Below are 72,089 nucleotides of genomic sequence, written 5' to 3' on the forward strand. Positions count from 1 at the left end.
AAATCTGCTCTAAACGGTATATAAAGAAGGCCTCCTTTATTGTTGGGGTTCAGTCTTTGGACTCAAGTCCACTGAGTCACTGCTGGTTTGCTTAATAAAATTGCTTCCTGAAAGCTTTGGTGCCCCATCTCTCTGTCTGTGCCATCCTACAACAGTGCCTGATTGGCAGAGGTCACGTGTCTTGTGACAGTGGGATAGCTACAAAGGAGCCTGGGATTCCACACTTATGTAAAGGGAGAGAGATTCTGCCACAACTGATGCAGATGGGCTGAAAAGATAGGCCCTTGCAACCTCCACCAGTTACATCCTCCTACCTATTATTTCCTTTCTGCAGAAGATATACATATTGGGCTTAAAACTAGACTTCAGGGAGTTTGAATTCATTAAAGTGAAGCAGGAAATAGGACAATAACTTCTGAGTACAAATGTGGATTCAACTCGGCCCACCAATTGTCTGGTTCCCATTAGTGTGAACTCAGGTTCCATAGATGTGAAGGTGAATATTCATCTGCAGACATTTGATTAGGGCACAGCCCTGTGAGGATCCAAGAAGAGGTTTTGGGAAAACAGTTTGGACAAGTAGAAGCACAATAACGGCAAGTTCAGGCAGTCTCAGGCTCAGCCTGATAGTTGTGGGAGCTCTGCAACATCACTTACACCTCATCCTTCCCTAGGAAGGGCTTTCCCACATCTATATTGTCATGCAGGGACCAATGGCTACCTCAGCATCTCATCCCTCCCAGTGAAGGGCATTCCCATGTCTAAACTATCATGCAGGGACCAGTGGCCACCAAGGGGATGTAATCTCCAAGCCACTTTGGCACTGAGCTTTGCAATGCAGTAGCCTGATGGCAAATCTCCAAGGTTGCTACAAGTGCAATTGTTAGTCAAAGCTGAGACACAGCACACAGCATCTTTGGGAGACTTACCAGGAATTGCCATGGAACATTACCACATTCAGTCACCTGCTGAACCAGAGGACTTTGACTATTCTACGTCACCACCATTACCAGCTGGTCCACCATCAGAATACAGAGTAAGTCCACTTCCACTAGCCAGTCCTCCAAGGAACCCACTCTAGATACATAATCACATAGATGTCATGATGGACACCAGATGCCATCAGACTAGTTTTTGTTTTATTAAGAATGAATTTGAAGAATGGAAAATACATCCCAATGTCAGCAGGGAACTAAATGCTCTAGAAGATATAAGTGTAATTTTTAATGGCAAAACTGTGTGTAAAATGCAGACACAGTGGTACAGATGCACAATCCCAGCAGATAGAAGGGAGAGGCAGAAGGATCATGAGTTTGAGGCCAGGCTGAGCTACACAGGGCAATTCTATAACAAAGAAACAAGGGCTGGGGATGTAGAACAGTGGTAGAATTCTTGCCTGACATGTATATGGCCCTGGGTTTGAAACTCAAAACTGGGGTAGGGAGAAATAAGACTATATTTAAGCCTATTAAATGAAAATATTTCTAAAATATGTAATACCCTTACCTTCTTACTCAACTAAAGTTTTTTTAGTATATTCAATACTTTCCTGAGAACATGAGACCAAAACTGCATACATCAAGTGCTGTGCAGTATTATCATAGGGCAACATACTCAGAGTCTGTACAAATACTAGGAGATTCCGCATCTTAAATTCACAGTGCAATTGTTACTGCACTTGTTTATCCTTGACATGATTTCTACCATTTTCTGGCATCTCCATACCCAGCACTGTAAACATGTGATATTAGTGGTGTCATCTTTTACTAGTAGCTTCAATCTGTTGTTATAAAATCTATAATTAATTACTAATCTGTCTTCTTTTTCTTGATACAGGGTCATGCTGTATGCTATGTGTTCCTGACTGGCCTGAAGTTTACCATGTATTCCAGGATGGCCTTGAACTCATCCTTACAGATATATACTACCACGCTGGGTACTCCTACTCTGCTTTGTATTAGAGGTTGCCCCTACCTGAGTAAGGGACAAGACAATTTAATACATAAACGTCAACAGCAACAATGCATGACATTCAAGCCATCTTCCTGCCTTTACTCAGAGTTCAATTCCTTCTGGTTTATGCTTCAATCTGAAGCTTTGGACTTGAGCATTAGGTTTTAGACATGAGGATGCTGATGCCAGATGTAATTTTTATTCTAAAAACTGCAGTTGAGGCCTAAGACCTAGATCTTCACCCAGAAAAATGAGATCTTATTATTGAGGACAAGAAATCAGACAGGAAAAGAAGGATACTTATTCTATATTGTGATAAATGAAAAAGAAACAGCAAAGGCCATCAGTCCATAGTTCAACATGTTAGAAACAGCTCATCTGTCAAATTTTAAAAGTAAAAATGATTTTATGAGTGTTTCTGGGGCTTCAGTTAACAATATATTTTCAATGTCAACATTCAAATTCCACCACCTGACAAAAAAAGTGAAAAATTAAGGAAGAAACTATCATTCACTTGATAAGACAGACCTGTCAGCTGGATCACCTGCCAGGATTACAGCAGATTTGCTTTTTATGCATTTTTTTGTTCAGCACTGATGGAAGCACTTACTTAACAAGAATTGGGACCCTGCAGGATGTGTGACCAGCAGTCTGAGGCTGGTCTATGTTGTCACAGTGCAATAAGCTATGGCCAGAAACATCATCACAGTCTACTGTGGCTTTCCTGAAGACAGGACTCACCACCAAAGTGTGTTCTTGCTTTCCTATGATGAAGTAGATGATGTAGTAGATTTACTACAAAATTTCTCCTCTGGGTAGTTTCACAGTTCTCATTCTATATACTTCTTTAATGTGAATTTTTCCTGATTAACTATCAGGCTTCCCTCTCTTTTTAACATTGACATGTTTTCACAATCCTTCAAAAACATGGTTCTCAAAACTCATCAGGCCTGTCCAGCCCCTTAAATGGCAATACAGCTTTCATTTTACTCTTTTGATATGGCCTTCCTGGTAATATATTCACCCTTATATAAGAGCTTTTAATGATTCAACCAGGAGAATATCAAATGTAAGTAACAATTCAGACATACCTCATGCTATTGTAGCTTGCTTAGTATGCTTTTTAGATTCTGCATTTTTTACCAATTGAATGTTTGTGGCAACCCTGCATCAAGCAAGTCTATGACCACAATGTTTTCCAATAGCATATGCTCACTTGGTGCCTCTGTTACATTTTGTTAACTCTTGCAATGTTTCAAAATTTTACTATTAGTATATTTCTTATGATGATTTGTGATCACTTTTTTCTTTTGTTTTGTTTTGAGATAAGGTGTAACTATGTAGCCCAGGCTGGCCTGAAACTTATATTCAGAGAAGAAGTAATCTAGGACTTTCATAGCTGGAGAAAAGTCAATGCCTTGCATCAAATGACAGGCTGACTCCCTTACTAGGAGCTAACACAACTGGTCACCTTGACTTGAGGCCAATATTCCATTACCATTCTAAAAATGATAAGGCCCTTAAGAGTTACACTGCTATCTTTTGCCTGTGTTCTGCAACAGGTTCAACAAACCCTGGGTAAGAACACAACTGTTTTCAACATGGTTCACTGAATAGTTTAAGCCCACTGTTGAGACATGACACTTAGAAACAGACTGCTTTCAAATATTACTGTTTATAGGCAAGGCACTTGGTCGCCCCAGAGCACTAGTAAAGATGTACTAGGAGATGTTGGCGTCAATACAGTATCTATTCTGCACCCAAGGATGTAACAGTAATTTCAACTTAATATTTAAAACACATATTTTGTTAGGCTATAGTTTTTATGAGCAGTGATCTGGCTGATGGTTCTAGACAAAATCAACTAAAAACCTTCTGCAAGGGATTCACCATTCTAGATAAGATTAAGAATTTTCAACATGGGCTAATGGTATAACTCAAGTGGTAAAGTGCTTGCATTGCAAGCATAAGGCCCTGGGTTTGACTGCTAACACCAGAAAGCAAAAAGAACATTCAAAATTCAATGATGGAGATAAAAATAGCAAGATTAATAAGTATGGAAGAAGTGAATTATAACTCGCATGCATAAGTGGGAGGACAGGGGTCCAAGACCTCAGTGGAAGAAGTCATGATAGATGTGGTAGAAGCAGCAGGAGCCCTAGAATTAACAGTGGAGACCAGAGATGAACTGAGACTGAATTATTGTAATTTTTATTATAAACCACTTTCCTTCTCCTATTTTTAAAACATCATTCCTAGAGATAGTGCAATACCAAGTTGAAGTGTAGAATGAGTAGGGCAACAAACATTCCACTTACCAGCTCCATACTAAAACAAAATACTGTCTTCAGATACCAGAAGCGACAGATGTAAAACTGATTAAGAAGAGGCACAAAACTAATCTAGCCAAAAGGCCAAAACCTGATCACCAGAACCAGAAGAGATAAGAAGTTATTTCATTTACATGCACAAGGAAGTGAATTCCTGGAATGAAATCTCCTGGTGAAGATTCTGTGAACATAATTATGGCAACAGATAACAGAGGATGAGATGTGCCATAAACTTAGCTGGTAAAATGGCAGCAGAGTTTGATAAGGCTGACTCCAATTTTGAAAGGCATTCTACTGTGAGTAAAATGGTATTAAACAGCATCCTTTGTTATAAAGAAACCTTTCAGGAAAGACAAAATCAATCAATGGGACAAACATCATTGTTATCTTATTTTAGGAAATTTCCACAGACATCCCAACCTTCAATAGCCATCATCCTTATCAGTCCAAAGCCATCAACATTCCAGGCAAACCCTTCTACCTGTAAAAAGTTACAACTCTTTAAAGATTCAGATGGTACTTAGTATTTTTTCACAATACAGTATCTTAAATTGAAGTTTCTATATTGTTTTGTAGGCAATGTTTTTGTGCACTTTACAGTCTACATAAGAGTTAGAATATCACTTTTTGAGCAATAGGAAACCAGAAATTTCATTTATTATGATATTTGCATTATTTTGGTGGTGAAGAACCATATCTGCAAGATATCTGTGTTTGCTTTTCAAAGTTGCCTAGTAATATTTTACTGTATGGATTTTCTACATTCTATTTGTCTGTTAAAGAATTGACGAATGTTTGAGTTGCTTTTTATTTCTTTGCATAATGCTCCTATGAACAGTCAAGAAACATCATGGGACTGTAGGTCTGAGAAGCAAATGAGATTCTGTGGCCTTACAGAAAAAGTAGGGTGCTGAAAAGTAGGGTGCTAAAACCTACTTTGGTTTGGCAAAAAAGTGGGATGAGTGGTTCCCATCACCAAGAAAACTAAAGGAAGGACTAAGGTCAGGCTCTGATGGTGCAGGGATTCACATGATATAACTGGATGCTTCTCCCTGACTCTTGGCTTCTTTCTCAAATGTGAGCCAGAGTTCATGTTTCTCACCTTCATATCCAGAATGGGAGTTAAGAATTCCTTACTTAACACCCAAAATTGAAAATGCACAAAAATTTGAAATATTTTCATCATTGACATAATACTATAAGGGCAAAAATCCCATAGCATGAAAGATTCATCCATAAATTTATAAAACTATTGTATATAATTTATTCAGGCTATGTATATGAAGTATATATGAAACATGAATGAATTTCATATTTAACATGCATTCCATCCTCAAGAAATAACTTTCTCTAATACGTAAGTACATGCATCTATATATATATAGATATACATCTATATATATACATATATATATATGCAGATGGAGCAATTCAATGAATTCATGGTTCACTGAACTCTGTGTATATATACATACATATATATATATATACAGATATATGTACATATATAGTTAACAATGCCAAAAAGTCTAAACACATAACACATTCAGTTCCAATAAGGGTATTCTACCTGTAGTCAAACAATATCTCACCATTAAACTCCCCCGAGACCTGGGGGACCAGGTTTGGGTCAGGTGCCATCCCAAACCAATGACTGACAAAACTGGACAAGCCAAGGTCAGTGATCCCAGCTCTGTGGAGTCAGTTTCCCTAGACACAGTTAAAGGGAGAAAACAAGAGTGGCAGATTACAATTGGAAACTGGTTGTAGTTTTAAGAAGGTGAGGCTCTCACTGAAATGATTGGACTTTGACAGGGAATATAACTGGGTTATAATTGAGCTGTTCTTTGAAGTTAGTCTCATAACAGAACACATAAAATAAATTCTAAGAGCATTTTGACAGGATGAATATGTTTTCATGTCCAAACTTTGATGCACCACCATGTACTATGCACCAAGTGTTTTCTAGGTTCCAGCACATTTAGTTCTCAAAAGTCCCATGAGAAAGGAACGATTACAGTCTCCAATTTGTAAATGTGATAAGTGAGGCTCAGAGGCCATAAAGAAGCAGTGCAGATCTGGCCTATGATGAGGAAGAACACTGGCAGGGATCATGTGGTAGAGCAAAGCTGATCATCATATTGGAGTTGGAAGCAGAGAAACAGAGACCCAAAGAGAGATGGAGACAGAGACAGAAGAAGGGGCAAGGGAGGGGGCAGGGGGAAGGGGTGAGAAATAACCCAAACATTGTATGCACATATGAATAAAAGAAAAAAATAGAATTAAAAAACCACAAAAAAGGACAAAATATTGCCCCAAAGGACCTGGTACCAAAAACCTACTCCCTTCAACTCCGTACTACATCTTAAATTTCCATCAACTCCCAATAGCCAATCATGTATAGAAGCAATAAACTTATTAATCAATTGATGAGGTGAGAGCCCTCAGGATCCAATAACCTCCCAGAGGCCCAACCTGAACACTGCAGCACTGGGGATCAAACCTTCAGCACATAAGGTTTAGGGGCACATTTCAGCTCCAAATCATATACTTTTTAAAAAAGATATTTTAACAGGTTTATAGTGCTGTGGACCACGTATCAGAAAGGACCAGCTGGGCAGTTAATTTTGGGGTTCTCCACATGGTTGCAATCAGATGACAGGTGCTGCTGAATTCACCAGGGAGATACAACTGGAGGGGATTTCCACAGTGGCCCACTCAATTTGCTAACACACATTGCCAGTCTTGGCAGGGTGCTCAGCTTGTGCTGTCACTTGTAGCATCTCAGAGTGGCCTCTCAGCCATAGTGGCCTTTAGGGTGGTGGACTGCTCACATGGAATTTCAAGTCCAGGGTCCAAAGAGCTCAGCAGAAGCTACAGGGCCTTTCCTGGATTCATCTTGGAGGTCACCACTTCTGTTCCTCTATGGTTTAGCTTAAGGCAGTTACAGGATGGAACTGTTTTACGTCCAAGAGCTGAGAAAGTCTGAGATCATCAATCTGTAAAATATCCACAGGACACAAGTACTCAGGATACATTAGTGAATGTGCTGGCCTGGCTCTGGGTTATGTCATCTATCTTGGCTTCCAGTTTGTATATTCCCCCATGAGTTACACTTGAACAGAGTATCAGTACGTGTGTCATACATTTGCTTAATCTTTCATGGATGAAGTAGACATAATTCGCTATTTATATAGTCTTTGGGGAATCTCAGAAATGACAGGTGGTCCCTGCAATTGGATCACTTCTGTACATGCGGGAGAGGTTTCCCCATGTTTTGGGTATTGTCCAGCACCTCCATTCTACCTGACTACTGTTCATAGCACCTGCCAAGCTTCCAGAGCAGTGCACCAGATCCCTCTTCTCCCATGTCTATCAGCAGGACACTTGGGTCCCCAACCTCTTTCTGCTCTTTATGTGCTCTGAGACCCAGATATCACAAAAGATGGAAGACTCCACTTGCCCAGATGTGTATATGTGGTGTGAGCTCCCAGCTCCCATCTACTTCAATCCCTCCTCCTTCACTTCTGAGACAATAAATAACACAGAAGAAGCAGAATGCACTCTTTTATTGAGCAGGGAAGAAGCTTCTATGTGGGCTGTGCACAAGGGGAAGACAGAAACAAGGGAGAGGCATTCAGGTTGCTCCTGGAGAAGCCACCTGACTGGTGTCCTGGTGCTGCAGAGCCAGGGCTCTCATGTGAGAATTGGAGCAATACAAAGGAGTCATGATAATTAGGGTTGATTATCCTGGGACAAACTCTCAGGCACTGTGACAGCTGTAATTTACCACAGAGAATTTCTGCTCCAAAGGTATACTGTGGACCTGGAAATCGCATACATCTTTCTACAAAAAAGGAAGAGAGAGGGACAGTCAGTGTAGGTTAGAGTTCAAAGCAATAGTATCTAGCCATGACATGCCATAAAGGAGGGTGTGAAATGATGGACAGAAGACTGTTGGTGCTCCCTGTCCCTGCTTAATCCTGAGACACTCAGTCCAATGCTGTAGTGTCTGCTTATTACCCCTTCCATTACTTCAAGTCCACCAGGTGAGCTGTGTCCACTTCTCCAGTTCAGGGAATACCATATCCTCCTGCCCAGCACAGCCCTCGAAGGAGCAACTGTGCAAGTATGCAGGAGCCCTAGAGCAGCAGGCAGGGGACAGGCACTCATTGCCACCAAGCTCCCTTTCCTTCAGCACCTGGGCCAGAAGTAAGAGTAGAAGTGTGGGAAACAACCTGAATGTTAAGTAGGGACCAGTAGCAAGATGAGTCCTATGCTCTCCAGATCCATGCTATCACAAGAACCAGCCCCATCAAGAAAGAGGCAGAGATAGGAGTTGACCATGAGGGTTTTAGACACCTACAGGCCTCTGATCTCTTCAGTGTAACTCTGGAAAGGGGGATAGGTTAGAATTAATCTGAGCCTCTTCTCCCTCCCAGTATCCCCCTGACAGCCACCTCCTCCAGTCCAGTAGACAGTATCCCAACCATGGGAGGTTTTCTGTGTGTATCTATACATGAACCACAGCTCTCCTTCCACCTGTACACACATTCGCCTCCCCACACATATGCACACACATTCATCTCCCCACACATGTGCACACATGCACCTCTCCACATGTACCAAAACACTTGTACATTTACTCTCATCACATATGCACATAAGCATGCAGGCTCACACACTGCATGACTGCTGCATGACTGGCCCAAGGCCCACATAAGGCCCATACCTTCTGCAGATTTGGAGGCTCACTGAAGGGACAGTCAGACAGGTCAGACTGGGACTTGGTACATGTGGTTCGACCTAGCTCTATTTTCAAGTAGTAGAGTACTCCAGCCACGATCTAGAGTGAAAAGAGTGGGATTCACTTACAACACTGTGGTCAAGTACATATGCATGCAGTTACTTTACATTACAGAGTTAATGTGTGACTCAGATTCACGTCTGCATTCCTGAGATGACAGAATTGTCACCCATGGAGCACACAACTGTCCTTTTAGAAAGGCTGGCCACAGGTTCCCTTGCAACTTTCTTCCTTCTTAGCAAGGCTGACAAGATGTCTCCTGCTGCCAATAAGAAGAGAAGCAGGAAAACAGAATGCAGAAGCAAGGAACTAACACCCTTCACTGCACTCAGGAAAGGAAGACACGGCCTGGGGAGCACCAGGGTGGAGACAGATAAACAGCTCCCTGTTCCAGGAGAACAGGGCTGGTCTGAGCAGAAAGCGGAGGCTCTGGGCCCTAGCACAAAGCTACTAAATCCTGCTGCCTGTGGCTGAGGCAGGGACACTGGCCCATTACAAGAGGGCTGCAGTCTAATGATTAAACTAGAGCTAAACTCCTGTCCCCAGCACACTGCCCATAGAGAACCAATTCCCTCCATTTACACAGACTGAGTATTCCCTCGTTCCACAGCAGGATGTGGCATACGTCACGCACGTGGGTGTTTCATGCTTGTAAGGAAATTTTCTCTTCAAAGTGATTGTTGATGGGACTATTTCACAAGTGTGCTACACACCTGAAAGAATAGAATTTAACCCTATTTCTGCACAGGGTAACCCAGACCCAGCTTTGCAGAAATGTGGACAAGCACAGGGTGAGCGACATGACCAGGGCTCTACACCTTGCTGCATAGAACCAGGAACAAAAGGTATTGATTTCCCATCAGTAAAGTGAGCCTAATGGACTCAGTGGCATGTAATGTCCTATGCTTCATCCAAGTTAGGGTACACTTGAGGGTGCACAAGCTGGCAAGGACCATAGTGTACAAGAAGTATATGACATGTCCAAGGGAGATGAAGACAGCTGATGTCTGCAGCAAGAGAAATGGGGCAGGTCTCCATTCATCTGAATTTTGATCAGGAGACAGAAAAAAATCTCTCCACATGTGTTGCTATACAACATTTTTGTGACTAGGTTGCGATGTATTTCTCTATATTGTGCCTCTGGGCATATGGTCTAAATTCTAGTCCTCCTTTATGGTCAAATCTGGGGCCTAGCAGCTAAGGTTTCATGACTCCAGGCTAACTTCTCTCTTTCTCTGTTGAGAGTTTATTCCACACTGACTGGCAAAGGCAGGGTTTGGGGTGTCTTTTGTACCCAGCAGGTACTCAAGTGCCAAGAGTCACTGGCCACTCATCTCTAGGTGGAAACACCTAGGAGATGCACACAGGGAACACTCCCAGGCTGCTGTGCAGAGGGAGCAAGGCTCTTTCAGGACAGGTTTGTGGCTACTGCTATGAGGACTCCTGGAGGGTACCTGCTCCATAACCTGCATCTAAACTTGATGAAACGCAACTCAGTCCAAACTTTGCAACAATTCAAACAATCAGGGGTTACTTAAGAATGAGGACACAGTCTAGAAATATGTCATTATGGTATTCATGGTGTGAAGGACACAGGGGACATAAACTAAGATGACTACAATATCACTAGGTGACATCTTCTTATGGGCCCCCTTCATGCATGGAGTTCATCCCTGACCCACACTTCATCATGCCACACATTACTACACACAACTGGCTGGACCCTTCCAAGCACTAATATCATGAAAACAGCAAGATGTGCTCCTGACTGAAGGAGGCTGAGGACAAGACTCCATGCAGAGGCAGCCCATGCAGAGTGTCCAAGAGTGAATGGTAGCAAATCCAGTGAGTCTGTGGTGAGGTAATTTTGAGTGGCCATGTCTATTCATGATTTTCAACTGGAATCATGAGTTGTATACCAAAGATAAACATACAGATCCAGATTCACATGTATGTGGAGAAAGGGAGAATTAGTAAATATGGCCAGACATGAACACTGGCAGGATGGAGTGAAAGAGCTACAGTGATGATGTGCACTAGTGCTGTACCTGCTCTGCAACCCTGAACTCGAGTCAGAATAAGAACCTAAGGGGGAAAAGTGCTGAAAGTTCACTTTGTGAAAGCAGCCCTGGGTGAAGTCTGTTTCACCCATGCTGAACAATTAGTTAATTGTTTACATTGACACACAAGCTCTAAGCCTGACCTTGACCTGGTGCCTTGGTGCCTCTGGTCTGCTGGTTCCTGGAAACAGACTAAGAAGTCAGATGCCCACCTGCAGTGTCTAGCCTGATTCCAAAAATATCCAGTGGGGACAGACCTTAGGCAAGGACTGCCAAGGATGGCAGAGTGACAGAAAATACCAAAGGGTTACTTGAGTGGGAAACATGGTTATGTTCACGTCCTGCACCCATCCAAACCACATCAGATCATGTTCTTCAAGGCAAGCCAAATGTTGTCTGGAGAGAGACCAGGGAGGTAGCCCAGGTAGGGGAGTGAGGGTGAGATAAGGACTGAGCAATACCACAAGGAAAACCCACCCACATCAGGCCCCTGGGGTGTGCTCATACTTGCCTCTTGGCGTGTATCACTCGAACTACTTGGCTGGCGTAGAGGTCATCGCTCTTGTCATTGTAAAACTTGAGGACGAAGTCCATAGCCTGCTGTACCCCCTTGTCATTGACATTGGTCTCCTCAATTCTACTAACCCGAGAGCCTGAGCTAGCCACAGGGCTCATGGCCAGGGCTATGGCTAAGGTGGCCAGCAGGAGTTGCAGAAACCAGATCATGGTGAGCTGGGAGGCAGGACTGGAGCTAGAGCTGGAGCTGCACCAGGTCAGAGACCTATCTTGCACAGCTGGTATGGCTCTCCTTTTATCCTACTGGGAACAAAGGGCCTTGGGGCCTCTCCACCCCACTCCAGGCTCCTCCTTTCCTGGTTAACCTCCACCACCACTCTAGTCCTTTCAGATACTCTTCTCTCTCTCACCAGTCCTGGCCATTCCTCTCCTGTGTTACAATCTCTCCCTTCCCACTCTCCCAGCTCAGAACGTCCCCACAGACCTCACCTTTCCAAGCTTCAGTCACCCTTGTCTAACTAAAGGTGTCCATTACCTGTCTCCAGTCATTAAAAGCCTGTGACCTTGACACTTACATCTGCAGAAAAAGTAAAAAGAGAAATTTGGTTTCCTGTGGTCCTTGGAGGTCAGAGGCACCTGTGAACTCTGGATCAAGGTCCAGGAATCTTCTGTGCATGTGCAATTACAGAATAAGTTTGGGGGAGACCCAGGCCTTGCTTTGTCTGGAAACCCTCTTTGGCAAAAAGTAGTGAAATCAACTTTATTTGGAAAAAGAACAAAAGGGTTATTTTTTCAGGATTCATCATTCATTAAAGAAATTTTTGTGGGCTTTTCCTTAGCCAGACCATCTAGGACCTGGTGGTAGAACACAGTGACTGAGCCCTGGACTTGACATTGCAGCTACTGCCTATGTATACTTTTAAATCTTTCAGTAGACACAATTGAAAAGTAAAAAGAAACAATTGAAAGAATTTTAATAATGTTTTATTCAACCCAATATATCAAATGTCATTTCAACATATGAATAATTCTCAACCTGATAGTTTATATTTTTTGTATGTATGTGCTAATTCTGGAACCCGGTGCTCATTTGTAGCATTTCAGGCAGATGTCCACTAGACTAGCTCTGTTTTCAGCACCCCAATGCCACATACAGTGGAGGCTGTGTACTGCATAGCCCAGCTTCGTTGGCAGGGGAGGCAGGTTGGAAGAGAGGTCCAGGACCAGTATTATAAGGATTATGTTGGAAGTGTGACTGAAGGGGTAGGAGAAGGAAATGGGTACCTCTGGACAATGGTAGAAGGTCTTTTGGAGAACTGAAAAGGCAAGTGTTCCTTCCTAGGCTATTGAACAGCTCCAGGAAGAAGGAACAATCAGATACTTGTATGTAGCACTTCTCCATTTTCTGAGTTGTCCCTGGGCTTGATTCTACCTACCTGCCTCTGCAAGGAACTAAGTACACACTCAAAGATAAAGGCATTACTGGATTCTTGGCATTTCTTATGAACTGACAGCATCACTCAAGATAAATAAAGAAGCAAAATTCAGAGTAATTGTATTCCTTGAAGCTCCTGCACTGTGATTGCTCAGGCATGAGTCTAGCCTCTGGCTTCCACATAAGCCCAAAGTGGTCTTTGTCTCTCACCAAGACTCAATAGAGCTTTTTTGAGGTTTTATAGTTGCAAGAAATAAGTAATAAGTACATAATTTTTACAAACAATTTTTAACAAAAATTGCTCTTGAAATGGTGCTGAAAAGCTTGAAGGAGACAGGAAAGACAGGTTAGGAGGCCACACAGTCAGCTCAGGCCCACACTGGCTGAAGATGAAATGCCCACATTGAACATTGGTAGTTCTTTTAGAAACCCAACTACACACTTCCAGACCCTTCATGGGAGGTATCCTGTCCACCACCATCAACAAAATGGATCCCAAGTGGACCTTGCACTTCACATTACTGGTTTCTTAAAACTTGAGGGCAGGTGCCTGATTGGTAGAGGCCACACGTGTTGTGACTGTGGGATAGCTACAAAGGAGGCTGGAATTACACACTTATAAATAGGAGCCTGATTCTGCCATAATTGACACAGGAGGGCTGCAAGGATAGGACACTGCAACTCCACCAGATACCTCCTCCAATCTATTCGTTCTTTCTAGAGAAGACACAAAATATTGGGCTTAAGATTATCTTCAAGGAGTTTGATTTCATTAAAATGAAGCAGGAAATAGGACTCTGACTTTTGAGTTCAAATGTGGATCCAACTTTGTCCATCAATCCTCTGCTTTCTCTGCCCCCTGTGTGAGCTCAGGTTCCTCCATTGAAGCTGCAAAGTCGATTATTGGTCTGCAGGCATTTGATTAGGGCAGAGCTCTGTGAGCATCCAGGAAGAGTTGGTGAGACAGCAGGATAGACAAGTAGAAGCACAATAACAGGCAAGGTCAGGCAGAGTCTCAGGCTCAATTGATGGTGCTGAGACCTCTGAAGCATCACTTACACATCATCCTTTGCAAGGAAGGGCTTTCCTACATCGGCATTGCCATGCAGGGACCAATGGCCACCTCGGCAAAATGATCTCCTAACCACTTCTGGCTTTGAGCTCTTGCCATGCAGTAGCCTGATGGCAAACCTCCAACACTGCTACAAGTGCAGTTGTTAGAGCCAAAGCTGAAACAAAGCACACAGCAGCTGAGGGCAAGATCCCAGGAATTGCCGTGGGACATTTCCATGTTTCAGTCTGCTGCACCAGAGGACTCTGACTCTTCTGTGTCACCACCATTACCAGATGCTCCACCATCAGAATACAGAGTAAGTCCACTTCCACTAGCTTGTCCTTCAAAGGAGCCCACTCTAGGCACATAGTCACTCAGAGAAAGATGGACACCAGATGCCATCAGTCTGGTTTCTGTTTTATTAAGAGTAAAGTTGAAGCATGGAAAATTACATCCCGTTTCAGCAGGGAATTAAACACTGTAGAAGACATAAGCATAGTTTTTAATGGCAAAACTATGTGTGAAATGCAGGTGTGGTGGTACAGCCTCAAAATCCCAGCACTTAGAAGGTAGAAGAAGGGTCACGAGTTTGAAGCCAGGATGAGCTACATAGGAAGACTTTATCTCAAAGAACCAAGGCCTGGTGATGTAGCTCAGTGATAGAGTTCTTGCTTGGCATGTGTGTGGCTCTGGGTTCAAACCTCACCACTATTTGGGAAAAGAAAAAAGAAAAACAAAGACTGTTTTTGGCCTATTAAATGAAAATTTTACTAAAATATGTAATACACGTATTTCCTTACTCAACTAAAGTTTTCTGGGTACACTCAATGCTTTCCTGAGAAAATAACTACACATATCAAGTGCTGTACATTATTATCATAGGGCAATATACTGTCTATAAAGAAACTAGAAGATACTGAGGTCTTGGGCTCACAGTCCTGTTATTACTGCACTTGTTAATACTTGAAGTGGTTTCTAACATTTTCTGTCATCTCCAAACAGTGCACTGTCAACACGTGCTGCTTGCAAGTGGTGTCTTCCTTATGTTCTAAGAACTATGATAAATTTCTAATCTCTTTTTTTTTTTGGGACAGGGTCTGGCTATTTTCTCTATTTTCTAGAATGGCTTTGAGATTTGCTGTGTTTCACAGGATGGCCTCAAACTCATGCTTCCAACTGCTGGTACTACGGGCATATATACCATGCTGGGTCTTTGAATTAGAAATTACCCCTACCTGAGCAAGAGATAATTTAATGGGTAAACGGCATCATCAGCAATGCATGGCATTCAAGCCAGTTTTTCACCTCTGCTCAGACTTCAATTCCTTCTTCTGGTTTATGCTTCAACCTGAAGTTTTAGACTTGAGCATTGAGTTTTAGACAGGAGGATGCTAATGCCCGATGAAATTTTTATACTGAGAACTAAAATTAATTCTCAAGACCTAGATCTTCCCCAAGTTGATGAGATCTTATTATTAAGGACAAGAAATTGGACAGGAAAAGAAGGATATTTATTCTATAATGTGGTAAATGAAAAAGAAATGGGAAAAGCCATCAGTCCACAGTTCAACATATTAGAAACAGAGCTCATCTGTCAAGTTTTAAGCCAAAAATGATGTTTATGGGGGTTGGGGGGGCTGCAGGTGACAATATGTTTTCAGTGGCAAAGTTCATATTCCACCACTTGAGAACAAAATAGATAAAAAAGCAAAGAAGATCTTGCTAAACTTTAAAATTCAGCTCCTTCATTCAGTCAATATGACAGACTTGTCAGCTGGATCATCTGCCATGAATCCAGCAGATTTGTTTGTTTGTGTGTTTGTTTGTTTAGCACTGAGCGAAGCCCTTACTTAACAAGAATTGGAACGCAGCAGGATGTGTGACCAGCAGTCTGAGGCTGGTCTATTTCATCACAGTCAAATAAGCTGTGGCCAGAAACATCACAAAATATTGTGGGTTTCCTGAAGACAGGACTCACAAACAAAGTGTGCTTTTGTTTTCCTCTGATGAAGCAGAGACAATATAAAACAAAACAAAACCACAGCCACTTCTGGATTTACTACAAACTTTCTCCTCTGGGTGGCTTTCATAACTCTCATTCTACATACTTCTCTAATGTGTATTTCTCTTGATTTCTTATCAGGTTTCCCTCAAATTTTAACATTGACATGTTATTCACAATCATTTAAACCCATGGTTCTCAAAACTCATTAGGCCAATTCAGCCCCTTAGTGGAAATACTGCACACATTTTATTCTTCTGACATGGCCTTCCTGGATAGCATATTTGCCCTTATATGGGAGTTTTTAATGATTCTTTCACTAGAACATCAAAGATAAGGAACAACACAGGCATACCTCATTTTATTGTAGCTTGCTTAGTATGTATCATAGATACTGCATTTTTACAAATTAAAAGTTTGTTGCAGCCCTGCATCCAGCAATTCTATCCCCTACAGATCTCTGATCTGTCACTGTGACTCTGGAAAAGGGGATAGTCTGGAGTTAATATGAGCCTCTTCCCTTCCAGAATTCCCCTGGCAGCTGCCTCCTCCAGTCCAGCAGGCAGCACTCCAACCACGGGAGGTTTTCTGTGTTCATCTGTTCATCAACCACCACTCTTCCCCCACATGTACACACATTCACCTCCCCATGCATGTGCACACATGCACCTGTCCACATGTACCAAAACACTTGCACATTTACTCTCTTGACATATGCACATAAGCACACAGGCTAGCACACCAGTCTGCTGCATGACTGGCCCATGGCCCCTACAAGACCCATACCTTCTGCTGATCTAGCTGCTCAGTGAGGGGACAGGAAGACAGGTTGGACAGGGACTAAGTACATGTGGTTCGACCTAGCTCAATTTTCAAGGTGTAGAGTGTTCCAGACACCACCTAGAGTGAAAAGAGTAGGATTCACTCACAACACTGTGGTCAAGTTTGCATGCATGCAGTTACTTTACAGTAGAGTTAATGTGTATCTAGGGTTCTTGTCTGCATTCCTGAACTGACAGAACTATCACCCATGGAGCACATGACCATCACTTCAGAAGGACTGGCTGCAGTCCACTGCAAGATTTTCCTTCTGAGCAAGCCTGACATGGTGTCTCTTGCCAAATAAGAAAAGAAGCAGGAAAACAGAAGGCAGAATCCAAGGACTAACACCATTCCCTGGACTCAGGAAAGGAAGACACAGCTTGGGAAGCCACCAGGGTGGAGGCAGATAAACAACTCCCTGTTCTAGAAGAGCAGGGCTGGTCTGAGCAAAAAACCAAGGCTCTGGGTCCCAGAACAGAACTACTAAATTATTTTGTCTGTGGCTTAGAGGCATGGACAGTGGCCTAATGTAGTAAGGCTGAGGTCTGATGATTAAACCCTAGCTTAACTTAGTCCCAGCACGCAACCCATAAAAAACCCATTCCTTCCATTTTCCCAGACTTACTATACCCTCATTCCATAGCAGGATGTGGGGTGCTTCACACACATGGGTATTTCAGGCCAGTAAGGTAGTCTTTCCCTCAAATGCACCCTCCTTCAATGTGAGTGTTGATGGGATTATTTCTTCTGAGTCACAAAACTGAGTGTTTTACACTGAGATTAAAGAACAGGATTTAACCCTTTTTCTGCATAGGCAACCCAGACACAGTTTTTCAGAATGGTGGACAATAACAGAGTGAAATATCAGGCCAGAACTCTAGACCTTTCTCCATGGAACCAGGAACAAAATATACTAATTTCCCATCTATAATGCAAGGTTCATAGACCAATGACCTTTAATGACTTCCCACAAAGATAGTGTCACACTTGAGAAGTGCATGGTCTGGCAAAGACCATAGCATATAGAAAGTGTATGAAATGTCCAAGGGTGATGATGAGAGCTGATGGCTGCAGCAGGAGAAATGGGCAGGTATCTATTCATCTGAATTTGGATCAGGAGACAGGAAGGAGCTCTCCACATGGGGGTGGTGCACAATTTTTGACTGTGTTTGCTATGTACTGATCTGCATTGTGACTCTGGCCACAGGGTGTATAATACAGTCTTCCTTTAGGGTCAAAGCTGGGGGCAGGGGGGTGGCAGCCTAGGTTTCATGCCTCCTGGCAACCTCCCCCCTTCTATGTTGAGGGTTAACTCAACATTGCCTGTCAGAGGTAGGATTCTGGGTGGTCCTTTCTACTCACCAGGTACTCAAGTGCTCAGGGTCACTGACCACTCATTTCAAAGTAGTAACCCATGGATGCTTCTCACAGGGAACACTCCAGGGCTTCTACACAGAAGGAGCAAGGTTCTTTCAGCACAGGTTGGTGGCTCCTGATGTGAGGACTCCAGGAGAGGATCTGTCCTATGACCTGTACCTAATCTGGATAAAAAACTAGGTTGCTCCAATCTCAGCAACAGTTCACACCATAAGGTATCTCTTAAGAATGAGGACACATTTTGGGAAATGTGTCATTATGGGATTACATGGTGTGAACAACATAGAGGACATAAACTAAGATAACAACATCACTAGGTAACATCTTATAGGGTCCCCTTCATGAATGGATTTCATCCATGATCCACACCCCATCATGCTACACATTACTACACCACAACAGGCTGGACCCTTCTAAGCACCAAGGTTGTGAAAACAGCATGATGTGCTTGTGATGGAAGGAGGCTGAGGACAAGAGTGGAGACTGCAACCCATGAAGAGTATCCATGTTTGAAAGCCAGCAAATCCAGTGAGTCTGTGGTGATGTAATTGAGTGGTCATGTCTACTCTTGAGGGGGAATGCCCTCATTTGCATGAAATGTACACCAAATTTTACTCTCACCCTGTCCAGAAAAATGAATAATGATCATAAACATGCAGACCCAGATTCAAATGTGTGTGGCAAGAGGGAGAATAAGTAAATATAGCTAGAAATGAACACTGGAGGGATTGGGTGAAGGAGTTACATCGATGTTGTGGACTAGTGCTGCAGCTGCTTTGTAACCCTGAATGTGCATCAAAATAAGAACTTAAAGGGAACAGCGCTGAAAGATCACTTAGTGAAGGCTGCCCTGGATGAAGTCTGTTTCTCCTATGCTGGACATTTAGTTTATAATTTACCTTGACACACAAGCCTTAAGCCTGACCTTTACATGGTGCCTTGGTGCCTCTGGTCTGCTGATTTTTGGAAATAGACTAAGGAGCCAGATGCCTACCTGCAGTGCCTGGCTTGATTACAGAAAATGCCAGTGGAGACAGACCCTAGACCAGGATTGCCAAGGATGGCAGAGCAACAGAAAATTTCCAAGGGCATGGCTTGTGTGAGAAACACAGTTATGTTCATGTCTTGCACCCTCCAATCCACATCAGATCACATTCTTCAAGGCAAGCCCAGTTTTTCTGGAGGGAGGCCAGGGAGAGGAATGAGGGTGGGATAAGGGCTGAGCAATGCCACTGGGCAAACCAACCCACATCAGGTGAATGGGGTGTGCTCACATCTTCTGCTTGGCTCTCATCATTCACAGTGTCAGCTGGTGTACAGGTTGCTGATTTTTGTCATTGTAAAATTTGATGATGAAGTCCACTACCTGTTGCACCACTTTGTCATTGAAGTTGGCCTCCTCAATGCCTCTCATACACAGTCTGAGCTGGCCACAGGGCTCATGGCCATGGAGATGGCCAATGTGACCAGAAGGAGTCACAGGATACAGACCACACTGAGCTTGGAGGCAGCACTGGGGTTACAGGTGGAGCTGCACTAGGGCAGAGACCTAATCCAGCACAGCCAGTACAGTCCTGCCTTTACCCTGCTGGGAGTTAAAGGCCTGGCAATGTCCCCACACCACTCCAGTATACTCTTTCTCTGGGCAAACCCCCATCCCTTTTTCAGTCCTTTCAGATTCTCCTATCATGTGGATTTTGGGTCCTCCTCTTCCCTTCCTCCTTCATTTCTCTCTCTTTTCCCACTCCCCCAGCTCAGCCCCTCCCCACAGGTCACACCTTTCCAAGCTTGGATCAACCTAGTCTCTGCAAATGTGTCCATTACCTTTCTCTGGACCTAAAAAGCCAGTGAATTTGACCACTATGTCTGCAGGAAAGCAGAAAAGAGAAATTTGGTTTCCTGTGTTCCTTGGAGGTCATGGGCACCTGTAAACTCTGGCTCAAATTCCAGGAATCCTCTTCACAGTTACAATTGCAGAATATGTTTGGGGGAGACCCAGGCCTTGCCTTTTTCTAAAGATCTTCTTTGGCAAACAGAAGTGAATTAACCTTTATTTTTGAAAGGAACAAAAGCATTATTTTTTCAGGACTTATCGTTGATTAAAGAAATCTTTCATGGGAACATGTTGGACCTGGAGACAGAGCACAGTGATTTAACCTTGGACTTGACATTGCAGTCACTGCCCATGTATACTTCTAAATCTTCCAATAAACAAAATTGGATGATAATAAGAAATAGGTGAATGAATACTAATAATGGTTTATTTAACCTAATATTTCAAATGTTATATCAATGTATAGGAATAATTCTTGACTGCATAATTTATATTCTAAGTCTGCAATCCTGTGCTCATTTGGAACATTGCCCTATATTCAGCACCCCAAGGCCACATATAATGGTGGCTGTGTACTGCACAGCCCAGCTTCAGAGCAGGGCAGAAGAAGGGTGGCAGTATCAACAACAAAATCAAAGAATTATGAGAATTCTTTTGGAAGTGTGATTGAAGGGGCAGGAGAGGTAGACAGGTACCACTGGACACTGGTTGTAAGGTGCCACGGGGACCTGAAAGGGCAAGAGTTCCTTCATAGACTACAGAAACAGCTCCTGGCAGAGGGGACAGTCATATACTTGTATGTAGCACTTGTTCAATTGCTGAGTTGTCTATGGATTTGACTCCAGCCCCCGAGAAGTTAAGTAAACAATCAAAGACCAAGGCATGACAAGATTTTTGGCATTTCTTACAAACTGACAGCATCACTCAAGATAAATAAACATGCAAAGTTCAGAGGAATTGTATTACTAGAAGTCTCTGCACCTGTGACTGCTCAGCCATGATCCCAGCCTCTCCAACACTGAACATTGGAGCTTCTCTTAGAAACTCTACTACAGACTTCCAGACCCTTCATGGGAGCTGCCCTGTCCACCACCATCAAGAAAACGGATTCCAAGTGGACTTTGTACTTCACATTACAGGTTTCCTATAACTTGAGAGCTGGTGCCTGACTAGCAGAAGTCATGTGTTTTCTGATTGTGGGACAGCTACAAAGTTGGCTGGGATTCCACTTATGTAATGGGAGCTAGATTCTGCCACAACTAACACAGAAGGCTGTAAGACTAGGCCCTGCAACTCTACCAGTTACCTCTTTCAATCTATTCTTTCCTTTCTAGAGAAGATACAAAACATTGGGCTTAAGACTAGTCTTCAGGTAGTTTGAAATCATTAAAATTAAACAAGAAATAGGACTCTGACTTTTTAGTATGAGTGTGGATTCAACTTTGTCCATTAATCCTCTGCTTCCCCACAGTGTGAACTCAGGTACCACTGGTGAAGCTGTGAAGGTTCACCAAATGGTCCACAGGCATTTGATTAGGGCAGAGCCCTGTGAGGATCCAGGAAGCAGTGGTGAAAAAGCAGGACAGACAAATAGAAGCAAAATAACTGGCAACTTCGGGCAAAGACTCAGGCTCAGCTTGATGGTGTTGGATCTCTGGAGTATCACTTACACATCATCTTTTCCTTGGAAGGACTTTCCCCATGTCTTCACTGTCATGCAAGGACCAATGGCCATGTAGAGGAATGTGATCTCCAAGCCACTTCTGGCACTGAGCTCTTACCATGCAGTAGCCTGATGGCAAAACTTCAATGCTGAGACAAGACCCTTGTTAGAGTCAAAGCTGAGACAAAGCACACCGGAGACATGGAAGAGGTCCCAGTAATTGCCATGGGACATTTCCATGTTCAGTCACCTGCTGCACCAGAGGACTTTGACTCTCTGTGTCACCACCATTGCCAGATAGTCCACCATTGGAACACAGAGTAAGTCCACTTCCACTAGCATTTCCTCCAAGGAGCCCACTCCAGCCACATAGTCACACAAAGAATTATGGACATAGATGCCATCAGTCTACTTTCTGTTTTATTAAGAATGAAGTTGAAGCATGGAAAATTACATCTAGTTTCAGCAGGGAACGAAAAGGTCTAGAACACATAAGAGTAGTTTTTTATCTCAAACTGTGTGTACTCTGCAGGCATGGTACACAAAATCCCAGCACTTGAAAGGCAGAAGAAGAAGGATCAAGAGTTTGAGGTCTGGCTGAGGTACACAGGCAGATGCTTATCTCAAAGAAACAAGCTCAGTGGTAGAGTTCTTGCCTACCATGCATATGGCCTTGGGTTCAAACCTCAGCACTGTCAGGGGGAAAGAGAAAAGAAGAATGTATTTAAGCGTATTAAATGAAATTTTTTCTAAAATGTCTAATAAACTTAACTTCTTACTCAACTAAAGTTTTCTGAGTATACTCAATGCTTTCTTGAGAACTTGGGACTGTAACTGCACACAACAAATGCTGTCCAGTATTATCATAGGATAACATACTCAGAGTCTATAAAGATAGGAGGAGATACTGCATCTTAAATTCACAGTGCTATTATTACTCTAATTGTTCATCTGTGAAGCAATTTCTACCACTTTCTGGCATCTCCATTGGACTGTCAAGGCATGCTATTAGTAGTGTCTTCCTTTGCTAGTAGCTTCAAGCTTTTGTTATAAAAAAACATGGTAACTTACTAATCTTTTTTTTCTTGATACAGGGTTATGCTGTGTGCTATGTGGTCCAGACTGGCTTGAAGCTTACTGTGTATTCCAGGATAGCCTCAAACTCATCCTTCCAACTGCTGGCATTGCAGGTATATATACAATGCCGGATCTTTGAATTAGAAATTACCCCTACCTGAGCAAGGGACAATTTGATGGGAAAACTGCATCATTAGCAATGCATGACATTCAAACCAGTTTCTCACCTCTACTTAGACTTCAATTCCTTCTGCTTTATGCTTCAGTCTGAAGTTTTAGACTTGAGCATTAAGTTTTAGATATGAGGATGCTGATGCCAGATGTAATTTTTATACTGAGAACTGCAGTTGAGGCCCAAGACCTAGATCTTCCCCAGATAATGAGATCTTATTTTTGAGGACAAAAAATTGGACAGGAAAAGAAGGATATTTATTTTATAATGTGGTAAGTGAAAAAGAAACAGCAAAGGCCATCAGTCCACAGTTCAACATATTAGAAACAGAGGTCATTGTCAATTTTTAAAAGTAAAAATGACTTTTATAAGGATCTCTGGGGTTTCAGTTGACAATATATTTTCAGTGTCTACATTCAAATTCTAACACCTGACAACCAAAAATATGAAAAACCAAGGAAGTTCCTTATTTAACTTTAAAATTCAGCTCTTTCATTCTTTTGATAAGAAAGACCTGTCAGCTGGATCATCTGATATGATCCAGCAGATTTATTTGTTTATGTGTTTGTTTGTTTAGCACTGAGTAAAGCCCTTACTTAACAAGAATTTCAATGAAGGCAGGATATGTGACCAGCAGTCCGAGGTTGGTCTGTGTCGCCACAGTCCAATGAGCTATGGCCAGAAACATCATCACAGAATATCATGGGTTTCCTGAAGATAGTACTCAACACCAAAGTGTGATCTTTTTTTTCTCTTATAAAGCAGAGACAAAACAAAACAAAACCACAGCCACTTCTGGATTTATTACATTTCTTCTCTGGTGGCTTTCATATCTCTCATTCTACATTCTTCTCTAATGTATATTTTGCCTGATTTCCTATCAGGTTTTCCTCTTTTTTAACATTGACATGTTACTCAAAATCTTTTAAATCCATGATTCTCAAACTCATTAGGCCGTTCAGACCCTTAATGGAAACACAGCATGCATTTTACACTTCTGACATGGTCTTCCTGGATAACATATCCACCCTTATGTGGGAGATTTATAGTGATTCTATCACTAGAATATCAATGATTATAACAACACAGGCATAACTCATTTTATTGTAGTTTGCTTAGTATTTTTTGTAGATACTGATTTTTTCACCAGTTGAAAGTTTGTGGCAACCCTGATCCAGTAAGTCTATGCCCACAATGCTTTCCAAAAGCTTATGCTCACTTCATGCCTCTTTATCACATTTTGATAATTCTTGCAATATTTCAAACTTTTTACTATGTTATATTTCTTATGGTGATTTGTGATCACTTTTTTATTTTGTTTGTCTTTTGAGATAGGGTGTCACTATATAGCCTAGGCTGGCCTGTTCTCATGATTCTCCTCTCAGCTTTCCAGCACCATCATAACCACCTAGCTTGTGATCAGTAATCTTGGATGTTACTATTGTTATTATTTGGGGAGTGCCCTGAACTGCACTCAAATAGGTCTATGAACTCAATAATGTTGTGTGAGTTTTCATTGCTCCCAAAATCAGTTGCTCTCCCACCTGTCTTCCTCCTATTAAGTCTTCCTATATCCTGATGCACAACAATATTGAAATTAAGTTAATGAATAGACCTACTGTGGCCTCGAAGTGTTCAAGTCGAAGAAAGGGTAGCATATCTCCCATCGCAAATCAAAAGCTATAATTGATCAATGAACAAGTCACATATAGATCCAGACAGACCAGAATCTAAGCCTCTGGTATCAGTAAATTAAGATGTGAATGCAAAGGAAAAGATCTTGAAGAAAATTAAATATTCTCTTCCAGTGAACACACAAATTTTAGGAAAGCAAAACAGTCTTAATGATGACACAGGGAAAGTTCTAGTGATCTGAATAGAAAATCAAATCAATCCCAGCACTCAGCCAAAGCTTTGTCTATGGCAAAGGTCTTAGTCTCTTCAAAACTATGCGTAAAGGTTAGGCATCTGCAGAAGAAAAGGTTGAAGTTAGCACACGTTTGTTCATGAGGTTTAAGGAAAGAAGCCATCTCTGTAATACAAAGGTGCAGGTGATACAGCAAGCACTGACATAGAAGCCCTAGCAAGCTATGAAGATCTATCTGACAGCATGGTGAATGTGGCTCCAGTGAACCACAGATTTTCAATATTCACTAAACAGGCCTATATTGGGAGAAGAAGTAATCTAAGACTTTCATAGCTGGAGAGAAGTCAGTGCCTTTTATCAAATGACAGGCTGACTCTTACTTTGAGGCAATGCAGCTGGTGACTTTAAGGTGAGGCCAATACTCCTTTACAATTTTAAAAACGCTAAGGCCCTTAAGTATTACCCTAGTTATCTTTTGCCTGTGTTCTATAACAGGTTCAACACACCCTGGGTGAGTAAACAACTGTTCGCAACAGATAATATTTTAAGCCCACTGTTGAAACTTACTACTTCACCCTGAAATGCCAGGGAAGCTAGTACCACTGTGTAAGCAAGACCCAAAGCTTCCACTGCTCCATGGATAATAGAAGGTGTAAGTCAGCAGTCTGTGTTTCCTCTGCAACAGGAACTCCTACTGTTTGCCTATGTTTGTTCTCCTAAGCAGGCAGCAGAGCCAAGGGCTGAGCTTCCTGAAGCCAATGCAATAAATCTGGCCTCAAAAATCTCACCACTTGTATGCTTGGTTCTCCCGAGCATGCAGCAGTGCCATAGAACCTGCACCCTGACCCCAGTGTGAGAAATCAGGCCTGGAACTCCTGCTACCCACAGGCTTTGTTCTCCTAAGCCAGCAGAAGCACCGATGGACAATGCTTCCTGAAGCCCCTGCAGGAAATCAAGACCCAAAACTCATCCCCCGCCCCACAAGCTTGGCTCACCTGAGCAGGCAACAATGACACAGAACTGCACTCCCTACAGTCCCTGTGCAAATCAGGCTCCAAAACTCCTGCTGCCCTGCTGGCTTTGTTCTCCTGCACTTGCAGCAGCTTCCATGGCTCCTGGAGGCCCTCACTCCAATGCAAGTAGACCCCAGGACCTCTTCTGCTTGGTGGATACCAGACAATTCAAGCCCACTGGCTGTGTTGCCCCATGGGAACACTCAACTTGCTACAGAATTTCAGAAGCCTGTCACCACACACTCAAGTGAACCCCAGGCACTAGACCTTCCTAATCAGCTGGTTTCAGGAGGCTTCCATCCCCATAGAGCATGGAGGCCCAGCACTCCCCACTGTCCCTGACAGCAAGAGAGGCCTTGCTCCCCCATCAAAGAGTGACAGTGCTAGATTCCCCACTGAGGGGAGGAAAGCTAAAACCTACTACTATGCATGTGGCACCAGGATCCCTGTTCCCCTAAGTACTTCACACTGCACCTCCCTAAAGAAGAGTCACATCTCTCCTGTCCAAGAACAGGAATCCCAGCTCCTCCACCAAGTAGCAATCTGATATTCTGCTGGTGCTGAGAGGCCTACTCCCCACAGTGCACAGAGACCCAGCACTACCTACTGCCTCCAAAGAGCAGGAACTTCAGCCTCCTCACTGAGGGGAGAGAGGAGGCAACTAGCACCACAACAAGAATGCTGCAAAAGGGTAACAGATCCACCATACACCGCTCTGAGGAACACTGCTTGATCTGGAGGAGAAAAACATCCATCAAAACACAAACTACAGGGACACAGAGATAAAAAATATAATCAAAGTCAACACCAGGTGCACAAATCTCAACACAAAATGAAAGAGCAAGACAACTGCTCTCCAACAAAAACTAATTCCACTACTAAAGATCAAAACACCTGCATAGAGGAAGCACTATCAAATAATGAATTCCAAAAAACAATAATAAAAATAATTAATGACCTCAAAAAAAGAAACACAAAAGTTAGTATTTAATCTCAAAGAGGACATGAATAAAGAATTAAATGATCTCAAAGAAAATACAAACAGATTTATGAAATCAGGAAGACTATCCAATATATGAAAGAACAAATCAATAAAGATATGGAAAGCCTGAAAAATAATCAATCCAAGATAAACAACTCAACATCTGAAATAGACATCACAATCAAAAAAAAAAAAAAAAGCTTAGTGAACAGAGGGGAGCAAGGTGAAAATAGAGTACCAGGAACAAAAGACAAAGTAGAGGAATTGGACCAAACAGTAAAAGATCATTAAAGAATGCTATGAATGGAACATGCAAGATATCTGGGACACCATGAAAAGATCAAACCTACAAATCATGAGTGTAGAAGAAGACAAACTTTTCAATAGAATAATAACAGAGAACTTCCCGAACCTTGGGAAAGAGAGAGTCACCCAGCTGCAGAAAGCATACAGAACACCAAATCATCAGAACCAAAAGAGAAACACCCCCAGACACAACATAATAAGAACACTCAGCACACAGAACAAAGAAAGAATTCTGAAAGCTGCAAAAAAGAAAACACAAGTCACATATAAAGGCAAACTCATTAGCATAACCGCAGATTTCTTAACTCAAAGTTTATTTTTTTTCTTTTTCTTTTATTATTCATATGTGCATACAAGGCTTGGTTCATTTCTCCCCCCTGCCCTCACCCCCTCCCTTACCACCCACTCCACCCCCTCCCTCTCCCCCCCACCCCCTCAATACCCAGCAGAAACTATTTTGCCCTTATTTCTAATTTTGTTGTAGAGGCAGTATAAGCAGTAACAGGAAGGAACAAGGGTTTTTGCTGGTTGAAATAAGGATAGCTATACAGGGCATTGACTCACATTGATTTCCTGTGCGTGGGTGTTACCTTCTAGGTTAATTCTTTTTGATCTAACCTTTTCTCTAGTACCTGTTCCCCTTTTCCTATTGGCCTCAGTTGCTTTTAAGGTATCTGCTTTATAACTCAAAGTTTAAATACAACATGGTCATGGAAAGATATAATTCAGGCTCTGAAAGAAAACAACTGCCAATATAGACTAGTCTACCCAGCAAAACTATCCTTCCTAATTGAAAGAGAAAGTAAAACCTTCCACATGAAGGACCTCCAGCACTACAGAAGAAGCTTTTGGGATTTTTACCTATAGAAGCAGAAACTAGAGTGAGACAGGTAGACTCAAGAAAGAATAAACCCTTTCGAGGAGGCAGACCAGTTAATAAGGAATAGGTAAAACTAAGCATCAGAGAAACAAAAAGGACTGGAAAAAACAGGCACCATGAAATATTAACACTGAATGTCAATGGCTTCAATTCTCCAATCAAGAGATATAGAATAACAAGCTGAATTTAAAAAAAAAAAACTATATGTTACTTACAAGAGACTCATCTTCCTGAAAAAAAAAATACACACAGGCTTAAAGTCAAAGGCTGGAAAAAATTCTCCAAGCAAATGGACCTCGTAAACAAGCAGCAGTAGTAATACTCATATCTGACAAGGTAGACTTCAGAATAAAATCAATCAGAAGACACAATGAAGGTCATTTCAAATTAATGAATGGAACAATTCATCAAGAAGAAATATTAATCCTTAACATATGTTGACCAAACAGAGGGACAACCATCTACATGTTAAAAAACCCTAATGGCCCTAAGAGCACAGATAGCCACTAACACAATAATAGTGGGAGCCCTGAATACTTCACTGTCACCAATAGATAGGTCCATACAAAATATCATCAAAGCAACTTCAGTGCTACTCCACACATTAGACCAAATAGACATGGTTGATATCTACAGAGTATTTTACCCAACAAGTAGGCAATACACATTCTTTTCTGCACCTCATGGAACTTTCTCCAAAATAGATAATATTTTAGGACAAAAAGCAAGTCTCAACAAATTCAAGAAAACATAAATAACCTCCTGCATCATATCAGATCACAATGGAATAAAACTAGACCTCAACAACAAATAATACCCCAGAAAATATTTAAACACATGGAGACTGAAAATGCACTGCTAAAAAGACAATGGGTGACCAAAGTAATAAGGGATGAAATTTTAAAAGTTCCTAGAATCCAGTGAAAATGAAAATACAAACCTACCCAGAATCTGTGGGACATAGAAAATGCCATGTCCCACATGGCATACAGCAAAGGTACAAAAAGACCAATGGATCAGAACATCCAGACATAAACCCACACATCTATAGCCAGCCAATCTTTGACAAAAGAGCCCAAAAACAGGATGGAGAAAAGACAGCCTCTTCAACAAATGCTGTTGGGAAAACTAGATATCTGTATGCAGAAGACTAAAACTAGTTCCCTTTCACCTTGTAACAAAGTCAATTCAAAGTGGATCAAAGACCTTAATATAAGGCCTGAAACTTGAAACAAGTCCACAAAGCAGAAGGAAATATGCTGGAATGGACAGGTATAGGGAATGACTTCCTAAACAGAATACAAAAGGTTCAGCATCTAAGAGAAAGAATGAACAAATGGAACTGCATCAAATTAAAGAGCTTCTGCACAGCAAATTAAACAGACACCAGATTCAAGAGACAGCCCATAGAATGGAAGAAAATCTTTGCTAGCTACTCATCAGACAAAGAACTAATATCCAGAATCTACAGGGAATTCAAAAAACTCAGCCCCAAAGAATCAACACCCCAATGAGAAATGGGCACATGAATTAAACAGGGAATTCTCAAAGGAAGAGGCATGAATAGCAAATAAATGCATGAAGAAGTGTAAACTTCCCTGGCTATAAAAGAAATGCAAATCAAAACAGCACTTAAATTTCATCACACCCCAGTTAGAATGGCCATAATCAAGGGTAATAACAATAACAAATGCTGGAGAGGATGTGGTGTAACAGGAACACTTATACAGTGCTGGTGGGAATGCAACTTAGTATGACGACTATGGAAAGCAGTATGGAGATTCCTCAAAAAACTAGAGATAGAACTGCCATTTGATCCAGTGATACCACTGGATCTACCCAAAAGAACTAATACAAGTTACTGTAGGAACACCTGTAACTGATGTTCATCATGGCACTATTTACAATAGCCAAGTCTGGAAACAACACAGATGCCCTAAAACTGATGAATGGATCATGAAATTTTGGTATGTATACACAATGGAGCATTACTCATCCACAAGGAATAAAAACATGGAGTTTGAAAGTAAATGGATGCAATTTGAGGACATCACGTTACGTGAAGTTAGCCAGGATCAAAAGCACAAAAGACACATGTTTTCTCTCATACATGGAAAATAGATCCAAAAATAAACAAATACACAAAAACAAGTATGATTATATACAAACTCAGTTGCAGTATATGTTTCTAACAGTGGAACTACTCTATGGAACTTGGGGAAAGAGAGAAAGGAAAAAAGAATGATAGAGTATCAGTAATATCCCATACCATAAGATGGGAAATTAGAGGATATAAGGATGTATATTAAAAGCTGTTAAAAACAAGGATGGGAAGAAAAGGGTTAAAGGAGAATATTCAAAGTGATAGAATATACCAAAGTAAAACACACCTGCAGTGGTCATACATTGAGAAACCCCTTCAAACATAAACTCAAATATTAATTATGAAAACCAGGACTGTAAAGTAGGCACAGTGTGTGCAGGGGTGGGGTACTAGTGGGAGGGGAAAGGGTGGAAAAAGGAGATTAAGGTGATGATATATGGTTGATGGACTTCATACACTTATATGAAACAGAACTAAACAACTTTTTGCAATTGCTTTAAGTGGGGCAGGGAGGGAGCTGAGAGGGAGAGACAAGGAGGCAATGAAAATAATGTACAATATAAGACTAATTGGATTGTCACTACAAATCTCCCCCTGTACAATGAATATATCCCAATAAAAATTGTATAATAAAAAAAGAACTTTCAAGATGGGCTGAGGTTGTATCTCAAGTGGTAAAGGGCTTGCTTAGCAAGCATGAGGCCCTGGGTTTGACTGTAGTACCTCAAAGAAAAAAAGAACATTCAAAATTCAAGGGGAGAGGTAAAAATAGCAACATTAACAGAAGTGTGGGAGAAGTGGATTCTAACTCACATGAACAAGTGGGGTGAGAGGGCCCCAAGACCTCAGTAGAGGAAGTGACAACAGTTGTGGTAGGAGCAGCAGGAACCCTAGATTTAGCAGTAAAGCATGGAGATGAACTGATACTGAATTACTACTTATTATAAATATTTTTGGCTCATTTATTTTTAAAACATTCCTGGAGGTAGTGCAATACCAAGTTGAAGTGTAGACTGAGTGGCTCAACCAGTACTCCACTCACCAGCTCCCCCCAAAAAATAAAATATTATCCTCACATAGAGGATGCATCAGACATTACACTGATTAAGAACAGGCAAAATACTTAATCTAGCCAAAAGGACAAAAACTGGTCACCGTAGAACTGGAACAGATAAAGAGTTGCTTCCTCTGAATCCACAAGAAAGAGAATTCTTAAAATGAATCTCATGCTGAAAGTGCTGTGAAGACTGTTAGGGAAAACAGACAACAGAGGATGGGATGTACCATAAACAAAGTTGGTAAAGCAGCAGCAGAGTTTGAGAAGACTGACTCCAAATTTGAAAAAACCTTCTTCTGTGAGTAAAATGGTATCAAGCAGCATCCCAACCAACAAAGAAATCTTTCAGGATTTGTTCAATCAATGGAACAAATTTCATTGTCTTATTTTAGGAAATTGCCACAGCCACCTCAACCTTCAATATCCATCCCTATGAGCCATGACATCTGGGATATAAGGAAGAGCAGAAAAGTTGAGCTCTTGTTCTCTCTGTTGCAGTCTGTGCTATTCTGTTGCTACAACAGAACAAATACCACAGAATGGGTAATTTATGGAGGAAATACATTTATTTTCCCAAGTTCTAAAGACCAGGAAGTCCAGTTTTCAAGTGTCGTCATCTGCAATGGGCCTTCTTGTTGTGTCACCCATAGAGGAAGGAGAAAAAGAGCGGGAAAGTCATGGAAGCCACAGTCACCAGCCCTTTAATGGCCATCATTATTTCATCATTAATCCTTAACACTTCTAATTTGTCCCATGTCCCTGTACTATTTCAATGGGTATTCAGTTTCCAACACTTGTCTTTGGGGGATATATTCAAGTCATAGTAGTACTCCTACTTGTTTCTGCTATGAGATCTACCTGGACAATCAATAAATCCTCTCATCACTTATACAGAGTCTTTTGTTACTCTCTTGACCCATACTGTTTTGTTTACCACTTGAAATGCTTATTATTCACACATAGGGGAATCTTGAGTCTATCATCCAAGTCTCTATCTCTTCCCTCGTGGCATTCAAATTTTTGTGAGTGTGTCCACAGTAATGTAGACTATCTACTTGGTCTCCCATTTGTAATTTGAGTATGAGCCATGGCTACCTCTCACTTCATTAATGAAACATTTTCATTTTAGTTGGAAAATTAGTTGCTTAGTCCACTGTTTGGCTCCTGAAAGTAATGTTGTGCTTGAAGGACACCTTCTAGGGCACCTCATTAGAGTTTGCTTGCTTTTTAATTCTGCCATTCCTCCTCCACAAGTTCAAGAATCCACACACTATATATTATTCCCTTGGGCTCCTGCCTCACCTGTCCAGGACTCTGTCAACTTGGAACTTTTCTCTAACTACTCATTCCAACACATCATCTCCCCCCACCCAGCCTGTAAAGATTTTAGGGCCTCTGGAGCAGGGAGGAGATCAAGAGCAAGTGAAGGGAATTGCTCTCTGTCCTTAAAGATGTACAGGGCACAGGCAGGCAAATCGTTACCCTCTTTGGAGACATGGAAAAGAAGTTTCTCTGCTTCCAAGTGCAAACCAGAGTTTCTACCCCAGTAAAGAGCTGAACACAACCCCACTTGACATCCCTATCCTCCATGTGGTTGAAACCAGAGGGGTCTCTGAGACACTGTGCAGCTACTCCTGAGGAGATCCACAGGATTCTGTGTGCCAAACCATGCTGAAGAAGGAGCAGAATCCAACACCTCCATATTGGCTTTGGTTTAAGTGCATGGGTGACTCCAAAAAATAACATACAGAGCATTCACCTCTTATGTGCTTCTTGCTGCTTTGGTATGGGCTGATCTTGTAGAAGCCACAGACAGTGCAATGCACAGAGGTGACTCTCACCAGTTCTAATCCTAAGTGTCAAGGAGAGTGACACCTCTTGCCTATGCATTTTGGGCACCCCAGAGTTGCAACATAAGGTGGCTAGGAACCTGGATGGAGAGACCTCATGGAGTGGCAGAATCTCAAACAAGGCCTCTCTCAGCCTCCTTGATCAGTCCAGCCCCAGTGAGCTGACCTTACAGCTTTACCAGCACAAGAACTGAAGAACTGTCTGGATGACTCAGGCCAGGCTGCTGACTCAAAACTTGCTATAAGTAACTAAAACTTGATTGCCTTGTCACACAGCCATAGATTTGCCTTAAGTTCTGCCACAGTCCCATAGGCTCTCCTGTATGTGTTGTTTCTGCTATGAGATCCAGCTGGACAATCCATAGAGTCTTTCATCACCACTACATCCTCCTTTGTTTTATACTTTTTCAGTCAGTCTGATAGTTTGTTCTGCTATTTTCCTGGTGGAGGAGATTTGCTTTCATCAAGATTCTCTCTTTTACTAGGATATAAGTTTTCAGTTATCTCCTCAATATCTCCTCTAATGTCATTCTCTCTGGTGTTGCTTCTCTCTACATTTTTTCTTCCCACTTGATGAGACTTGTCAATAGCTTCATCAAACAATCGGGTCCTGGGAACTTCATTTATTCTGTTATCATCCGTTTTTTCCTTTCTTCTGATTTCTTAAAAAATCATTTCACTTTTCTCTTTCAAACTTCTTAGTTATATACTTGTTCACAATATAATTTGTTTATAAATTTGTACTGAATGCATGTTTAACGTTATTTCAAGACGGACAGTATTCCTTAAGTAGAACTTCATTTCTCCTTTTCTTCGATAATTTTATACAATTACTTTTAAATATTTTATTGTTTTGCAAATGTTTTCTTATGTATCTTTCTTTTGATATCCTTTTTTAGATTCTAACTATAGAATCTAAGGTCTTGCCCATGCTAGGCAAGCATTCTAACATTGAGCCATATCCTCATCCTTTAACTTCCATTATGTCTTAATTTGGAGTGTGAACAGTGTTTCTGATGGACAAGTTTTAAAAGTTCTAGTTAATGATTTTTGCATATGATTGATAAATATTTCAAGTATGTTTCCTTCTGCAAAAGGCAATAGTGAAAGAACCACACTCTCTTTCTCTGTATCCTTATTTGTTCTATGTTCCCTGGACCTGGTGAAGTCTCAGACAGCAATATTCCTAAATCCCATAAAGATCATCTACCAATTGATCATTTTTATCTAGTTTTTGCTTTATATATTTTAATGCAGCATTAATGCTTGTGAATGTTACATGATTTTTCTTATTAGTTATTTCTTCTTTTTTCTTGTATTTCATGTAATGTTTTCTGCCTTGAATTCCACTGCTTTGAAAGGTACTGCTATCTATGTTGTCATTATATATTTTATATAAAAGTTAGTTTTCATATGTGTTCTCTATCAAACTATTTTAGAATTTAAATACCTGTAGATAGATTCTATATTTTAATACAAGTAAGTGCAGTCCCATTGTACTTATTCTAACACTTGCTGTGCTGTCCTTCTGTCATACTGGAGTAAATATAAAGAGTATCAGGAAGGATCCAAGATGGTGACTAGGATACAGCCGCAGACTGCGTGAGCTCCGTGAATTAGGGACCTTGCTGAGACGCTGGAGACATGCTTGGTTGGGTACAGCAACAGGGAGAGCCAAAAGTAGGACACTCTGAACCCCTAGATTGTGGAAGTCTTCTCCACACCAGGATCTACTAAAACAATAGCCAGCCCACCAAGTCCCTGCCCCATAGGCCTGCAGAGCTGCTGCTCTGCTCTGCTGGGCATCCTGCCCCTCAGGCCACACCCACCCCAGGTTCATGTGGGACCACCAGATCCACACCATGCTGGGATCCCTGCCCCTCAGGTCCCCTGCCCCTCAGGCCCCCAGCCAAAACAGCCATGCCGGGCTCCAGCTCCATGTGGGACCGCAGATCCATGCCCTGCCAGGCTCCCCGCCTCTCAGGCCCCACCAGGCCCTGGCTCTACAGGCTTGCCAGATAGCTGCTCCACCAGGCCTGCACACGGCAGGCTGCCACAGGAGAGCATCAACCCTACCTAGGGGACACAGACAGAGTAACATCAGAACAACTAAGGCTGTAATTCTACTGTTCCAGAACCTGTGATTTTTCTTTGCCATTCTTTAAGGGTTTGGGTATATGGCTTGCTGTTTGATAATCCACCATCTCTCCCATTTTTCCTCTTTTCTCTTTTTCTTCTTTCTTTCTTTCATCTTTCCTTCTCCTTCTCTTTTTTCTCCTTCTCTCTTGGTTTTGTTAATATTAATATTGTAACTACCCTAATACTAAATTATACATAATCCAGGGACAGAAAAGGTACCTAGTGGAAATATGGGAAGATGAAAAAAGGGATGGAAACTATTCTCCCCCCAAAACTAAATTAGTAAAGGATTCAGAGCAAAATGAAGAAAATGGATACCCAGATCCAGACTCAAACAAAACAAAGATAAGCTATACCAAGGAACCCAAAGAAGCCCACAAGAAAACTCTGAAAGAATAAATCCTGCAAGTAATTAATGAGAATTTCATAGAGATGTAACTAGACATAGTCAACCAAAAAGTACAGGAGGCACCCAAGAAATTCCAATACAACAAAAATAAAGAATATGAGAAAACACAGAAACAAATAAATGAAATCATAGGAACCCTAACTAAACACCAAACTGAAACAGAGAACACCATAAACAGAAAAATAAATAAATTAAGGGTGAAAATTGACAATATTAAAGAGGAAGAGACCCACAATATGGAAAACCTCAGAAAAAAGAATGAAACAGAAAAACAAAACAAAATGGAAGGCCATTCCAGCAGAATAGAACAAACAGAAGACAGAATCTCAGAACTTGAAGATGAAATGTCAATTAAAGAAAAAACTGAAGAACTATTAGTCAAATAACTAAAGGCCTGTGAAGAGAATATGCAAGAACTCACTGACTACATCAAAACACCAAACCTGAGAATCATGGGCATTGAAGAAGGAGAAGTGGTGCAAGCAAAAGGAATTCATAATATATTCAACAAAATAATAACAGAAAATTTCCTAAATCTAGAGAAAACTATGCCCATTCAGATACAGGAAGCCTCCAGGACACCAAACAAACTGGATCAAAATAGAATTACCCCACGACATATTATCATTAAAACAACAAGCACAGAGAATACAGAAAGACTATTGAAGGTTGTAAGAGATTAAAAACCAATAACATACAAAGGTAAACCCATAAAAATCACAGCAGATTTCTCAACAGAAACATTAAAAGCAAGCAGAGCATGGAGTGAGGTATTCCAGGCATTGAATGAAAATAACTTCAAACCTAGGATACCCTACCCAGAAAAACTATCATTCAAAATAAATGGAGCAATAAAAGTCTTCTATGATAAGCAGAAACTAAATCAATATATGACCACCAAACCACCACTACAAAAGATTCTTCAAAGAATCCTGCACACAAAAAATGAAAGCATACAAAACCATCAAAGGACAGGCTTTACCAAACCACAGGAGAAGAAAAAGCAAGAAAGTAGAGAGTAACACTGATTTAGCTGTACACAATGAAACCCTTAAACAACAAAGACAACTAAATGACAGGAATCACCACATACATATCAATACTAACAATGAATGTTAATGGACTTAATTTCCCCATCAAAAGACACCGTTTGGCAAATTGGATTAAAAAGGAAGATCCAACAATCTGTTGCTTACAGGAGACCCATCTCCTCAACAGAAACAATCACTGGCTTAGGGTGAAAGGCTGGAAGAAGACTTACCAAGCCAATGGCCCCCGAAAACAAGCAGGAGTAGCAATACTTATCTCAGACAAAGAAGACTTCAAATTTGCATTGATCAAACAAGCTAAAGAAGGACACTCCATACTAATAAAAGGGGAAATACACCAAAAGGAAATAACAATTATCAACCTATATGCGCCCAACATCAATTCACCCGATATCATCAAACATATTCTGAAGAACCCAAAAACATATAAAAACTCCAACACAGTGGTAGTGGGAGACCTTAATACCCCTCTATCACTAATAGATAAGTTATCCAAACAAAAATTCAATAAAGAATTTCTAGAACTAAATCATACCATAGATCAAATGTACATAGCTCATGTCTGCAGAATATTTCATCCAACATCTGCACAATATACGTTCTTCTCATCAGCCCATGTAATATTCTCCAAAATTGATCATATCTTAGGACACAAAGCAAACCTCAGCAAATATAAGAAAATAGAAATAATCCCATGCTTTCTATCTGACTACAATGCATTAAAACTATTAATCAACAACAAAAACAGCAGTAGAAAACACACAAACAATTGGAAGCTGAACAACACATTGCTCAATGATCAATGGGTCATTGATGAAATAAAAGAGGAAATTAAAAGTTTCCTAGAAGAAAATGAAAATGAAAACACGACCTACAAGAACCTATGGGACACAGAAAAGGCAGTCCTAAGAGGAAAGTTTATAGCCATGAGTGCATATATTAAAAGACAGAAAGATCTCAAATCAGTGATCTAATACTACAACTAAAACTCCAAAAAACAAGAACAAGCAAATCCCAAAACAAGCAGAAGGAAAGAAATAATTAAAATAAGGGCTGAAATCAATAAAATAGAAACAAAAAAACTATACAAAGAATCAATGAGACAAAAACTTGGTTCTTTGAAAAAATAAATAAGATGGACAGACCCCTGGCAAACCTGACTAAAAATGAGGAGAAAAAAAATCTAAATCAGTAAAATCAGAAATGCAAAAGGGGAGATAACAACAAACACCATGGAAATCCAGGAAATCATCAGAGTCTACTTTGAGAGCCTATACTCTAATAAATTTGAAAATTTTGAAGAAATGGACAGATTTGTAGAAACTTACGACCATCCAAAACTGATCCAAGAGGATATTAATCAAGTGAATAGATCTATAATATAAAAAAGAAATTGAAGCAGCAATCAAGACCCTCCCAAAACAGAAAAGTCCAGGACCAGATGTTTAAAGAAGAACTAATACCAACTCTCCTTAAACTGTTCCATGGAATAGAAAGGGAAGAAACACTGCCTAACTCGTTTTATGAATCCAATATTACTCTCATCCCAAAACCAGACAAAGACACCTCCAAAAAGGAGAATTATAGGCCAATCTCCTAAATGAATACTGATGCAAAAATCCTCAATAAAATAATGGCAAACCGTATCCAACAACACATCAGAAAGATCATTCACCATGACGAAGTCAGATTCATCCCAGGGATGCAGAGGTGGTTCAACATATGCAAATATATAAATGTAATACAGCACATCAGTAGAAGCAAAGACAAAAACCACTTAATCATCTCAATAGATGCAGAAAAAGCCTTTGACAAAATCCAACACCACTTCATGATAAAAGCTCTAAGAAAACTAGGAATAGAAGAAATGTACCTCAACATTGTAAAGCCTATATATGATAAACCTACAGTCAACATCATACTTAACAGTGAGAAACTGAAACCATTTCCCCTAAAATCAGGAACAAGGGTGCCCACTATCCCCACTCCTATTCAACATAGTACTGGAAGTTCTAGCCAGAGCACTTAGGCAAAAAAAAGAAATAAAAGGAATACAAATAGGTAAAGAAACTATCAAAACATCCTTATTTGCAGGTTATATGATCCCATACCTTAAAGACCCAAAAAACTCCACCCAAAAACTCTCAGACACCATAAACAGCTATAGCAAGGTGGCAGGATACAAAATCAACTTACAAAAATCGTTAGCTTTTCTATACACCATAACGAACAAACTGAGAAGGAATATATGGAAACAATTCCATTTACAATAGCCTCAAAACAATCAAATACCTAGGAGTAAACTCAACAAAGGATGTGAATGACCTCTACAAAAAGAAATACAAACTCCTGAAGAAAGAGATTGAGGAATACTACAGAAGATGGAAAGATCTCCCATGCTCATGGACTGGTAGAATCAACATAGTAAAAATGGCTATACTACCAAAAGCAATCTACATGTTTAATGCAATTCCCATCAAAATCCCAATGACATTCATCACAGAGATTGAAAAATCTACCCTAAAGTTCATTTGGAAACACAAGAGATTGTGAATAGCCAAGGCAATATTCAACAAAAAGAGGGTATCACAATACCTGACTTCAAACTATATTACAAAGCAACAGCAATAAAAACAGCATGGTACTGGCACAAAAACAGACATGAAGACCAGTGTAACAGAATAGAGGACCTGGATATGAATTCACACAACAATACCCACCTCATTTTTGACAAAGGTGCCAAAAATATACAATGAAGAAAAGACAGCCTCTTCAACAAATGTTGCTGGGAAAAGTGGTTATCCTTCTGCAATAAACTGAGACTAGATCTATGTCTATCACCCTGTACTAGTATCAATTCAAAATGAGACAAAGACCTTAATATCAGACCCGAAACTCTGAAGTTACTACAGGAAGAAGCAGGAAACACTCTGGAACTAATAGGTATAGGAAAGGACTTCCTCAATAGGAAGCTCAGCAACTATGAGAAAGGATGGACAAATGGGACTTCACAAAATTAAAAAGCTTCTGCACAACAAAAGAAATTGTCTCTAAACTGAAGAGAACACCCATAGAGTGGGAAAACATATTTGCTAGCTATACATCAAAGGGCTGATAACCAGAATATAAAGGGAACTTAAGAAACTAAACTCTCTTAAAATCAATGAACCAATTAAGAAATGTGCAACTGAACTAAACAGAACTTTCTCAAAAGAAGAAATTCAAATGGCCAAAAAACACATGAAAAAATGCTCACCATCTCTAGCCATAAAGGAAATACAAATCAAAACCACACTAAGATTCCACCTCACCACTGTTAGAATAGCCATCATCAAAAACACCATCAACAGCATGTGTTGGTAAGGATATGGGGAAAAAGGAACACTCGTACACTGCTGGTGGGAATGCAAGCTGATACAACCACTCTGGAAAAAACCTTGGAGGCTTCTTAAAAATCTAAACATAGACCTGTCATATGATCCAGCAATCCCACTCCTGGGGATATACCTAAAGGAATGCAACACAGGTTACTCCAGAGGCACCTGCACACCCATGTTTATTGCAGCACTATTCACAATAGCCAAGTTATGGAAACAGCCAAGATGCCCCACTACTGATGAATGGATTAAGAAAATGTGGTATTTATACACAATGGAATTTTATTCAGCCATGAAGAAGAATGAAATCTTATCATTTGCAGGTAAATGGATGGAACTGGAGAACATATTCTGAGTGAGGTTAGCCAGGCTCAGAAGACCAAAAATCATATGTTCTCCCTCATATGCAGACTTCAGATCTAGGGCAATTGCAGCAATGTGGTTGGACTTGGATCACATGACAAGGGGAGAGCACATATAGGAGATATGGGAATAGGTAGAAAATCCAAAACATGAAAACATTTGATGTCCCCACTCCAGAGGAACTAATACAGAAATCTTAAAGCAACAGAGGTTAACATGGCAAGGGGATCAGGAACCAGTGTAAAGATCAGTTAGAGATGAATCAGCTTGGGTTGTAACACATTTGTACATGAAAGCAATGCTAGGAATCTTTCTGTATAGCTATCCTTAACTCAACTAGCAAAAATGCTTTTTTTTTCCTTATTATGCTTATGTCTTCTCTTCAACAAAATTAGAGATAAGGGCAGAAAAGGTTCTGCCTGGAAGTGAGGGGGGAGGGGTGGAGAGGGTGGGGTAGGGGGCAGGGTGGAGAAATGACCCAAACAATGTATGCACATGTGAATAAATGAATAATAAAATTTAAAAAAAAAGAGTATCAGATTCACAGGCCCTGAAGCTGGAGCCTGGCATGATGGAAGGGCAGCAGGAAGGAGCCTGGCCTGGGTAGGGAGATTAGAGTGAACAAGGGGAGATTCTTAGAAATGAGGCAGGAAGAGTGGTGAACAGGTGAAGCCGTGTAGGATCCTTCAGGGTCAGAAGCCATAAGTCATGTGTTTTAGCTCTTATTTTAATAATAGCTGCATTATAGAGCACTGGATATGTGCTGTACATGAGTCCAAATTCCAACTGCATCACCACTTCTAAAGGCCCAAAGCTAACAGCAGACACATTTATCAGTTTATAGAGATCTAAGAAGGTTTCCAGAGAACACAGTTACTCAGAAGCAGAGAAAAACATTGGTGGGACTCATACCCTAAAACATTGTTATCTCCCTCTCTGGCTGCAGTGTGGGTGACAGAAACAGGGAGACCATCCCCTGAAAGAAGCCAGCCTCAAGGCGTGGACTGGGATAGGTGCCAACATGCAGCACTAACCATGGACAGACTGCATATCTCTAATAGATACAATCCCTTGGCTTTACTGAAGGATGGGCTGTGGTGGGAGATAAACAGGGTGGTCAAGGCTGACTCCAAATGTCTTAGTCTGGAAAACAAAAAGGACAGAGTCGCTATTAACAAGATGGGTACAACCAGAGAAAGAGTTGGTCAGTGTAACGGGCATATTGTAGTAACAGGAGCTCTGTTTTGGACATGTTACCTGGAAGCTTTCTACTAGATACTGAACTGGGAAGATTGAGATTGCAGTCAGATGACTCAGTCCTCCAGAGCTGAAGCAGAACTGGAAACTCAAGATGAAGATATCACTTCATCAGACATCTCACTCTGGAGATTTTCTGAATTCACAAGACTAGATGAATTCATGGAGACAGTGAGCTAAATACAAAGGAAAAGAGATCCAAGCGGGGAGTCTGAGCTGGGCAGGGCCCAGAAGTTGAGGGCCCAAGAAGGGAAGAGTGGGAAACAGAGAGGGAGTGAAGCAGCAGAAGGTGGGGAGCCTGGAATAGAGTAGATGGAGCTTCAAAGAACAAAGTGTGTGGGATGTGGCTACTGCATTCAGGGAGATGAAGGCTGAGAACTGACCCATGACTCAGTAACTTGGAGGTCACAGCAACCTTGACAATAGAAGTGTCCAGACTTGGTGGACACTCAAGTCTGGCTGGAATGGATTCCAGAGTGAACAGGTGAGAAAACTAATTTCCCTTCCCATGTCATTAACTGGTCGCTGGATCCCTGCTGTGCATACAGTCCTCATTGTGTGACCTATTAATATGTGAACCTGGCAAAGGGCTCACCCTATCTTTGACAGAATGTCCTCATCTGTAAAGTGAAGAGAATAATAAAGATTATTGTTGGGAGGATTCTGTAAATTAATGAATGCCAAGTGCTTGGGGCAATGTCAAACTTATGTCAATATCAGTCATGATCTGCTGAGAGAGTTGTTACTACTCATGCCACAGCTGACAGCGTGTGATAAGTTTCCCTAAGGTTGGTTGTGTAATACCAGATGAGGGCAGAAACCAGATCTCTTCTGCCCATGTTTCCAATCACAGTTAAGCTCTCCAAAGAGGACAAATGAATGTCAGGTTCTCAGAAACTTACTTCAATTCCTTGTTGGCTGACTGTACAGTTATTCACACTGTCAGGACACAGGGAGTGTTCTTCAGTCTGGGTTGCAGACACCATCATTGAGCTTTTATGCTTCATGCAGAGGGACTCTGAGCTGCTGCTATCCTCAGCACAGCAAAGAAGCAGGATGGTGTCAGGACAATGTAAGCCCTGCGCCAGACAGCAGTGATACTGCCAGTATCCTGGGAGTTGTTGGTTATAATTTTAATTTTTTTAAAAAAGACAAAACACATGCACCACAGGAATTCTTTGCTGCTGCAGCAACTGGAAGGAGCTCTCCAGGGCACCACTGCCTGGGGTTTGGCAGCAGGCATGTGCTGGAGCATCAGCAACTGGACACCTAATCCAGGCTTCAGCTCCTCAGTGAGTCCTGGTATGGGATGATGCATGCAGGGAAAATAAACTAGGATGGACAGCACCGGGAGCAAAAGCCAAGGCAGGGTTGACAGCTCTCCAGGCTGGTGTGCAACTAACAGCTGTCATGTGGCTCAGTTTCACCTCTGCCAATCAGAGATAAGCCCTTGAGGTTGCCTATGGGACACAAAGATAGCTAATTGCTTGCCACTAGTCTGATGCCACTGAGGAGGCCATGAGATGTCCCACTGAGCGTGGTGAACATTGCCTTCACCTGGTAGAGCAGCCGAGAGGTATGATCAGAGAAGGGGCAGGTTGATCACACAGTAGCTGATGTGAAGCTTGCTCCCTGTGAGTCACAGACCCTGACTCTGCAGAAGAGAAACATGAGCAAATGCCCTCAACCCCTATTTCTTATGTAGGCTCTCTGGCTGGATGGGGAGCCTAATTACTAAAAGAGCTGATTAACCTGAGCAAACCATTGAAATATATTAAATTTCCATGTTCATGCAGATCTTCACAAGACAGTGAAGCCCAAAGAATTAACCAAATCACAATGCTGTTACATGTTTTAGATCCAAGCTGGACAGAGAGTAGGGGCAAATTACCTAGAAGGGAGATATCATATTGGTCACCACCTGCATGGGGGTGGCACAAGGACCACAGTGTCTCAGTGGCCTGCTCCTATCTCTAAAGCCTATCAGTACCATATTCCTGGTCCTGCTCAAAAGCAATATGATGCAGTAGGCTGACCCTTCTCATTTGATTCCTGCATCCTGGCCAATCACAAGACTCACATCCCATGGAATCTTGGCACAATCCCTGTGAGCCACATCAGGAATATAAAGAAGAGCAGAAAAGTTGAGTTCTTGTTCTCACTGTTCCAGTTGGTGCTATTTGTTGCTACAACAGAATAAATACCACAGACTGGGTAATAAGTGGAGGAAATACATTTATTTTCCCAAGTTCTATAGACCATGAATTCCAGTTTTCAAGTGTCATCATCTGGATTGGGCCTTCTTGCTGTGTCACCCATGGAGGAAGGAGAAAAATTAGAGGAGATGGGGAAAGTCATGGAAGCCACAGTCACCAGCCCTTTAATGGCCATGATTATTTCATCATTATTCCTTAACACTTCTCATTTGTCCCCACTTACTTGCACTGTTACATGGGGTATTCAGTTTCTAACACTTGTTTTGGGGGGGTTACATTCAAGTCATAGGAGTATTTCTTCTTGTTTCTGCTATGAGATCCAGCTGGACAATCAATGTAGCCTCTCATCACTACTGCATCCTCCTTTGTTTTTAACTTTTTCAGTCAGTCTGATAGTTTTTTTCTATTTTCCTGGTGGAGGAGATTTGCTTTCATCAAGATTTTCTCTTTTACTAGGATATAAGTTTTCAATTATCTCCTCAATATCTCCTCTGACACCATGAGCCTAAATAAACCATCCCTCCTTTCAAGGTAATTACCTCAGTTATTTTGTCACTGTGACAGATAGCTAACTAGCACTTTCACTATTTAGAAAGGACTCAAATTATTACAAACTAAATACATTAAATGTGTATTATAATTTAGAAACCACACACTCTGGAATTTCCAAAGAGAACTTCAAAGTATACGCGTGACCGTGTGTAAGTCTTCTATAATACTGTAATTCTTCTCATTAGATGGTGATTACAAAGTTCTGATTTTTTTTATGTATGGCCAAGTGATTTTCTTTCCATATACAAAATTCAACTTGAACTTGGGAAGCTAAAATTGAAACACCATAATCACAGCAATTTATTTTATTTTTAACCTAAGAAAAATTAACTTTTTCTATCATTTATAATTTAACTCCACTTCATTTACAATCTTTGCCCACATTCCTTTACAAAGCTTGCTCAAATTCATAGCTGCATGGAAAACCATCTGTGCAGAGTATTAGCTTAGATAGAAATTTGTCATTGACACTAGAGTACAAACTGGGTTTTATGATGAAACACATAACTTTTTCTCTTTAATTTTCAAAAGTAGAGATGACTTTTCCAGGGGGCTGATAAGGAGTCTCACTTAATCCAGAGTTGACATCAATAAGAAAAAATTAATTCCCCAAAATCCCTGTTAGAGCTGAACAAGTAGTTCTCTTGCAATACCTTGATTCTATGAAGGCAACTTTCTAAAGAAGAAAAATTGATGGTAAAGAATGACAAAAAAATAAAAATACTTATAGCATAGTATTAACTCCATAATATGACCACCAAAGGGCAGTATTTCCCATGTGAATAATTCATGAGGGAAGTTTCAGAACAAAGCAGCTAACTTTTTAAATTACATTCATTTTCTCTCTATTATTACAAATAGGAATGAAGCCCATTTGCAGTGCTCTCACCAGCTGAAAAATCTAATTAAAAGTAAAAGGAAAAATTTATTTGGGAGGGACTCAGTTAAATCTTTCATTTCATTGGCCAAAGCTAGGGCCAGAAAAGATTGGTAAGCTTAGAATTATATTGTCCAGGGGAAATATTGGAGTGAGATACTGGTTGCTGCTGTTTTCAGGGGTGCCCATGAATTTGATCTCTAATTATAGTGGTTCTAGATACAATTCTGATTTCAGGAAGAGTCCAGTCCCAGTCCTATGGCTACCACCTAGTCTACTTCCTCAGACAAAAATGCAACCAAGGTTCTTGTGATTTCCTCTTATCCACTTTTGAAAACTATATCATCCTAAAAATTTACTAAAATATCTCAAGCGTGCATCTTGCCAAGTATTTAAATGCAGCAATGTGAAATATGGAGCAATGGAGATCCATGCTTTTGGGGAAATCCACTCTGTGTCTCCAGCCTCCTCAGGACACCCTGTGCTAGCCTGTCCACCTCTTTCTTGAACCACCCTCACACTGCTGCTGGAGACAGACACAATCTGAAAACATGGGTCTGACCACATCCTCTCCCTGCCTAAAATCATTTACACCTCTCAATCACCATCAGTACTCAGGAGGCTTCACCTCCCCACTCCTGCTGTGCTCCTTCCTGCAGCACTCACACCCCTACCACACAGAGCTCTCCCAAACCCACTCTACCACTTTTCACCAACCCAGCTGCAACTCCATCACTCCAGGGCAGCACTTCTCCACCTCTATCCTATGGTTGTGCTGGGATGGATTCTTCTTTGTTGTGGGAGTTGCCATGTGCATTGCAGGGAGTGGTCTCATCTCACTAGCTGCAAGTCCCACTCCTTGAGTTGTGACAAACAAAAATGTCTCCAGCTAGGTCATAGATCACTTGGGGCTTAAAATCACCTGTAGTTAAGAACAACTGAGATAAATTTAGAAGACAAGTTCTTTGAAAATACTGCCTTGTTCTCTGCGCTTGTGTATTCTCTCTATATAGTGTTATCTATATGCACTTGTGTCCCTCTTCATCCATCCCCCTACAGGAGCAACCCCAACAGAATGGGAGTGGAAGGTGCATAACTAATGTGCATGAATTGATGGATGAGTAAAGGGAGGGTGGGCTGAAGTATTGATAGATGGGATGAGAGAAGGATGGGTGAAAGGATGAATGGATACAAGAATGAATGAATGGATGGATGGATGAATATGTGGATGTATGGATATTGGGTAAATGAATGGAGATGATTTCTAGTCATTCATAATGACTAGAATTGTCATTTATAAGTGACAATTCTATGCTTTAGGTCCAAGAATTTTTTCCTCAGGCACAAGGAAAAACCACTGGGCATTCAGAGTATGAAAGGATGAATGAAGAAGAATCCACCAGGTAATAGTCCTGCCACAAGATAAAGTTCAGATATTTTATCCTCCAAGTCAGGGAGTCATGGAGCTTTGGATTGTGATCATTGCTAAACTGAGAAAGAAAACAAAGAACTTAACTGAAGATTTGGCTCAGTGGTAGCGTATGTGCCTAGAAACCAAAAAGAAAAAAACAAAGTCTAGCAGCTATAGTTAAGAATACTAATAACATTATTTACCATAATGTTGATAGTTTAAGCCACATTCTACCTTCACAACAGTATTACTTACACTTGAAATAGTTATCAGCTTCTCTCGAATTCTTTCCATTATGTATGGATTTGAACTCTGATGTGGAGAACAGGTCACCTCTCCCACTGCTGCCTTTCTCTATGCCTGTAATCAAGAATTCCTGCAAGGAGGGAATTGGATATCGCCTGGTGCTCAGATCCTCAGAGCCGCTTCAGGGGAACCTGGGCTGGGACAGCAGCATTTCTCTGCATGGCAAGGACAGTGACTTCAGGGCAGAAGCATAGAAGCTTCCAGACATTAAGGAACTACTATCTACTCTTCCCAGGCAATAAAGTCATTCAAAGAATTCTAGACATGGACTATCGCACTGCCTAATAGCTTTTAATTCCTGGAAGCCCAAGTGTCAGATATAACATCAACCTCTTTCCAATCCACTTTCCATTCTCACAGCCAACAATTCATCTCACCATCTATAATTTAGCATTGAACTCTAAATTTTGACATTTCCAAGGGTTCAGCCCGTGGTCTTCTCTCTTCTTTATATTACTTCCTATGCTAGAAAGCTGGATTTTCAACTTTCAGCTTATATTTAAATAACAATTTGCCAATGATGTCTAAAAATTGTGCAACTCACATCTCACCTCACCCAAAAATGCTAGGCTCATATTTCCCAAGTGGCTGATCAAGTCTCTGCTTTGAAACCAAATACACTTCTCTCACGTTGCACTTCCTAAACCAGTCCTCAATATCTCCCACCAAAACTGATCCTACAATCCATCTCAGTGAATAATGGGGCCTAATACTCAAGCTTCTCCACATGAATGTCTGCACAGATGGAGAATATTTGCATTCCAAATCAAGGAAGACGATGCTGTCACTGAATTCTTCCACACATCCACGGGTTCTCCTTTCAGGAGGAACAACAACACAGCAGCATGCCGGTCCCCTTTTTCTAATGCATAAAATATCAGAAGATTAAGTCCATCCAGTGTTGTTGAAAAAATCATATTCCCAGAGAATCACTTACCACCTTGGGGAACTTCCTGTGACAGTCCCTGTCCCAAGGGCTTTATATCCATCACCTCATTTAATTTACACAGGTACCTGTAACACAGTTATTATTATTTGACAGACAAGGAAACTGAGGCACAGAAAACAACTTTCCCAGCAGCACTCAGGACTGTTTCTAGTCTATGTTCTTGCCCACTTCATGATGTTCTCAGGAACTCCCTGTGTGTTTGTAGGTAGGCCAACACTTGCACATAGTGGGGATGGTCTCATTAATTCAGAATTTTTAGTCCAGTAATATGTGGGTACATAGTCTTCAACCAAAGTGGCCTTGACTATAGGACTTCTGGGGACTTTAAAATGTTGACTTGCACACAGGGATCAGGAGAGCATGAGGTGCTGAACTCAGCAATTTGAAGACAGAACCCTCTTAAAAGTGGCGCCTGGTGTTTACCCTGAATCCATTCTGGGAAACTGTGCATTAAGGGGACATAACACTGATCTAAGCTAGCCTCTTAAGCAGAACAAGGGCTGTATGTTTTCATTCTTGTCTACCCTGGGCTCTGCAAAGACAAAAGCAAGACTATGAGGATCTAGATCCCAGAACAAATGAGATCAAATTGTGTAATTTCACTCCCCTGAAATTACACAAAGTATGTTTTCTCACTCTCAGGGGCCATGTTCACCCAAACTGAGGCAGAGGTCCCAGAATGGACTGAAAGATCGCCACTGTTTCAGTCTACCACAAAAGGTGGCAGGGATGTAGCTTTAATTGGAACTTTTTGGGGAAAAAGTGGAGTTTATCTCTAGCTAGCTATGGTTGTGCAGTACTTGAGAAGCTAAAACAGGAAGATAGTGAGTTCCAGGCCAGCCTAGGTTGCATTGTATCCAAAAAAAACTGATTATGTCTATCTTCCAATTTACTTGATTTATTTTAAGGGTTTGAACCAAATATTTTATGCAAGGCACTTTTCATTATCAGTAAATGGGGTATATATAATCAACCAAAACTATTGGAATAAGCATCACTTGGGAATACTTACAGGTCTTTTCTGTCTACTTCTACAACAGGAAAATCATGTCTTCTTATTTTAAAAACAACGACAAGAAGATAGAATGCAAGGGGCCTATGTTCTAGGCAATTCTTTATTGGCTACATACCACTAGAAGTTTCATAAGGTATTACTGGTTTTCCCCAAGCAAAGTAAATTGAAACCAGAACATATTGTTGGCCATAAAGTAAGGAAGATCTCAAAGAATGATGGGGACATGTTAAGGGATACAGGAGATGCTTGAAAGGAAAACTTATGAGCAAATCTGTCATTGTATAAGTATTAAATTAACTATGATGATTGAGTATTATAATACATTGAATCAAATAAGCATCCATAGGTCCATGCTATGATGAATGAATGAATGAACGAATAAATGAAAAGAAAAAAACATATAAGAAGAAGAGCATTTCCTTGTAGAAATGTGAAAAAGTAAATTGTACAAATAATGATAAACCTAAAACATCACCAATGGATCCCAAAATTACTGGGTTAAACCTGTTAAGAGGCAAGTACATATGTAATCACAAAATACCACTTTGTCAATTATTTATTAATTACAAAGATGAAAATGGTAGAATTTTTAGGAGAAAACTCACAGTCTACATCTTAACCCAGTGACTAAGGTTAACATCAACAAAATGGGGACAAACAATCTGCCCTTGGGCTCCTGCCTCCATCTCTAAATCCTTCTTTTTCTAGGAAAGATAGCCTACTTATGCAGATGAATAACTTTCTAAACCAGGTTACTAACAGGAAAATTTGTCAGGACCAATACAATAGCCTATCTCATTTTGTATTGTGTCTATACTTTCAGTGCAATCTAGTAGTGTTGTCTGATAAAATTCTTTTAAATTTTATGAATCTTACTGATGTCGATTAGATTAGACAAAAGTCATGACCACAAGTTGGTTTGAAAGAAGCTTTCTCTAACTTTGCCTTCTGCTGAGAGACAAGATCCTTAGATGTCTTAGAAGTCCCTTAATTTAACTGAGGAGATCTGTACCCAGATCACGCCAGTAGTTATTTACAGAGCCTTTTGTCTTACTGAGGAAAATTGTCTGAGGAAATTCTTTAAACTTGCTGTGGTCTTTTAATTGTTTTTTCTTTCCTTCATCTATTCATTAATGGTGCTGGGGATTGAACCAAAGACCTTGCAAATGCTAGGTGAGTGCTCTACCACTTAGCTACATCCCCAGTTTTTGCTGAAGTTTTGAAAGAATGTTTCCATAACACTCTTCTCCTCATCTTAGACCATGCTTTCCTGAGAATGTCCTGAATTTGATCTTTCTCTCAGAAGCATCTTGTTTTTACACCATTTGCTTCTGGGGAGGCTATACATCTTCACAAACAAAACCTGATGTTTTTTTTATCTTCTGATAACTCTTATCTTTCCCCCTGCATATAATTACAGCAGGTAGCACCTTTAACATGCTGCCTGTTCATTGGGAATATTTTGATTTTGCAAGCTATAGTGTTGCTAAAACCCCAATCACTGCTTCTAGTTTCCATAAATTTTGCTCGCTTTCCTTTCCCATGGAAGGAATTTCAGCCATTCTCTAATCTAAAATTTTCAAAGCTTCTTCCTACTTCCCAGTTCCAGAGTCATTCCCATATTCTGCATTGTCTATTATGGCAGGATCTACTTCCAGGTATCAAAATCTCTATCAGTGTTCTGCCACTGTATAACAAATCATCCCCAAAGCTGTAAGCTTGAAATAGCAAATAGCTTCTGATTACCAGAATCCTGGGAAGGCTTGAGGTGTTTGGTTCCAACACAGGATTTCTCATGAGGCTGCAATTATGGATGCTTTAGTCACAGATAAATGGCATTAGACAATTGCTTGAGGTTTCATGACAATTTGTATTACATATTTGGTTTATCTGGTGACTTTTTAATCATTGAAGAACTTTCCTCAGTAAATCTCATCTGCTTTTGGATATTTAATGAAGACATTTGGAGACCAAGGAGCAGTGGATTATCCCAGAACAGACTCGACAAATGTGTTCATTCTTCACCAAATAGAAAATAAACATATTCTTATGTATTATATATATGTATATATATGTACATATATAATTATGTCAAGTTCATTGAGTATGTCTGACTGTAAGTGTATTAAACTAATGAAGTTCCATTACATTGAAAATGATCCTTTATTGGAGCACAAATAATATTTCCCTTACTTTGTAAATTTAACTAATTATCAAAATTTTCCCCCAATTATCTCATTGTGAACTTGGATTCCATGTGTTCACGTGTGATAGAAACTAAAATAACTTCAACAAATCAGACTAGAGTCAGAGGAAAACACATACAAGGGTAAGGAATTCTAAAAATGACAAAGGTGTCCCCATGCTAATCTCAGATGGACTGGAATTTTTAACCCCCCCGCAAGAACTGGGAAAGCTTCACTTGGCTTCAGATCCTATCCAGGGTTCAGGTATGAAGAAGAGTTGTTCAGCACTCCATATTCAGGTGCGATATTGCCATATTTTTCCTTGAGAGTTAAATCTACTTTCTTTGTTGATTATGCACTGTGGCCACTTCTGAATTTCCCCTACCTGGGAACATGGGAAAAGTGAGACAGGATAGGGAGAGTCACTTACTGTACTGTTCACAAACACCACTGCACCTCGTAGGGTTGCATAATGAGTACAGAACTATAACCAAAGATGTCAAATACCAATTAGGATTATCATTATCTACTGCAATGATAATGAGACAGTATTACTATGTACTCACGTGTAAGACAGACAAACAGAAGTTGGATATGGTAAACAATTCTGACTAATGAGGTGGAAATCTAGTCATTCCAATGATAAGAATCCTGCTTTTTACATTATTACTGTCTAATTATGAAAAAGGCATAAGATCATCTGAATGTACAGAGTACAGAATCCAAAAAAATTCACTGGATTACACTAAAGGAAATTGAAAAACAAAGTTCATAGTTGCCATCAAAATCATTGCTAGACTCTGTCTATGGCCCAAGGACTGCTGTGGCTTCCATGGTAAGGACTTGGCCATCTGACATGACCATGGCCTCCCACTTCTGATTTATTATCTTAAATTATAACACTGCATAGTCCAGGTGACAATCAGATCTCCATAGACCCACCACATAGAGCAATTTCTTGCCTGCTTGAATTGAGCTATACAGTAAGTCATTACTGATGTTTTCAAATTTCATATGCAAGTATATCATCCCATTAAAGTCTAGTTTCCCAGCAGAAGGCATGCCTGATGTCCCTGGTTTCTCTTGAGCTAATGTAACTAAAACAGAGCCTATAATAAGTAGGCACTTGATAAGGGTTCAGCTGCCATTGGGTGACTATGTAGTATGGACCCAACACTTCTCCCAAACTGAAGTATCCAGGCTAACATTCTCAGGAATGATATATACCCTGCTTCCTATCCATTACACAGAAGGGCACAATCTGATCCAGCGTTCTCAGCACTAATGAGGATAAACGGTCGTTCTAATAGTCAAGATTAAGGCCACTCAAGGTTGAAGTAGGAGGAATCCATGTGGTACTTATGTTGAATAAGAAATATTCCTGCCATCCCTCCAGCATCACACAGCTCACAACAGCTACCAACTCTTATTATTTTTCACCTCCAGTCTAATTTTTTTCTCCTGTAGCCTAGACATTTAGTGACTTAATACTCCCTTGAATTGGGCAGATATTCTAGGGCAACAAGCAAGGTAAAAACATAAAGAAAACAATAGGATCAGGACTCAGAACAAGACCAGCAGTCTTCTTACTGAGTCATAGACTGAAAGATAAGTCAGAGACTTCAGAGGACAGAGCACCCTTTCTCTAGAGCTTGGACTTGAGACCTTGTGTGAAAGGTCAAGCTTTAATATCACTGGGCAGACAATGACAAGGCCACAGCCCAAATGAAAGATTCACATATCAATGCATAAAGGATCTTTCATAAAGCCAATAAAATAGTACTTGCAGGAATGAGCCAGTTAATAAGGACATCTATCCTGTCTTTTGGGAGAAAGAAAGAGAATTGACAGATTCTGAAGCCAGGGGCTTCTGGGGACAAACCTTGCAAATCTCTGGAAAGGCTGGATGTAGGCCCCAAGCACAGAAAACTGACCTCTGGGAGAAAGAATGAGGTTTCTGATCAACCTGTGATCATTACAAGTTACACTTAAAAGAAAGAGAGAGGTACATTAGGCAGAGAAGCATTCATTATCTATGCAGAGAATCATGTATTGGACAAGATGGTAAAGTGTGATAAGACAAAAACAGGAAATACAAAGAACATTTTATGACCCAGTGCCTTTCTCTTTCTTGATATCCATTTCAACATGCATGTAGTATATATACACACACAACAAAAATTCAAATCTGGGAGCAAAGTATCATAGTCTCCTTCATGCTTGCTGGCTGAATACTTTTGAGACTATAAGCATCTGAAATATATCTGTAGATCTCAACTTTCTCCACTATAAAATGAATGGATTAATTTAGATAACTTTTTATATTGAAATATGTTATTTATCCACTTAACAAGAAGAGAGTGCATGATTGCTCAATGCAAGCTTTTCTGTACCCACTAAGAATAAAACTTTAAACACAACAGACACTAAACTTGCCTTATAATCTAGCAAAGTAAATATTAAAATATAATCAATGAGTCCATGCACTAAGAAGACATAATGTTCAATGTCTAAATACAAAACAACATTGAAATGAAGATTTCAATAGTGAGCGATAGAAGTAGTAGACAGAAAATTATCAACAACATAAAAGACCTGAGCACCAAATCACCCAAAACTTCTAATATATATTGTGTACATACATACTCACATTACATATGTACATACATGTATGTATATTTACAATAGATGATATATAGAGAGAAAATTCTATTCCATATAACTTCAGAATAATAATTTTATAAGATCCAAGGTAATATCTTCCAAGATAGAATATGTACCTTCTACCCTGCACCAACACACAAACATCAGCAAATCTGAGATAATTAAGAACATTAATTATCATGGTACATAGACACACACACACACACACACACACATTTAGGCCATAAGAGAATGAAGCAAGATGTCAATAACTGAAAGAAAACAGGTGAATATCAAAATACTTGAACATTAAGCAATACAGTTTGCAATATTCTATTAGGAGACCTCAAAGAAAAGGTAAAAACATATAACAGAATAAAATAAAAATACATCATATCAAAATAAGTGGAAGAGTTAAAACAGTGATAACAGAGAAATTTGTACTATTAAGTTCTTACATCAGATAATAAATAAGATTCACATTTAAAGAAATTAGGATGATGAATCCAAGGAAGCAAGGAAAATGGCAGTGCAAAAGTATCCTCTCTCTGACACCAAAAAGAAGAGTCAGGGTAATAAAGGAGAGACTACATTAGAAGAGAGAATGAAAAGAAGAACACCAGGAACCAGGGGGCAAAAAAGGATAGAGCAGCTGAAAAGTATAGAGAAACTGAAAGGCCACAGAGTAAATTATGAAACAGTCTACAGCACCAGTCATAGCTACCCAGAAGGAGGGGAAGCCAAAGTCTCCAACATAAGGTAAGCTCAGCAGCATTGATAACAGACTGGCAGTCCTAACTATTGGACAATTCCATTCCACCCTTGAGAATTAAACCCAATGCAGGAATTTGGTGATACAGTGACTAACATCAAAAGAAAGACATTCTTTTCTTATCATATCTCACAGATGCAGAGAGAGGTGCCATTTTGAATGATGGCTTACTGTTTGAGACTGAGTTACTCAGGGGACATGGAAACAAGGAATGACCATGACTCAGGAAGTCTTGGGACACACAGTCACAGTGTCTGGGTGGGATGCAACCACAAGAGGTGGTCATGAGGAGAGAGAGTGTCTGACATGGGCAAGCTGAGAAATTTAAGTAGCTGGAAGCTTGGAGAGTAAGAAGTACAGAGGTCAGTGGCCTCACTCTCCCTGGCTATAGGTCTTGCCTAAAGATCTCTGGATTCAGAGAATGGAGCCTATGGTTGGAGGAGTACTCAGATTATAGGAGCCACTGACTGACTGTGGGAGTTTGCTGTCAAATGGGCTTTGAAACTGAACTACTCTGAGGACTTAAAAACAAGGATCAATTGGGACACAGGGAGTCTTGGGACCCCAGCCATTATGCCTGAGAAGGAGAGGGCTATGAGAAGTGATTGTGGAGGAGGTGATGGTCTGGCATGAACCAACTGAGAATTTTAAGCAGTTGTGACCTTGAGCATTAAATGGCATAGTTTTCAGTGGACCAGTCCTCCCTAGTGAGATCAAGTCCCATTGCCTGAGGATCACTGCAGAAGCAGAACCAACATCATAACTGGCAGAGTACTCAGTCTCTAGGAGTTGTCTACCTGCTGCAGGTGTTTGCTGCCATGTGTGACTGTTATCTCAGAACCCAAGGATCATGTGATATCCCTCAGTTTCTCCCTCCCATGGGGGAATTAAATTTTGGGCAGGGAGACTTGCAAGCTAAGTGCCTGACTCCCTTGGTTCTCCACCACCAGTGCAGAACCCAGTGCTCAGTTTGCTCCCCCCACTATCTGATGAATTCAAATGATACCTCTAGACTTGACTACTTGCTGCTCTTGAGGGCACAAGCTGGGGGGCTGTACCTCAGACTACAAAGCTCCATGTGGCCATCAGTAGTTTCCATACATGAAGAAAGTGAACTCTGCACATAAGTGGACAATGGACCCTTGACTGGCTCTGCCCTCAGCCCACGTAGAGCACCAACCTATACACTAGGAACTACAAAACATTCAAACTAGTTTTCCTCTACCTGAGTGGTGCAAGGATCAGGCATGGAGAACTGATCATCCAGGCAAAACTTTAGCTACTGAGTTATCCACCAGTGCAGTGTTGAGAACCACACATTAACCTTAATACTACATCTTGCCTGAACATTGAAAATACTTCCACAAAATGACTACAGGTAATTAAAATTTCCAACCAATTACATGGCCTCAGATGCACAAATCCCAATGCAGAAACAAAAGAAATATGAAAAAATAAGGGCATATAACTCCTCCAAAAGTCAACAACCCCAGTGTAACAAACACTAAGAATACTGAAGTGGATGAAATGCAATGCAAAGACCTCAAAAGAATGACCAAGGAAATTAAAAAGGGCATGTATAAACACCTGTATGAATTCAAGAGTATACAAGTAAACAATTGTATGAATTTCAAGAGAATACAAATAAACAGCTAAATGAAATAAGGAAGATAAGGCAGGATATAAAAGAGGAATCATAACACATATAGAAATCCTGAAAATATCAAATTGAAATTCTGGAAAGGGAAAGTGCCCTAAATCAAGTAAAAAAATACAGTTGAAAACCTCTTCAGTAGACTGGATGGATCAAATTCAAGACAGACAATAAGGGCCTGAAGACAAGGTAAATGTATTAGAACTTTCAACTAAAGGTAAAAGAAAAAGTAAAGACTTGTGGATCAATAAAATGTGGTAAATATATATACACAATGGAGTATTACTTAGGCATAAGGACTATGACATGTGGTTTGAAGGTAAATGGATGCACTTGGAGTATATCTTGTTAAGTTCAGTAAACCAGTCTCAGAATCAAAAAGTCCACATGATTTCTCTCATATGCAGAAGACAGATCCAAAGATAAGCATATAAACAAAACCAAGCATGATCATACACAAAGTCAGATGTAGAACATGTTTGTAATAGTGGAACTAGTCTATGCAACTTGGGGAAAGAGGGACAGGAAAAGAGAATGATAGAATATCAGTAATATCACATAACATAAGATGTGAAGGAAGAGGATACCAGGATGTGTATCGAAAGCTGTTGAAAAATGGGGGGGTGGGAGGTAAAGGGGTAAGGGAGAGAAACAGAAGATGTGAAACAGAACAAGGTAAAGTATGCACACAGCATACATACATTGAAACATAAATTTTTGAACATAAACTCAAATATTAATAATTAAAAACAGGACCATAAAATAAGAACAGTGGGTGGGTACTACTAGAGGGAGGAGGGGGAATGAAGGGGATTAAGGTGATGGTATATGGTCAATAGACTTCATATACTATATGAAACAGAACTCAGAAACCTCTTGCACTTGCTTTAAGTGAGATGGGGAGAGGGTTGAGGGGGAGAAACAATGGGAACAATGTAACTAATATACAATATAAGTCTAATCAGAATTGTCACTATGAATCCCCCCTGTATAATGAATATATCCTAATAAGAACTTATTTAAAAAGACATGTGAATGAAATATGTAAGACCTCTGGAAAGGCCAAATCTATGAATCATGGACATAGCAGAAGAAAGCTAAGACATAAAAAATATATCCAATAAAGTGATAGGAGAAAATTTCCCAAATCTTGAGAATGAGACATTCATCCACACTCAGGAGGTATTAGGATGCCCACTAGAAAAGCCCAGAAAAGACCTCTGCAAAGCATATTATAATTAAAGTATTAAATATACAGAAAAAAGAAAGAATATGAAAAACTACAAGAAAGAAGCATCAAGTCACTTATAAAACCAAAACCATCAAAATCACAACAGATTTCTCAACAGAAACTCTAAAAGCAAAAAGGACATGAAATAAGGTAATTCGGGCCCTGAAAGAAAAGTAATTGCCAACCTAGAATACTCTAATCACCAAAGCTATCCTTCATAATTGACTGAGAAATAAAAACCTTCCATGATAAACAAACACTAAAGAAATTCATAACCACTAAGCTAGCACTGCAGAAGATAGTTAAAGGAATGCTACATACAGAAGACAAATGCAACCATGGAACTACGGGAAAATATAATTCTCACTAAATGAGTTGATAAGCAAATTAGTAGTAAGAAGGAACCAGACACTACAAAACAACAGAATGGTGGGAATTACTGAATCTCTCTCAATAACTCAAGTTTCCAATCAAAAAACACAAATTGGCAGATTGGATTGAAAAAAGACCCAATCACTTTTGCCTACTAGAAATCACTGGCAAAGATAAAGGCTTAAAGTGAAAGGGTAGAAAAGGTATCCTAACAAAATAACAGCAAGCAGGAATAGGTATACTCACAACTGACAAAACAGATTTCAGACTAAAATAAGTCAGGAGAGACAAGGACACTTCATATGGATAAAGTGAGCAATTCATCAAAAGGAAATGACATATTTGCATTGAACATTTGGAGCACTCTAGTTCATATTTTTTAAAAAGCAACTGGCTATAAAAGCACAGAAAGACCCCAACACAACAGTGTGTGACTTCAATACACCATTCTCAAAAATAGATAGGACATCCAGATCAAAAAAATAAACAAATTAATTTCAAAATTAGATGATGTATAGATTGAAAGGACCTAACAGACATCAATAGAAATTCCATCCAGCAGCTGCAGAATACATACTCTGGTGAAGAGTGCATTGAATTATTTTCAAAATAGGTCATATTTTAGGACTTAAAGCAAGCCTTACCAATATAAGAAAATTGAAATAACCTCTTGCATTTTATCAAGCCCAAATGGGACAAAATCACAAATAAATAGCAACACAAACTTCAGAAAATATTCAAACACATGGAAATTGAACAATGCACTTCTGAATGATCAGTGAGCCATTGAAGAACTAAGGGTGAAATAAAATATCATAGAATCTAATGAAAATCAAAACAACTTACCAGATCTTTGTAACATAGAGAAGGCAATGCTAATAAGAAAGTTTGTAGTTATGGCCACCTACATTAAAATACAAAGATACTATAAGAACCCATCAAACACAGTTCTTATAAGGGGAACAAGAAAGGAGAGTATGGGAATATAATAGAGAGAATGAATTTGTTCAAATAAACTCTGTGCATTGGTGGAATTATCACAATGATTATTGTGATATTCCTTGCATTATTGATATGTTAATTAAAATGACAAAAGTTACCTAATCCAACAAGAGAGAAAAAAATATGGCAAAAGTTACCAGAGAATCAGGGATCTGAAGGCAAGTAGTAAGTAGTCTAAAAAAGATATATTAGAGTTCCAGAAGAAGAGGAAAGAAAGAATGGGACAGAAAGATTATTTGGAAAAATAACCATCAAAACCAATTTGTTCAAATATATTGGAAAACAATGACTTATAAATACAAGACATTCAATGAACACCAAACAAAAAACATCTATAGGAAAATACATCATATTTGAACTGAAAACCAAAGACAAATAGAAGATTCTCACAGTGCCATGGCTATAGATATTTGCTATAGATAGCAAATAAGTACTATATATTTCAGAAAGCTAAAAGAAAGAATTCTGAATGCTTTCAGCATAAAGAAATTATAAACATTTCAGGTGATAGATATGTTAATATGATTTAAACATTGCATGATTTAAACACTACGTGTATCAAAATGTCACATGTTATCCTGTTAATATGTACAATTTTTGTATTTTTATGTGTTGGTTAAATAAAGAGTTTGAACATGCAAAATACTCATAGAGATTTCCAAATAAATAACCTAAAGATGTATCTCAGGCTATTATAAGAATAAGAAGACAAATTCAAAATTAGAAGGCAAAGAGAAATAAAATCAGGACAGAAAAAATGAAATTGAAACTAAAAAACAATAGAAAGAATCAATGAAACAAAAAGATGGTTCTTTGAAAAGATAAACAAGATTGACCAAACTTTGGTCAACCTAACCAAAACAAAGGGGAAAAAGACTAAATTGAAAAGGAAATATCATAACAAATACCAACTAAAACCAAAGGATCCTTAGGGAATACTTAGAAAATTTACATTCTAATAAACTGGAAAATCTAGATTAAATGTATAAATCTCTAAACTGAAAAAGGGGATTTCAACTACTTAAACAGCTCTTTAATGAGCAATGAAATTGAAGCAGTAATAAACAATATCCCAACAAAGAAAAGCTCAAGACCAGATGGATTTACTGCTGAATTCTACCAGACCTTCAAAGCTCAAACACCAATGTTTCTCAAACTGTTCTGTAAAATAGAAAGGGAAGAAACACTACAAAACTCATTCTAAGAAGCCTGTGTTGCCCTAATGCCAAAACTGGATAAAGACACAACAACAAAAGAAAATTGTAGACCAACTTTCTTGATGAACACGCACACAAAAATTATCAATAAAATACATGCAAGTCAAATTCAACAACATACTTGAAAACTGACACGCCATGATCAACTTGGTTTTGTTTCAGGACATAAAGAAAGGGCCATGTACATAAATCAATAAATGTAATACAGGATATATCTAGAATAAAGGACAAAAATCACATGATCATTTCAATATATGCAAAAAAGAAGGACACAAAACCAACATAGGAAATCAGTAGTTTATCCATACACCAACAATGAGCAGGCTAGGAAAGAAATCAGTAAAACAGTACCATTCACATGACCTAATCATTGTATGCACATATGAATAAATGAAATAAAAATAAATAAATAAATACCATTCACAGTAACCTCATAAAAAATTTACCTAGGAATAAACTTAACTAAGGAGGTGGAAACCTCTACAAGGAAAATTTTAAAACATTGAAGTAACAAATTGAAGAAGGCACTACAAGATGGAAAGACCTCCCATCATCATGGATTGGCATAATTAATATTGCAAAAATGGCCATCTTCCAAAATCAACCTACAGATTCAGTGCAATCCCCATAAAACTTCTAATGCCATTCTTCACAGAAATAGACAAGTTGATTCTAAAATATATATTGAAGCATAAAATACCCTGAAAAGCCAGAACAATTCTGAGCAAAAAGAGCAATGCTGGAAGTATCACAATACTTGATTTCAAATTATTTTACTGAGGCATAGTAACAAAAGCAGCATGGAACTGCCACAAAAACCGACGTGTAGAACAATTGAATAGAATAGAAGACCCAAAAATAAAGCCATACAGCAACAGCCATTTGACTTTTAATAAAGGAACCAAAACATATGTTAGACAAATACAGCCTATCTAAAAATTATTGTTGGGAAAACTGGATATCCATATGTAGAAGACTGAAACTAGAGTTTCATCTCTCAAAAAATCAATTCAAAATGGATCAAAGATCTTAATGTAAGACCTAAAGTGTTGGAAGTACTACAGGAAACACTCGAGTATTAGTACTTCATATGCAAGCTTAAACAATGAAAATAACAGGCAATACAGGCATAAACAAGTGGAGAAGCACTTCTCCACTCATTTAACAAAGCCAAAACCAGACAAGAATTACATGGAAATAATTGCACAGACCAATATATTTATTAACTTAGAAACAAAATAGTAGCAAATTGAACCCCATGATATATAAAAACGTATATGCTATGGCTGGTTGTGGAATAGATTTTTTGTGTAAGTTGAATCAATAAATTGAAAGTCAATCAATGTAATATGCCATGTTAATAGTCCAATAAATGAAAGTCATATGATTATGTCAACTGATGCATTAAAAATGACTACAAAGATGTAGAGTTGATCTTCCTTAACTAGGTAAAGAGATGCATCCAAAAATTTACTAAAAAAGTGAAAGGTGAAATACATATAGTTTTGAAAGGAAGAAATATAACTATCCCAATTTGAAGATAACCTGACTGGCTGTGAAGAAAATCCTAAGGAATCAAAAACAACAAAAAGAAAACAAAACAATAAAATTAAAAAGGGCAACGTGATGATTTCTTACTGTGATGGAAAAGTCCTGTCTCCTGACTATACCAATGTTAATCTCCTTACTGAGCTACTCAATTATTCTATTGCAAGATATTACAACTTGGGGAAACTTGAGAAATGGTGATCTCTAAGTATAATTTCTGACAACTATGTTAAATTTTCAATTACTCAAAAATGTTTTAATCAGAATATATATGTTTTAATTGGAATATATACATATATATGAACTCTTTGTCAGTGACTTTAAAATAACCAACAGTCTTCCAATCAATGAGTATGGGAAGTCTTCCCTTATTTCTGTGTTTCCTTCAACTTCTTTCACTAATGTTTTAAAGTTTTCTTTGTAGAGATCTTTCACCTCTTTGATGTAATTTATTCCTAGGTAATTTAGTTTTTGTAGCCATTGCAAATGAGATTGCTTTCTGAATTTATATTTCAGATAATTGGCTGTTGGTTTATATCAGTGCTATTGATGTTTGTATGCTGACTTTTTATATCCTTCACTATTGCTCAGTTCATTTACTAGTTCTAATAGTTTTGTTGATGAATTTTGGGGACTCTCTGTAAATAAGATCATTCCTTTGAAAATAGTGACAGTTTGACTACTGCTTTTCTAATTTGGATTCCCTTTACTTCTCTCTCATGCCTAGTTTATCAGCTAAGACTTTCAGTTCTATGCTGAATAAACTTGGTGAATGTTAAGTCCAAAACCAGTTTTTAATCAGATCCTATGGGACTGGAAATTAGGAACTCAAAACATCTAGTTGTTACTAATTGACAATGGTCTTAATAAGATTCAGGTTGACATATTTGGCTCTAAGACTGGCATGATTAGTCCAGGTCATGGAAAAGAAGGTGTGAGAGTCTATGTCCCAATTCTTCATGCAGCTGGAATGATATTGAATAAAACCCAGCCATGTGATAGGGTATCATACATGTCCCAGTGTTGCACGGGGATGATCACATCCATGTTGGAAGCTGAATTGTGTGGATGAAAGGAAACTAGGTATGTTCAAATGCTTCAAAGTCTAAGCAGAGGGAAACTTTGTTATTTCACAGAGGATGAAAGGGGAAAAATAGTTGGGACTGAGAAAGAGATTTCTGAAAACAAGCAATTTTATAGGTGTGGCATCTTCCATTAGCAGGTCTCAGGGCTGAGAGTGTTTGCATCATCCAAAGCATCCTCCCAAGAAAGGGTATAGTGAATCTCCTAGACAAAATTTTCAGTCTTCAAATGAGTCACAGAACAAATGCAATGGTAGCTAATACAGCAGAATATTTTGTGTTTTGTGACCTGATTTCACCAGTCTCCTAGTTAGGGATCCCTGGAAATAGACATTTATGGGCAAAAGGTTTATGACTGTGCATGCTGGGGATGCAGAGGCAGGGCTGGGCAGAGGGAGAGGCTGGGCTGCAATGCTACTCAGGGGTGACTTCAGCCAGACACATTGAAGGCTCTGGAGCTGAGTCCCCACTCAGAGTTGAGTATTGAGGAAGAGGAGTTGGACCTTTGTAATCACATATAGACCATTCATTGGACAAAGGCAGTTCTAAGGAAAGGTGCAATCTTGGGAAAAGCAGTTTCCTGACTAAGGTCCGTGACGGTACCCAGCAGCTGAGATAACGTGGTCTCACTGGTGAAAGGGAAAATATGTGTGAAGCTTTTTCTCATACATCAGTTGATATGATCATATGACTTTCATTTGTTGGCCTATTCACATGGTGTATTACATTGATTGATTTTTCTCCCCTGGAGAGAGCAAGTGAATTTTCTTGAGACTCAGTTAATGCACCTGTATAATAGAAATAATTATAACTATGACCAATTAGAAATAAATAAAAGAATCTTTTGAGAAGGGACTTTGAATTCTGTAAAATGTTACATAACTGTGGCTTATGAAAACATGGATACAGAAAAGGGAATACAAATGGAAAAATTAGACATGTTGAAACTATTCCAGGAATGGGAGGATAAAGGAGAGTGATGGAGGGGGTAAATTCAACTATGATAATAAAAAAAAGTGGGGGGAGAATACAGTTGGTGACACATGACAGCATTTAACATGTCCCAATGGGAGACACAAAGAAGGTCACATCATGGGCTTTTGAACGAACTCACGGGCTCCTTGGGTACTGCTAAGTTCTGGGAATAAAAAGACAACATAAGGACATGGCTCCTTGCAAATACAAAGAGATATATGACTGAGTTGCTAAAAATGGGGGACTAGAAAAGACAAGATTATCCTTATTTGTAGATTTCTCATGTGCTTAGAAAGCTCAGAAAAATAAACTTAAATATTATAAGAATCAATATTGGTGTTGAACAGCATGGCTGAATCCAGTGTAAAAATGGAAACATCAATAGCTTTCCAACATACTAGCAAAAAAGAACTAGAAAGTATAAAGGAAAAGTCCAACTTGTAGTGGCAACAAAAGATTCAGTAGTGTCCTCAAAAAGAAAAATGCTTTGTGCACTAATGTTCAGAGCAGCATTATTCCCAATAGCCAAAAGGTACACCCCCCCTCTCTGTCTCTGTCTCTCTCTGTCTCTCTGTCTCTCTGTCTCTCTCTGTCTCTCTGTCTCTCTCTCTCTGTCTCTGTCTCTCTCTGTCTCTCTCTCTCTGTCTCTCTCTGTCTCTCTCTCTCTCTGTCTCTCTCTCTCTCTGTCTCTGTCTCTGTCTCTCTCTCTCTGTCTCTCTCTCTCTGTCTCTCTGTCTCTCTCTGTCTCTCTCTCTCTCTCTCTCTCTCTCTCTCTCTCTCTCTCTCTCTCTCTCCCCTGTCCCATTTTCCATGATATGAACAGCATCCTTTTCCATACACTCCCACCGCCATGATGTCCTGCCTGGACATGGGCCTAGATAAATCCTTCCTCCAAGAATTTCTTTCTCCCAGGTATTTTCTCATACTGACAAGAATCTAACTGATTCATGCATTCACTGGCTAGAAGTGACAGAAGGTAGAGAAGCAATATGGTTCACAATATGAATTGATGGGTCAGTTACCTCTGCAGGGAGGGATAAAAGAAAGTAAAGTCAGACTTGATTGAACACTGAATAGGAAACATTTCAGCAATATAGCCTGTTGAAGAAAATGAGAGGCTTGTTTTCTGGGAGGGGAGGAAATTAGGGGTGTGGGCTTGTGGAATAGAGTGTGCCAAGAAAGTATATACGCAGAGGTGTTGAGAACTCCCCAGTCCTCTGTACCCTCTCTGGAGACCAGGTCTCCTTTCTAAGCAGAACTTCGAAGAGCCTTCTCTGAGAAGCTGACCAGCCAAGGGGAAATTCTAAATATGCTAATCTAAGGACACTAGCATCAGGGAATCCTCACCATAATAGCCTAGACAGAGCACTGTACAGTGAAGACCATGATTCACTACCCCACTCCATGCCCAGGCCTTCCTCTTTAAATGAGCACACAACCCAGACATCAGACAGCAATAAAAACTCCTAATATAAAACACAAGCACACAACAAGGGGAAGTGAGCCATCCTGAGAAATAAGAAAAACAGTGGAACTCTACATCTACCAGAAAGGCTGCTATTAAAGACCAGCAACCCCAAAGATGGAGAACAGCCAGCACTCTCACATCTTGCTGTGGGACTAGGCACAGTCATGTTAGCTAAGTGTGTTACTATACTGAAAGCACACCTGCTACTTTGTGTGCTGATCTTCTGATTTTTAAAAAATCAAGGCCCACAAAAAGTCTTAAAAGGAGATTGTACTCGGGGTGCTCAGTGAGGAGTGATAGAAACGGTGTGAACTCATGGGTGGGCAAGCCTACTGATTAGTCCAGGAAATGGAGCCTGTGAGATGGAGGAGACATTTGGAGGCTGAATTTGGACCTGAGTGTGAGAACAAAGTGCTACAACTCCATGCTGAGCACCTGGATGGTGTTGATGACCCCAGAAATATGAAGAGTTCATTTCTGGATGTTTCAACTTGATGTAAGCTTTGGAAAGAAAGATGGAAATGTCCCTCAAAGACCCGGCAACACAGATCTGATGGTTAACAGAGGCTGGGTCATATTTATACAATGCTGTCCCTCAGTATCCATTGTGATTCCAAAACCCCAGGATGCTCCATCCCCATTCAAAGTGATAAAGTGGTACAGTATTTGCAATAATCAACACACATCTTCCTATGTACTGTATTTACTTGCATCTATTAATTGTGCAATAGAGTTTCATTGTGATGTTTCCATACACACATATAATGTACTTTGATCATATTCACCCCCTCTATTGCTCTTTATTATCTCCTTTCTTCCTCTTGCTTTCTCTCTTCCACATTCTAATAGTTTCATGTCCTTTTCCTCCCCACCCTCCACAAGAAACCACATATGAGAGAAAACTTGATACTTGTCTTTGTGGACTCACTTATTTCACTTAACATGATGATCTCCAGTTCCACTCATTTTCCTGAAAATGACAATCGCATTTTTCTATTTTTCCCAAAATAAAAATTTAGTGGCTAGTTAAATTACAAAAGTAATACATATGTTGGAAAAAAATTAATGATACAGATGATTACAAATTTATTATTTCTTCTTCATAACTTAACCATGGCATATATAATTCCCATCAATAGAAATAAACACTATTAATTCTAGTGTTTCTCAAAAAAAATTTCATGTGAATGAAACATGGCATATTTAAGTGTCTGAGTCTGATTTATTTCATTTAACAAAATGATCTCAGTTCCATCCATTTCCTTGAAAATGACAGTTCTGTTCTTCTTTATGCCTGTGTAATACTGTATGAATGTATATACCACATTTTCTTGGATAAATAGAATGGATCTATTTATCCATTCTTGGGAAACCAGTCTGATTCCATTATTTTGCTGTTGTGAATAATGCAATGATGAACATGGTTATCTGACTTTGATTCTTTTGGGCATCTATACACAAGTGGAATACAGAAATTATATGGAAGTTCTATTTTAATTTTTTGAGGAACCTCCATACTGATTTGCATAGTGGCTGACCTAACTTACATTCCTCCATATGTTAAAGTTTACGAGGGATTTTACTGACAAGTGTTCAAACTTGTCATAAAATGGACCTAATGTTATCTCCTCAGATACATACTAAGTATATATCTGTGCTATATATGTATTTGGGTGCTGGAGACAAGTCCTCAACCTCAAGTGGATTCTCATTTTGGTATGAATGTTGAGAGGTAGACAGGCCATCAGAAATCAGAGAAGAAAACAGAGCACAGAGACCTCCAATCCTGCAGAGGGATGGGGAGGAGGACAGGCTGCCCACACCATCAGAGTTCTAACTCTGGGCTTGAAGCCCTGCTTCAAGCACCTACATTGACTGACCTGAACAAGAGGCACAGATAAGTGGTAGAGAGCAACAACAGCTCTCAAGCAGTGACTGATCCAGTGACATATGCCACACAGTCTCCTGGAAGATTCCAGCAGGATTGAACCTCAGTTGTCCAAAACAATTGCTACAGATGATTTACACTCTGTGTGTTGACAGAGTTCCTTCTCTCTTTCTGTCACTCCCCTAGTAGTGTTTCCAGGACTACCCCCCAAATAAATCCATTTGAACACATATACTTGTCTCAGGTCTCCTTGCAGGAAGCCTAAACTACACTATCAGTTCATGGAGAATGTAATATATATTGAATCACAGAATATGAAGAGGAATCTATTGGATGATATAAGAAGAGGGGAATTCCAAACTGAAGGAGATTCAGGGCCCAAACACACAAGTGTGAATCAGAGTCACATCCCATATGAGAGGACAATGACCCTGGAGTTTTTAATAGCCCCATCCTCTGAGCTCTAGCTCAAGAGCAGTTCACCTGTGACTCACCCAGCATAGGATCTCTAGGGCATCCAAAGGATTTTGGAGTCTACAAAGAGCAGGGGACACCTAGCCTTTCATCAGGAACATGATCTTTGAATCCAGATGAAATGTGCTAACATCCTGATTCTACCATTTATAAGTGTGTAATGTTGAGCTATTTCCCTAACCCCTCTGTGGCTCATTTTCCTCATCTGTAAAATAGAGATAACAATAGTAACTACTAAGTATTTATTGTGAGACTATAATAAATGAATGACTTGCTGGGGATATTGTATAGTGATAGAGCACTTGTCTAGCATATACAAGACTCTGGATCCCCAGTACTGCAAAAATAAATAAAGTAAATAAAATACTGAGTGTTATGTGCATTGCTCGGTTATATTACTATTATCATTAGTAACCTTTTGTTTGTAATTACCTAAATAAATATCTGTGAGGAAATCACAGAGAAAAGGAAGGTCAATCCATGCCCTCCAGGAACCCATGGCCGAGTAGGAGACAGAAATATACCCCTCAAGTAAGAAGGACCCAAAGAGTAAGATAGGAAATGACTCTAGTGAACACAAAAGTGTGAGCCAAAGAAGAGTTGCTCAGCCCTGACGGTGTGGACAAGGGAGGATTTCACAGGCAGTGTGCACGCAGACCTGAACTTGAAGACAGGTAGGATTTAGGGAGACAAAGATTCCACATTGAGTAGCAGCTACAAGTGCTACTTGTAGCTACAAAATCATGTGGACAAAATTGTGTGTAGAATAGCAAGGAGTCCATTTGCTCTAGAGGAGCAAATGTGAAGGGCAGAGATGAGGGGTCAGGCATCAAGGATGAGGAGCTGTCATTTCACATGGCAGGAGCTACAACTCTATGAACATGCCAGAATCAAGATGCAGACCTGTGGACAAACAAAAATGTCACTGAGAATGCCCAGATCAGAGTGTGCTGCAGAAGTGGGCTGAGATATAAAGTGAATCTTCCATTTCTTTGTTTCTTTGATTGCAAGGCATTTCTGAGAAGAGAAAGCAAGTTCTTATATTCTCATCTGACAATACAAACCCAATAACCGCCTTCAAATGTATAGAATCAAGGTGGTTATGCAATCAAATAAAGTTGTCAAGAGCATGGCACAGTGTCTACTGCAGAGTACCTGTTACCAACTGGCAGAAGTAATGATGGTGATAACATTTGGAATGATTGGTAATGATGGCCATGGTGGTTGTGATGTGATGCTGATATGGTGGTGATTAACATGATGGTGATTACAGTAATGGTGATGGTGGCTGTGAAGGTGATGATCATGATATGATGATCCTGTTGATGGTGCTAATGATGATAGTGGTTGTGATGGTGGTAGACAAGGTGGTGATATATTTAGCAAGGAAAGATGAAGCTCTCTGAAGATGAGCAGCACGTCACAGTAAAGGAGTCCTCTGAGCAGATCCACCAGGTCAGGACTCAAATGAATCTTGACCTCAGTCTCGTTTCCTTGGAAAGGAAATTGCCTGTCACGAATATGTTCTTAGTAACTATTGGAATGAAGAAAATATATTTTCCTTGACACTCCTGCCACTGTCCCCAGAGAAGATAAAAAATGAGTTAAGTAACTTGAGGAAGGGAAGAGGGATGAAAGAGAGACAGCAGAGAGAAAACAGGGAGGGAAGAGAGAGTAGGAGAGACAGCAGAAAAGAGACTTTTCCACAGGGGTTTCACACACTCATGTCACCTGCTTTGAGAAACTACCTGTCACTTGTGATGGTAATTCTAGGCCTGTCTTTCCTTACCAGAGAGGTTGAATCAGGGGCCTTTCTGGGAATAGAGGAGAAGGGAGCTGACATAACTGGGAGCTGCTGCTATGCACTGTCTTTTGTTCTGTTCTGATACCCCATGATCCCAGGTAGCCCACAGCAGTGAGGGCAGAGCTAAGTTCATGGAGCTCTGCAGAGCCCATTACAGCACTTTGTGGGTGTGTAGTTTGCAAAGCTCCTGCCAAGCAGACACTAAGTCCATCCTGACACACATCTTCTGAGTTCCTAGGGTGACCTGGTTAGGAGCAGTGCTCATTATCAACGGGTGATGGCTGCCCTCTGGTGGTCAGTGTATTCAGGTGCACAATATGGGCCTAAAGTCGGGATTTTCCTGTAGACTCTGACTCAGAAGTATTCACAGGTCAGTGGGTGGTGGATGCTGGAATCGCTCTTCAGCCTTAGAATTCATTGGCTGCCTTGAAGGATTCTCTTCTTTCTATCTTCATCTTCATACCCAATATTTCAGCGTGTTAACCTCTCCTTAATAGCGGGTGGGGACTGTCCCTTGTTGTCAATGCCCCTCAGATTTACCAACTCCAACATAACCCCAAGTCCCCTCAGATAGCATGGGTGGTGGGCTGCAGGCTTCAATAATCAGGTATTTTAAATTAAGAGCTGCTAATGTTATGTTTTTCCAAATAGGAAATTTTAAAGGTATCTGCTAACCTATTTCATAACTGAAAGGCATTCTGTCTCTGCTGGACATGAAGATCAAAAAGATGAAAACCCCTGTCCTTTTCCCCAACATAATAAACCTGACCTCTAGGTCAGAAGCCCCAGGCTGGTACCTGAGGTCTACATTCCACAGGGTGTCCCAAAGTTCTCAGCATAAGAATCTCTCACTTCCTCCTTAAGGCCCAGACCCAATCATCTGCTCCTTCCCATGCCTTTTTTGACTCAGTGGTTGTCACCACCATTGGCTCAAGCCTAGGCTAAGTTTTGTTCTTTCCTCCCCTCTATGTCACACACAAGCCCTCAGCATGTCCTATCATACCACCTCTCACATAGTCCTGAGTTTTTTTTCTGCCCTGTTTTCCCGACATCACAGGGTCTAGATCACTGACCTTGTTACTGCAGCACTCTCACGACTGTTCTTCATGCTTCCATCCATGATGCCCAGACACAGGAACCCTCACTGTGGCAATGCTTAGCATTTAGTAACATGCATGGGATCGTGTCATGTCCCTGCAGTGCCTCTCAAACATCTCACACCATGCTGCAAATAAGAGTCACTCCTCGTGGGCTATATAAAGTTTGGCATGAACTGATGTCTGCGCCTTCTCCAAACACAGTCTCCCTGACCTCTCCAACCCTACAGGTCCCTTACACTCCATTTAAGAACCTCAGCAGGCTAAGCCTTTCTGCCTCATGGTCATTATCAGTGCATGCTCTTCTTTGCAAAAATAAACCTCTCTCCTTGGGTTTCTATAGCTGCTTCCTGCTCTTCATTCAGTCAAATGTCACCTCCTCACTTGCCACCTCAAATGGTCACCTCCTCAAAACCATATTTCCTGATGGTTTTTATTGGAGAAATATCATTTGGTTATAAGCACCTTGAAGGCACTACTGTATTTGTCTCATATTATAGTACCTTTGGACGGTGAAACACATTCAATATACATGGTGGGTGAAGATGCTCTCATGGAGTGAATACACCGGGATGGGATGAAGTTGTCCTGAAAGGGCGAAAATGCCATTATAGGATGAAGATGCCCTTATGGGTACACTAAAGATGTTCCTAGGGTGAATAAGATATTCCTGCTTAGCCATTTTTTGTCACTTTATCTCATCACAGTATCTAGGGGTTAAGATGACTCTAAGACCATTTTTTAGAACTATAATTCTCAGTGGCTAAGATTTAGTGTACTTTTGGGTCTTTTGAAAATAACCAAAGTTTGGGATGAAATACTAACAGGCAAATATGGAGGGAGGAAAATAGCCCTGGAAACAAGTTGCTCAGAGGCAGAGTCCTAAATCTCTCTCCCACACTCCAGAGAAACGGTCACTGTCACTACTCTGATCCCTTCTCACATGCTTTAAGGTACCCAGCAGCTTGTCAAAGAACTCATATATTATCATTTCTTCTTCCAACCTGAAAATAATCCTGATGCATTGCCAGCAGACTGTAAACTTCTTTTGCCTGAATGATGGGTAAGTCCAGTCTCCACCTTGAGAAGAGGGCTCACTGGAGATTCTAAGATCCCAGATAGGGCTGGGCAGCCATAAGACCCCATTGGGAGTCTGGTGCCCTGCACACTAATTCTGCCCTAATGTTTCTTGTCTTCTACTCACCTGCTTCATGTGCAACATCTCATGAAGCTAGCAGGATAGGCTTATTCACTCCACTAATGACTTATTGAGCCCTCTGCCATGGGATGGACCTCAGCACTGAGCAGGTAGACAGTGTGCAATGTCTAAGGAGCAAGAAAGCACATTGAGACATATGGGGTGAGGTGACAGGCAGCCCAGTCCCTCTTCTAGGCCTGGCATATCAGGAAAGAGGGTGTGTGGAACAAGAAGCTCCTCTGGGAAAACCCACAGTGCTGCTGAGCCCCTGATGACCAGAAGAAAAATCAAGTGGCTAAGCTAGAGCCCCTAAGAAAGGCAAGGAGATAGATGCTCTGGAGGATGCAGGTGTTGCCAAGCAAGGGATAGCTGGTCTCCCCAACACACTAGCAGTAGC

General features: G+C 40.2%; 1 non-coding gene across 1 annotated transcript; it reads right to left on the bottom strand.

The window, feature by feature from the left end:
* Positions 1 to 31,217: 31,217 nt before the first annotated feature.
* On the bottom strand, positions 31,218 to 31,406 carry LOC141423524 (U2 spliceosomal RNA). Its single transcript, XR_012448382.1, has one exon. It is a non-coding gene; the product is annotated as a U2 spliceosomal RNA (small nuclear RNA).
* Between the last annotated feature and the right edge of the window lie 40,683 nt (positions 31,407 to 72,089).

Source organism: Castor canadensis, chromosome 5 (genome assembly GCF_047511655.1).
Source record: "Castor canadensis chromosome 5, mCasCan1.hap1v2, whole genome shotgun sequence".
Taxonomy (NCBI): Eukaryota; Metazoa; Chordata; class Mammalia; order Rodentia; family Castoridae; genus Castor; species Castor canadensis.